Source organism: Oncorhynchus kisutch, linkage group LG4 (assembly GCF_002021735.2).
Source record: "Oncorhynchus kisutch isolate 150728-3 linkage group LG4, Okis_V2, whole genome shotgun sequence".
NCBI classification, from domain to species: Eukaryota; Metazoa; Chordata; class Actinopteri; order Salmoniformes; family Salmonidae; genus Oncorhynchus; species Oncorhynchus kisutch.
The window spans coordinates 19,398,848-19,470,936 of record NC_034177.2 but is presented as its reverse complement, the minus strand read 5'-3'; the positions used below and the strand labels follow the sequence as shown (position 1 = coordinate 19,470,936).

Below are 72,089 nucleotides of genomic sequence, written 5' to 3'. Positions count from 1 at the left end.
TGGCATTTAGGCTTATGAGTGTTTTAACAATGGATCTTTCACATTCTTTTGGAGAGATTGGAAACCCAAATTGGTCTACACGGACAAGTTCTGGCCTGGTTTTGATCTTATCTGTCGGAAAGATATCAGTTTGTCTCTGTGAATGGTTTGTCCTCTGACAAATCAACTGTACATTTCGGTGTTCCTCAAGGTTCCGTTTTAGGACCACTATTGTTTTCACTATATATTTTACCTCTTGGGGATGTCATTCGAAAACATAATGTTAACTTTCACTGCTATGCGGATGACACACAGCTGTACATTTCAATGAAACATGGTGAAGCCCCAAAATTGCCCTCGCTAGAAGCATGTGTTTCAGACATAAGGAAGTGGATTGCTGCAAACTTTCTACTTTTAAACTCGGACAAAACAGAGATGCTTGTTCCAGGTCCCAAGAAACAAAGAGATCTTCTGTTGAATCTGACAATTAATCTTAATGGTTGTACAGTCGTCTCAAATAAAACTGTGAAGGACATCTGCGTTACTCTGGACCCTGATCTCTCTTTTGAAGAACATATCAAGACCATTTCAAGGACAGCTTTTTTCCATCTACGTAACATTGCAAAAATCTGAAACTTTCTGTCCAAAAATGATGCAGAAAAATATATCCATGCTTTTGTCACTTCTAGGTTAGACTACTGCAATGCTCTACTTTCCGGCTACCCGGATAAAGCACTAAATAAACTTCAGTTAGTGCTAAATAGAGCTGCTAGAATCCTGACGAGAACCCAAAAATTTGATCATATTACTCCAGTGCTAGCCTCCCTACACTGGCTTCCTGTCAAAGCAAGGGCTGATTTCAAGGTTTTACTGCTAACCTACAAAGCATTACATGGGCTTGCTCCTACCTATCTCTCTGATTTGGTCCTGCCGTACATACCTACACGTACGCTACGGTCACAAGACGCAGGCCTCTTAATTGTCCCTAGAATTTCTAAACAAACAGCTGGAGGCAGGGCTTTCTCCTATAGAGCTCCATTTTTATGGAACAGTCTGCCTACCCATGTCAGAGACGCAAACTCGGTCTCAACCTTTAAGTCTTCACTGAAGACTCATCTCTTCAGTGGGTCATATGATTGAGTGTAGTCTGGCCCAGGAGTGGGAAGGTGAACGGAAAGGCTCTGGAGCAACGAACCGCCCTTGCTGTCTCTGCCTGGCCGGTTCAGCTCTTTCCCCTGGGATTCTCTGCCTCTAACCCTATTACAGGGGCTGAGTCACTGGCTTACTGGGGCTCTCTCATACCGTCTCTGGGAGGGGTGCATCACCTGAGTGGGTTGAGTAACTGATGTGGTTGTCCTGTCTGGGTTGCCCCTTTCTATGGAGTTTTTCCTAGCCACCGTGCTTCTACACCTGCATTGCTTGCTGTTTGGGGTTTTAGGCTGGGTTTCTGTACAGCACTTTGAGATATCAGCTGATGTACGAAGGGCTATATAAATACATTTGATTTGATTTGATCTTTCCTAAAACAGCCAAAGATGTAACATGCGTTTCCCAAAACACCATGCAGAGAGAACATTTTCTAAGGGCGTTGTTGAGGCATGTGTCCAGACCGATAGGATCGAAAGAAAGGGTGCCCTGCTCTCTTATTACATTTCTATATTCAAATCTTACCATAACATTATATATGGACGATGGATCAGCTCCTGGAGAGATATTACTACCCACGGCTGCAAATATTGACACACCTTAAAATGTACTAAATCACCGGCTTGACACATCATTGAGCACATGTTAGGCTACACATTACAGACAGTAGCCTACAAGTAGCAAAATATGACTAAATTGATTGAACATGAAATGTATTCCAATATGATTGAAATAGGCCTATAGCCTATACTGTTTATATTTTAATGCAGTCGGTTTTCATTTGAAGCATCTTTATACATTGCTTGTTTGTATCAATTGCAAAGACATTGGTAACTTTGTATTTGTAGTCAACTTTGTTCTGAAGTTATCGGAGGTCACAGAGAGACAGATGAACCATGTGTTTCTATGTTTAGCGGAGATCTTCTGTGTATAAATTGACGCGGGAGGGAAAAAATTAACCTAATGATGCACTTAGTTGTTCTACGATTGGTCATGATGTAGGCGTTAGATTACAAACATTTTCAAGTGCAATGTTAATAACTATGGTTTTGGGAAACAACTCTGAGATTTAATGATGCTCCTACAAAGGTTCTAACTAGAGTTTGACCGATTATGATTTTTCAACGCAGATACCGATACCGATTATTGGAGGACCAAAAAAACCAATACCGATTAATCGGATGATTTTTATATACTGTATATATTTGTAATGACAATTACAACAATACTGAATGAACAATGAACCCTTTTATTTTAACTTAATATAATATCAATTTAGTCTCAAATAAATAATGAAGCATGTTCAAGTTGGTTTAAATAATGCAAAAACAAAGTGTTGAGGAAGAAAGTAAAAGTGCAATATGTGCCATGTAAAAAAGCTAACGTTTAAGTTCTTTGCTCAGAACACGAGAACATATGAAAGCTGGTGGATCCTTTTAACATGAGTCTTCAATATTCCCAGGTAAGAAGTTTTAGGTTATAATTATTATAGGACTATTTCTCTCTATAGCATTTGTATATCATATACCTTTGACTATTGGATGTTCTAATAGGTACTTTAGTATTGCCAGACTAATCTCGGGAGTTGATAGGCTTGAAGTCATAAACAGCACAATGCTTGAAGCATTGCGAAGAGCTGCTGGCAAACGCACGAAAGTGCTGTTTGAATGAATGCTTATGAGCCTGCTGTGGCCTACCACCGCTCAGTCAGACTGCTCTATCAAATCATAGGCTTAATTATAATATAATAACACACAGAAATACCAGCCTTAGGTCATTAATATGGTAAAATCCGGAAACTATTATTTCGAAAACAAAACGTTTATTCTTTCAGTGGAATACGGAACAGTTACGTATTTTATCTAACGGGTGGCATCCATAAGTCTAAATATTGCTGTTACATTGCACAATCTTCAATGTTATGTCATAACTACGTAAAATTCTGGCAAATTAGTTCGCAACGAGCCAAGCGGCCCAAACTGTTGCATATACCCTGATTCTGCGTGCAATGAACGCAAGAGAAGTGACACAATTTCCCTAGTTTAATATTGCCTGCTAACATGAATTTCTTTTAACTAAACGCAGGTTTAAAAAACATTCGTGCAACTATTGTGCTTTTTCACAAATGCACTTTTGTTAAATCATCCCCCGCTTGGCGAAGTTGGCTGTCTTTGTTAGGAAGAAATAGTCTTCACAGTTCGAAACGAGCCAGGCGGCCCAAACTGCTGCATATACCCTGACTATGTTGCACAGAGCGCAAGAGAAGTGACACAATTTCCCTAGTTAAAAGAAATTCATGTTAGCAGGCAACATTAACTAAATATGCAGGTTTAAAAATACATACTTGTGTATTGATTTTAAGAAAGGCGTTGATGTTTATGGTTAGGTACACATTGGTGCAACGACAGTACTTTTTTCTCGAATGCGCTTGTTAAATCACCCGTTTGGCGAAGTAGGCTGTGATTCAATGATAAATTAACAGGCACCGCATCAATTATATGCAACGCAGGACAAGCTAGATAAACTAGTAATATCATCAACCATGTGTAGTTAACTAGTGATTATGTTAAGATTGATAGTTTTTTATAAGATACGTGTAATGCTAGCTAGCACCTTACCTTGGCTCCTTGCTGCACTCGCATAACAGGTAGTCAGCCTGCCACGCAGTCTCCTTGTGGAGTGCAATGTAATCAGCCATAATTGGTGTCCAAAATGACGATTACCAATTGTTATGAAAACTTGAAATGGGCCATTCCGATTAATCGGTCGACTTCTAGTTCTAACGAAGAACTTAGTCTTAAGATGCTTTTAGGAAACAGGGCTCAGGTCACTGTCAACAACATATGTGGTCAGCTAGCATATCTTCTGTCTTTTTCTCAGTCCTTTGATCTTACAGACCAATATATAGGCTAGAGGCCTTCTGGGGGCCACATGCTCCTGGCTTGAAGGTGCAAACTCAACAGTTATGAGACAGAGTGTCGGAGGCTCTTCACATGGAGGATTCCAGAGGGCCAGAAGTTCAGAGCCAGACAGTTCAGAGGCAGAGCAGGAGGTACTGCTGGGAAATAAAGTGGGTGGTTGGGGGGCTGTAAAGACAACAGTAAAGTCTGAAACCCTGGGCTATGGAGTATTCAGCCAGCAGATAAACACTGTTCACAAAACAAAGACCAGTGTAATGACCACAATTAAAATAATATCTCCCTCACAGAGGGAATCTGTGACTCTGATGCTGTACCACTATTAAAATAATCTCTCCCTCGCAGAGGGAATCTGTGACTCTGATGCTGTACCACTATTAAAATAATCTCTCCCTCGCAGAGGGAATCTGTGACTCTGATGCTGTACCACTATTAAAATAATCTCTCCCTCGCAGAGGGAATCTGTGACTCTGATGCTGTACCACTATTAAAATAATCTCTCCCTCGCAGAGGGAATCTGTGACTCTGATGCTGTACCACTATTAAAATAATCTCTCCCCTGCAGAGGGAATCTGTGACTCTGATGCTGTACCACTATTAAAATAATCTCTCCCTCGCAGAGGGAATCTGTGACTCTGATGCTGTACCACTATTAAAATAATCTCTCCCTCGCAGAGGGAATCTGTGACTCTGATGCTGTACACAATGTTTAGTGAAAGACTCCAATTTCATGTCATGTCAATGTCATTGTGTTGTGGGGGGGGCTTTCAACTTGGATCATCTGTATATGTTGGGTGCTAATATAGTCATCCTATAAAGAATAGTGTTGTAGAAGTTAAAAGATATGGAAAGAATCCACAGGCTTTGTTACTTGCCATGAAAAGGCTGCTGGAATCCCCCGGCCATTCAGTTTCTGAATAGTTGCATTCGCTACATTATTATTTTATGCAACACGGTTCTGCTTCACTGAGCAGATCAAAGGATAAGATTGCTAAACCAGAACAGCCCACTACGTGTGTTCTGAGTCAACCATTGAGCGAATGTGACACAGGTCAAGCCTGAAGTGGCCTTGTGTCTAGTTGGCTCTCAGACGAAATGGCTCCAATGAGACTCAATTTATGTCAGGCAGAGTTGTCCAATGGCTGCTGAATTAATCACACTGACTGACAAGAAAACAGCAACTCAGTTCTATGTGTGCTTTACCGCCACTCAAATTTGAAAAAGGAAGATATTTTACATACACCAGATAGGTGCATTGAAATGTATTGTCTTTTACAGGGTCAGCCATAATAGTACCACAACCCTGGAGCAAATTAGGGTTAAGAGCCTTGCTCAAGGACCCATCTACAGATTTTTTTTTACCTTGATGACTCAGGTATTCAAACCAGCAACCTTTCAGTTACTGGCGCAACGCTAACCACTCGGCTACCTGTCACCCCATGTCTGCACTGTAACTGAATACTATTTCATTCCAAGAAGGCCTAGCTTTCTCTCTCTCACTCCTTCTCTCTCTTTTTCTCTGCTGCCATGGGTTCTGTTGCTTTGTCACCTGCGGCAGTGAAACAAATGTCCCTTGTCATGCCCCCAGAGCGATCAGAATACCTCATTTCCTGCGTTGGGGCGCAGGGGAGCCATAAACTGGGACAGATGAGAGACTGATTGGAATAACTGATGCTGACATTCAAGACTAGTCCCAACAAAACATCCTTTGTTTTTCCGAAAGGGGGAAATATACAGTAAAAGCTTTGCCTTGCTCCATTGACACACATCCCACCCAGTCCCTGGGGTTACGGGGAGACGGTGGGGGTAATGATGAAGGAGGGAGGAGAGGAGGGGGTTACGGGGAGACGGTGGGGGTGATGATGAAGGAGGGAGGAGAGGAGGGGGTTACGGGGAGACGGTGGGGGTGATGATGAAGGAGGGAGGAGAGGAGGGGGTTACGGGGAGACGGTGGGGGTGATGATGAAGGAGGGAGGAGAGGAGGGGGTTACGGGGAGACGGTGGGGGTGATGATGAAGGAGGGAGGAGAGGAGGGGGTTACGGGGAGACAGTGGGGGTGATGATGAAGGAGGGAGGAGAGGAGGGGGTTACGGGGAGACGGTGGGGGTGATGATGAAGGAGGGAGGAGAGGAGGGGGTTACGGGGAGACGGTGGGGGTGATGATGAAGGAGGGAGGAGAGGAGGGGGGTTATGGGGAGACAGTGGGGGTGATGATGAAGAAGGGAGGAGAGGGGGGGGTTACGGGGAGACGGTGGGGGTGATGATGAAGGAGGGAGGAGAGGAGGGGGTTACGGGGAGACGGTGGGGGTGATGATGAAGGAGGGAGGAGAGGAGGGGGGTTATGGGGAGACAGTGGGGGTGATGATGAAGAAGGGAGGAGAGGGGGGGGTTACGGGGAGACGGTGGGGGTGATGATGAAGGAGGGAGGAGAGGAGGGGGTTACGGGGAGACGGTGGGGGTGATGATGAAGGAGGGAGGAGAGGAGGGGGGTTACGGGGAGACGGTGGGGGTGATGATGAAGGAGGGTTCTGTGGTTTCTATGATCCACCCCACTGGAAAACTTGAACAGCCCCGCCTTCGCAAATTCCCAATTTACTGCCCTTTTACCCCTACTCTGAGTGATTACCTCCGCTCAAAACATTGTTACCAATAAACTTTCCCCTGCAGTCTTCAGCTATGTGTTCTCTACCTAATACACTTAACAGAATGCCTGCTTGCTTAGATTTGGGTCATTGCATTCACTCAACAAAATGTCATTATTGGTCCTACCCCTTGACCTAGACTCTCCCATGAAAATGCCAATTTTCTGTAAATACTCAAGGATCTCTCGGTTTTGCAAGCAACCTTTTAGCTTCGAACATGTGCTATCTTTGGGAGAACAATGATGTATTCAGCATTATTTGGTTGTACTAAGACTATGTTGGCTTTAGCCCAGGAAGCACAGCAGTGGAAGAGAAAGTTGCCAAGACAGCTCAAGTGGGAAAGCCATCCAAATTGTCCAACTGTCCACATTCTAAGCCTAATCTATTTCCTAATCATATAACCATGTTTCAGTGGATCATTATGGATAAACTCAAAGACAGACAACCCCCACAAGCGCACATCCTTTCTTCAAAATCAATCAAAATCAAGACATTTTTTTATATATATTTTTATTTTACCTTTATTTAACTAGGCAAGTCAGTTAAGAACAAATGATTATTTACAATGACGGCCTACCCCGCCAAACCCTGCCCTAACCCGGACGACGCTGGGCCAATTGTGCGCCGCCCTATGGTTGCTGTCCTGGCTTTAATACTCAGCAAACAGCCAAACTCCTTACCCTCTGAGTGTCTCCTGTCCTCTCCTGCGAACCCTCTGCACCTCCCTCTCGTCCACCTTTCCTGTGAAGCGGCTGGCTTGGTACCCTCCGTCTCCCGCCTGGCCGTACGCAGTGTGGACCGAGGCCAAGCACACGGCCGCCCATCCCAACAGCACCCGGGCCAGCTTCCCTGCTCCCATTGGCTGCTTTGTGTGGCTCTGCGTAGCTCTGCTGCTGAAGACTACTGGATGATGTCACTTCCTCTTACTCTTTGTTGATGTCACCTGAGGTGGGCTACACACACACACACACACACACGTCTGTGTGGACCTGTCCCAGTCCCTGTGTGCACTTCAGGGTTGGGGGCTGGTGGGGGGCAGACAGGAACATACATCAGGGCTTTTGGCCTCCAGCAGACATGTGCAAGTTAACCATCTCAACACAAGAGTATTGGTCAAAAGTGATTGGTACTTAGGGTGGAATGTGTCCTGTTTCAAGTCTGCAGAAAAAGTAATGGGTTGCTGTGCCAAATGACAGTGAAATGTATTTTTAAATGCTGATGTCATTGCTAAAAAATCAACCATTTTATTTAGAAACCCCCCTCCAAACTACCCCAACCCTCTTTCTCTCTCCCTTTAATTGGGAAAATGTTCAGTTATTCTTTCAGGGGGAGAACTAAACTCAGTGTTTAACATATACTTTCACCGGTATCTGGATTTCAAAATCGAATTCATTTCTAATTACTTACCTGCAAGTCCACTTTTACAGGTTGGTCCTGGCTGCATTAAAGCATATTACGTTGAAAAACGATCAAGTCTAATTGGACAGCCATTGGTTTTTATTATTTCTCATTAAAAGTCAGCTTTAAGACTAAATGATTGGCCCCCAGTGATATATAACCACCGTTTAACCCACATCAGGGGGTTACAGAGAAGGAAGGAAAGATTGGCCATTTTCTCCTCAGTAGTTGGTTATTATGCAAAACATGGGGAAGAAAAATAGCCTCCATCACTGACTTCAATAAAATGTAATGAAAGATGAGTGATAAATGACCGGTAACGATACTCCCCCGCATTCCCTCACTCCACCCCCGCTCTCTTTCTTTCGATCTGTCTTTCACTCTCTCGACACAAACACTTTAAATTGCTTTACATATAATATGTTGAAATGTCAAAGCAGGAAGTCATTACAAAAATGACCGTAGCCATGTGAATATGCAATATTATTCATAATTTGTTCTAATATTTGAAATCAAACATATAACGTTTTTTCCTCTCTTTCACAAATTTGATAGGTTACGACACCCTCAGTGGTAAAACGTTTGGTGGCTTCATTTACAGTAGGCAATGCGGAGGAGTTCATGTTCACCGGATCAATCCGCGAGACCGAACAAAGAAATGCCTGATCAATTACAGTACATACTGCAGTATATATAGCCTTTTTGTTGACTCAAATGTCAAATGACCAGTAAGTTATTTACACTGCAAAAAAGACAGATTCAAAACTTAAATCAGCTAATCAACTGTTCTTGCCTTTGTCTTACCTCTGAAAAACGTTTAATTAAAGGACAAGATAAAACTACTTTGAACAGTGAAATTAATTAACTTCTAAATATCTGAGGGGCACAACATTTGGGCACTATCATGCAGACATTTTGTCAGCAACTTTTTTTATGGGACAAAAATTAAAACATGATATCGAAGTGGACCACAAAGGTATCGTCTCTTGAAGCAAAGTTGCAAAGTAACAAACTAACCACCTTGGTAATATAACCAACCACACAGCATACCAATTATATTCCCAAAGCATACAGAGAACCTCGGCTCGTAGGCAGGCTACTGAATACTTATCAGCCACGGAAAGAATGCCGGCAAAACAGATGTTGCAGCTTTGCCTAAAATAATCCTCACCGAAACAGTTTTGACAATTTCTTTCAACCATTCACAACTGAAAAGGCAGGTCAATGCGCATTACTTTTCTTATATAACACAAGCATAACATTCTCAACTCGGCTAAAAAAAGTCCTATGACAATAGTGAATAATTGATAACCAGTGTCATAAATCAATAATAGCACAATACCTTATAATTGTTGCAGTGCCTTGAAGTCGAGGAGCCGCGAGTCCGAATTTGAAATGCGATATGTGCCTCGGAATGGGATATTGAACTATAGCCTTTGAGAAAAAGAGAAAAGTTAGGGAATTGCACTGATTGGAAGAGGGGAGGGGCTTTTTTAAGACACACAGAGAGGGGGGTTACTAACGGACCACAGGACAAACCCACATTCCATAAGACTCTGTTATAAAGTGGACAAGTATTCAGCCAGACCTCTAACATGACCTATTTTCCAGCTACTTTCCTTTATAGCTGTGTAATGAAGACGAGTCTAATTAAGCAAATGATCAGTTAGACTAAAGCAATTAGTCAACTAATAATCCTCAATCGATGGAAATGTGTAACACAAACTAACCTTGCCAATAAGATAGAATTCCATCATTACCCCCACAAAAGGTTGTTATAGTTCTATGGTTTTTGACGAATTATCACATGGAAGTGATCTGTGGACCTTTGCAATCATATTGAATAAGATCTTTTGTCTTTAAATTTTGGTCAGTGGACACACCCTGTCATTTATCACAAGCAATTTAGTATGTTTACGTTAAAACCAAACTTAAAGGACACGTTATTGCTATATTGTCTGTATATTTTCTGAAAGTTTTGCGCATGCTATTTAGATAGCTCTTCTATTTATTGCAGTAGCCCACAGGGCAGGGGCGCAACTTTCACTGGGGACATTCTGAAATTGCATTTTTGTCCCCCTCCAGTTTTATCATTGGAATGTGATACAAAACAGGGCAATGATGTGTTTTAGGACCATGCGGACGCCTCAGAGCGGTCGGGTAGGCATTTTGTCCCCCCCACCTCTACAATCAAAGTTGGCCCCTGGCACATCGCATTGATTGACAAATCTTTATGCAATGTTGTTAATGTTGATAGAAAATAGATCAAATGAACTGGTGGCCTATTGAGCAGCTGAGCACATCCCAAGTGTTGTCTAAGGAAACAAGTTTGGAAAACACAGCAAGCAGTGTTTGTCAGGACTGCCCTAAAATAGTCTCCTCGCCACTCACAATTCTGTAAGGAAGTTGTAAATACTGGTCTTTTAACAACAATGCACAAAAATGCTGAAAACTCACATAATACTGTAATTAGGGAGTAACACGTCAATGGAGTTATGAGTTTTGAGAACAAAAGACAGTGATATAATGAGTGAAAATGTCAGTACTCCTGATATCCAAATCATTTACATTTCCTTTTGTTCTGTTGGGATCGTTGACATTTAGATTGTGGGTGTTTCCCTACAAACTAAATTAATGAACACTCCCAAGCCTTCATAGAGAAATCAGTGTTCAGGCCAGCTGGCATAGCCACGCTCTAAAGGTAATACAACTAATTAGGAAAATGTGTATGAAATCATGTTTTAGCACTCTCTCACACTCACACACTTTCACAGACACACGCACGTGAACACACACACTTTCGCAGATGCACAAACTCTGACACACACACACATCTGCATGTTTAAGCCAATTATCATGGCACTCCATTCTCACATGGAATAACACAGCCGAACAGGCTTAGCCTTGAACATGCAGCATTTGAGTGACTGGGAGGATTTGCGATGTGCTTAGTTTGGAGTCCTCTTGGGTATTTGAGTGGCTATCTTACACAGTGTGTGATGGGAAGAAAGACTGAACACCCCCAATGACCGTCTTCCAGCCCTCTCCACCCTTATGGAAAAACCACATGAATTTCACATGATCACATGTGATCTTATGTAAAGTTAATGTGATAACATGTAACAACATCTAAAGCAACATGTGATAACATGAAACCACATGTGATCACGTGAAATGTTCAAAATACGTGAAACTTCACATGAAAAGTGAAGGTAAAGGTACCCCCCCAATCCGCTAAACAGAACCACATGTCCCCATGTATTCTGGGGCCGAGTGAAAGCAACACTGTCTGTATGGATTGTACAGCAGGAACCCAGGGAAATACATTAACTAGCCCCCCTACCTCTTTATCTTTCTCCCCTTCGCTCACTACTCTCAACACACTCATTGCTGGGCGTATGTCTACATATGGAGAATATAGAACGCTCACAGAACACGCCGGCCTGCACCAAAACCACCCAGGTACAGTATGGTGATGACATCACTGCTATGATCCAGATAGACCAGGTTTTTAAACTAGTGGAACAGTGGATGTTTTGTTCATCTGGTGTTCTCTTTACACAGTAGTGCTTTAGATACAGTATGTTCATCTGGTGTTCTCTTTACACAGTAGTGCTTTAGATACAGTATGTTCATCTGGTGTTCTCTTTACACAGTAGTGCTTTATGCTTTAGATACAGTATGGTCAACTGGTGTTCTCTTTACACAGTAGTGCTTTATGCTTTAGATACAGTATGGTCATCTGGTGTTCTCTTTACACAGTAGTGCTTTAGATACAGTATGGTCATCTGGTGTTCTCTTTACACAGTAGTGCTTTAGATACAGTATGGTCATCTGGTGTTCTCTTTACACAGTAGTGCTTTAGATACAGTATGGTCATCTGGTGTTCTCTTTACACAGTAGTGCTTTAGATACAGTATGGTCATCTGGTGTTCTCTTTACACAGTAGTGCTTTAGATACAGTATGGTCATCTGGTGTTCTCTTTACACAGTAGTGCTTTAGATACAGTATGTTCATCTGGTGTTCTCTTTACACAGTAGTGCTTTAGATACAGTATGGTCATCTGGTGTTCTCTTTACACAGTAGTGCTTTATGCTTTAGATACAGTATGGTCATCTGGTGTTCTCTTTACACAGTAGTGCTTTAGATACAGTATGGTCATTTGGTGTTCTCTTTACACAGTAGTGCTTTAGATACAGTATGTTCATCTGGTGTTCTCTTTACACAGTAGTGCTTTAGATACAGTATGGTCATCTGGTGTTCTCTTTACACAGTAGTGCTTTAGATACAGTATGTTCATCTGGTGTTCTCTTTACACAGTAGTGCTTTAGATACAGTATGGTCATCTGGTGTTCTCTTTACACAGTAGTGCTTTAGATACAGTATGGTCATCTGGTGTTCTCCTTACACAGTAGTGCTTTAGATACAGTATGGTCATCTGGTGTTCTCTTTACACAGTAGTGCTTTAGATACAGTATGGTCATCTGGTGTTCTCTTTACACAGTAGTGCTTTATGCTTTAGATACAGTATGGTCATCTGGTGTTCTCTTTACACAGTAGTGCTTTAGATACAGTATGGTCATCTGGTGTTCTTTTTACACAGTAGTGCTTTAGATACAGTATGTTCATCTGGTGTTCTCTTTACACAGTAGTGCTTTAGATACAGTATGGTCATCTGGTGTTCTCTTTACACAGTAGTGCTTTATGCTTTAGATACAGTATGGTCATCTGGTGTTCTCTTTACACAGTAGTGCTTTATGCTTTAGATACAGTATGGTCATCTGGTGTTCTCTTTACACAGTAGTGCTTTAGATACAGTATGTTCATCTGGTGTTCTCTTTACACAGTAGTGCTTTATGCTTTAGATACAGTATGGTCATCTGGTGTTCTCTTTACACAGTAGTGCTTTAGATACAGTATGGTCATCTGGTGTTCTCTTTACACAGTAGTGCTTTAGATACAGTATGGTCATCTGGTGTTCTCTTTACACAGTAGTGCTTTAGATACAGTATGGTCATCTGGTGTTCTCTTTACACAGTAGTGCTTTATGCTTTAGATACAGTAAGGTCTTCTGGTGTTCTCTTTACACAGTAGTGCTTTAGATACAGTATGGTCATCTGGTGTTCTCTTTACACAGTAGTGCTTTATGCTTTAGATACAGTATGGTCTTCTGGTGTTCTCTTTACACAGTAGTGCTTTGGATACAGTATGGTCATCTGGTGTTCTCTTTACACAGTAGTGCTTTAGATACAGTATGGTCATCTGGTGTTCTCTTTACACAGTAGTGCTTTATGCTTTAGATACAGTATGGTCATCTGGTGTTCTCTTTACACAGTAGTGCTTTAGATACAGTATGGTCATCTGGTGTTCTCTTTACACAGTAGTGCTTTAGATACAGTATGGTCATCTGGTGTTCTCTTTACACAGTAGTGCTTTAGATACAGTATGGTCATCTGGTGTTCTCTTTACACAGTAGTGCTTTATGCTTTAGATACAGTATGGTCATCTGGTGTTCTCTTTACACAGTAGTGCTTTAGATACAGTATGGTCATCTGGTGTTCTCTTTACACAGTAGTGCTTTAGATACAGTATGGTCATCTGGTGTTCTCTTTACACAGTAGTGCTTTAGATACAGTATGGTCATCTGGTGTTCTCTTTACACAGTAGTGCTTTAGATACAGTATGGTCATCTGGTGTTCTCTTTACACAGTAGTGCTTTAGATACAGTATGGTCATCTGGTGTTCTCTTTACACAGTAGTGCTTTAGATACAGTATGGTCATCTGGTGTTCTCTTTACACAGTAGTGCTTTATCCTTTAGATACAGTATGGTCATCTGGTGTTCTCTTTACACAGTAGTGCTTTAGATACAGTATGGTCATCTGGTGTTCTCTTTACACAGTAGTGCTTTAGATACAGTATGGTCAACTGGTGTTCTCTTTACACAGTAGTGCTTTAGATATAGTATGGTCATCTGGTGTTCTCTTTACACAGTAGTGCTTTAGATACAGTATGGTCATCTGGTGTTCTCTTTACACAGTAGTGCTTTATCCTTTAGATACAGTATGGTCATCTGGTGTATTCTACATACACAGTAGTGCTTTAGATACAGTATGGTCATCTGGTGTTCTCTTTACACAGTAATGCTTTAGATACAGTATGGTCATCTGGTGTTCTCTTTACACAGTAGTGCTTTAGATACAGTATGGTCATCTGGTGTTCTCTTTACACAGTAGTGATTTAGATACAGTATGGTCATCTGGTGTTCTCTTTACACAGTAGTGCTTTATCCTTTAGATACAGTATGGTCATCTGGTGTTCTCTTTACACAGTAGTGCTTTAGATACAGTATGGTCAACTGGTGTTCTCTTTACACAGTAGTGCTTTAGATACAGTATGGTCATCTGGTGTTCTCTTTACACAGTAGTGCTTTATCCTTTAGATACAGTATGGTCATCTGGTGTTCTCTTTACACAGTAGTGCTTTAGATACAGTATGGTCATCTGGTGTTCTCTTTACACAGTAGTGCTTTAGATACAGTATGGTCATCTGGTGTTCTCTTTACACAGTAGTGCTTTAGATACAGTATGGTCATCTGGTGTTCTCTTTACACAGTAGTGCTTTAGATACAGTATGGTCATCTGGTGTTCTCTTTACACAGTAGTGCTTTATGCTTTAGATACAGTATGGTCATCTGGTGTTCTCTTTACACAGTAGTGCTTTATGCTTTAGATACAGTATGGTCTTCTGGTGTTCTCTTTACACAGTAGTGCTTTGGATACAGTATGGTCATCTGGTGTTCTCTTTACACAGTAGTGCTTTATGCTTTAGATACAGTATGGTCATCTGGTGTTCTCTTTACACAGTAGTGCTTTATGCTTTAGATACAGTATGGTCTTCTGGTGTTCTCTTTACACAGTAGTGCTTTGGATACAGTATGGTCATCTGGTGTTCTCTTTACACAGTAGTGCTTTATGCTTTAGATACAGTATGGTCATCTGGTGTTCTCTTTACACAGTAGTGCTTTAGATACAGTATGGTCATCTGGTGTTCTCTTTACACAGTAGTGCTTTAGATACAGTATGGTCATCTGGTGTTCTCTTTACACAGTAGTGCTTTAGATACAGTATGGTCATCTGGTGTTCTCTTTACACAGTAGTGCTTTAGATACAGTATGGTCATCTGGTGTTCTCTTTACACAGTAGTGCTTTAGATACAGTATGGTCATTTGGTGTTCTCTTTACACAGTAGTGCTTTAGATACAGTATGTTCATCTGGTGTTCTCTTTACACAGTAGTGCTTTAGATACAGTATGGTCATCTGGTGTTCTCTTTACACAGTAGTGCTTTAGATACAGTATGGTCATCTGGTGTTCTCTTTACACAGTAGTGCTTTATGCTTTAGATACAGTATGGTCTTCTGGTGTTCTCTTTACACAGTAGTGCTTTATGCTTTAGATACAGTATGGTCTTCTGGTGTTCTCTTTACACAGTAGTGCTTTGGATACAGTATGGTCATCTGGTGTTCTCTTTACACAGTAGTGCTTTATGCTTTAGATGCAGTATGGTCATCTGGTGTTCTCTTTACACAGTAGTGCTTTAGATACAGTATGGTCATCTGGTGTTCTCTTTACACAGTAGTGCTTTAGATACAGTATGGTCATCTGGTGTTCTCTTTACACAGTAGTGCTTTAGATACAGTATGGTCATCTGGTGTTCTCTTTACACAGTAGTGCTTTAGATACAGTATGGTCATCTGGTGTTCTCTTTACACAGTAGTGCTTTAGATACAGTATGGTCATTTGGTGTTCTCTTTACACAGTAGTGCTTTAGATACAGTATGTTCATCTGGTGTTCTCTTTACACAGTAGTGCTTTAGATACAGTATGGTCATCTGGTGTTCTCTTTACACAGTAGTGCTTTAGATACAGTATGGTCATCTGGTGTTCTCTTTACACAGTAGTGCTTTATGCTTTAGATACAGTATGGTCATCTGGTGTTCTCTTTACACAGTAGTGCTTTAGATACAGTATGGTCATCTGGTGTTCTCTTTACACAGTAGTGCTTTAGATACAGTATGGTCATCTGGTGTTCTCTTTAAACAGTAGTGCTTTAGATACAGTATGTTCATCTGGTGTTCTCTTTACACAGTAGTGCTTTAGATACAGTATGGTCATCTGGTGTTCTCTTTACACAGTAGTGCTTTATGCTTTAGATACAGTATGGTCATCTGGTGTTCTCTTTACACAGTAGTGCTTTAGATACAGTATGTTCATCTGGTGTTCTCTTTACACAGTAGTGCTTTATGCTTTAGATACAGTATGGTCATCTGGTGTTCTCTTTACACAGTAGTGCTTTAGATACAGTATGGTCATCTGGTGTTCTCTTTACACAGTAGTGCTTTAGATACAGTATGGTCAACTGGTGTTCTCTTTACACAGTAGTGCTTTAGATACAGTATGGTCATCTGGTGTTCTCCTTACACAGTAGTGCTTTATGCTTTAGATACAGTATGGTCTTCTGGTGTTCTCTTTACACAGTAGTGCTTTGGATACAGTATGGTCATCTGGTGTTCTCTTTACACAGTAGTGCTTTATGCTTTAGATACAGTATGGTCATCTGGTGTTCTCTTTACACAGTAGTGCTTTAGATACAGTATGGTCATCTGGTGTTCTCTTTACACAGTAGTGCTTTATGCTTTAGATACAGTATGGTCATCTGGTGTTCTCTTTACACAGTAGTGCTTTAGATACAGTATGGTCATCTGGTGTTCTCTTTACACAGTAGTGCTTTAGATACAGTATGGTCATCTGGTGTTCTCTTTACACAGTAGTGCTTTAGATACAGTATGGTCATCTGGTGTTCTCTTTACACAGTAGTGCTTTAGATACAGTATGGTCATCTGGTGTTCTCTTTACACAGTAGTGCTTTAGATACAGTATGGTCATCTGGTGTTCTCTTTACACAGTAGTGCTTTAGATACAGTATGGTCATCTGGTGTTCTCTTTACACAGTAGTGCTTTATCCTTTAGATACAGTATGGTCATCTGGTGTTCTCTTTACACAGTAGTGCTTTAGATACAGTATGGTCATCTGGTGTTCTCTTTACACAGTAGTGCTTTAGATACAGTATGGTCAACTGGTGTTCTCTTTACACAGTAGTGCTTTAGATACAGTATGGTCATCTGGTGTTCTCTTTACACAGTAGTGCTTTAGATACAGTATGGTCATCTGGTGTTCTCTTTACACAGTAGTGCTTTATCCTTTAGATACAGTATGGTCATCTGGTGTATTCTACATACACAGTAGTGCTTTAGATACAGTATGGTCATCTGGTGTTCTCTTTACACAGTAATGCTTTAGATACAGTATGGTCATCTGGTGTTCTCTTTACACAGTAGTGCTTTAGATACAGTATGGTCATCTGGTGTTCTCTTTACACAGTAGTGCTTTAGATACAGTATGGTCATCTGGTGTTCTCTTTACACAGTAGTGCTTTATCCTTTAGATACAGTATGGTCATCTGGTGTTCTCTTTACACAGTAGTGCTTTAGATACAGTATGGTCAACTGGTGTTCTCTTTACACAGTAGTGCTTTAGATACAGTATGGTCATCTGGTGTTCTCTTTACACAGTAGTGCTTTATCCTTTAGATACAGTATGGTCATCTGGTGTTCTCTTTACACAGTAGTGCTTTAGATACAGTATGGTCATCTGGTGTTCTCTTTACACAGTAGTGCTTTAGATACAGTATGGTCATCTGGTGTTCTCTTTACACAGTAGTGCTTTAGATACAGTATGGTCATCTGGTGTTCTCTTTACACAGTAGTGCTTTAGATACAGTATGGTCATCTGGTGTTCTCTTTACACAGTAGTGCTTTATGCTTTAGATACAGTATGGTCTTCTGGTGTTCTCTTTACACAGTAGTGCTTTATGCTTTAGATACAGTATGGTCTTCTGGTGTTCTCTTTACACAGTAGTGCTTTGGATACAGTATGGTCATCTGGTGTTCTCTTTACACAGTAGTGCTTTAGATACAGTATGGTCATCTGGTGTTCTCTTTACACAGTAGTGCTTTAGATACAGTATGGTCATCTGGTGTTCTCTTTACACAGTAGTGCTTTAGATACAGTATGGTCATCTGGTGTTCTCTTTACACAGTAGTGCTTTATGCTTTAGATACAGTATGGTCTTCTGGTGTTCTCTTTACACAGTAGTGCTTTATGCTTTAGATACAGTATGGTCTTCTGGTGTTCTCTTTACACAGTAGTGCTTTGGATACAGTATGGTCATCTGGTGTTCTCTTTACACAGTAGTGCTTTAGATACAGTATGGTCATCTGGTGTTCTCTTTACACAGTAGTGCTTTAGATACAGTATGGTCATCTGGTGTTCTCTTTACACAGTAGTGCTTTAGATACAGTATGGTCATCTGGTGTTCTCTTTACACAGTAGTGCTTTAGATACAGTATGGTCATCTGGTCTTCTCTTTACACAGTAGTGCTTTAGATACAGTATGGTCATTTGGTGTTCTCTTTACACAGTAGTGCTTTAGATACAGTATGTTCATCTGGTGTTCTCTTTACACAGTAGTGCTTTAGATACAGTATGGTCATCTGGTGTTCTCTTTACACAGTAGTGCTTTAGATACAGTATGGACATCTGGTGTTCTCTTTACACAGTAGTGCTTTATGCTTTAGATACAGTATGGTCATCTGGTGTTCTCTTTACACAGTAGTGCTTTGGATACAGTATGGTCATCTGGTGTTCTCTTTACACAGTAGTGCTTTAGATACAGTATGGTCATCTGGTGTTCTCTTTACACAGTAGTGCTTTAGATACAGTATGGTCATCTGGTGTTCTCTTTACACAGTAGTGCTTTAGATACAGTATGGTCATCTGGTGTTCTCTTTACACAGTAGTGCTTTAGATACAGTATGGTCATCTGGTGTTCTCTTTACACAGTAGTGCTTTAGATACAGTATGGTCATTTGGTGTTCTCTTTACACAGTAGTGCTTTAGATACAGTATGTTCATCTGGTGTTCTCTTTACACAGTAGTGCTTTAGATACAGTATGGTCATCTGGTGTTCTCTTTACACAGTAGTGCTTTAGATACAGTATGGTCATCTGGTGTTCTCTTTACACAGTAGTGCTTTATGCTTTAGATACAGTATGGTCATCTGGTGTTCTCTTTACACAGTAGTGCTTTAGATACAGTATGGTCATCTGGTGTTCTCTTTACACAGTAGTGCTTTAGATACAGTATGGTCATCTGGTGTTCTCTTTAAACAGTAGTGCTTTAGATACAGTATGTTCATCTGGTGTTCTCTTTACACAGTAGTGCTTTAGATACAGTATGGTCATCTGGTGTTCTCTTTACACAGTAGTGCTTTATGCTTTAGATACAGTATGGTCATCTGGTGTTCTCTTTACACAGTAGTGCTTTAGATACAGTATGTTCATCTGGTGTTCTCTTTACACAGTAGTGCTTTATGCTTTAGATACAGTATGGCCATCTGGTGTTCTCTTTACACAGTAGTGCTTTAGATACAGTATGGTCATCTGGTGTTCTCTTTACACAGTAGTGCTTTAGATACAGTATGGTCAACTGGTGTTCTCTTTACACAGTAGTGCTTTAGATACAGTATGGTCATCTGGTGTTCTCTTTACACAGTAGTGCTTTATGCTTTAGATACAGTATGGTCTTCTGGTGTTCTCTTTACACAGTAGTGCTTTGGATACAGTATGGTCATCTGGTGTTCTCTTTACACAGTAGTGCTTTATGCTTTAGATACAGTATGGTCATCTGGTGTTCTCTTTACACAGTAGTGCTTTAGATACAGTATGGTCATCTGGTGTTCTCTTTACACAGTAGTGCTTTAGATACAGTATGGTCATCTGGTGTTCTCTTTACACAGTAGTGCTTTAGATACAGTATGGTCATCTGGTGTTCTCTTTACACAGTAGTGCTTTAGATACAGTATGGTCATCTGGTGTTCTCTTTACACAGTAGTGCTTTAGATACAGTATGTTCATCTGGTGTTCTCTTTACACAGTAGTGCTTTATGCTTTAGATACAGTATGGTCATCTGGTGTTCTCTTTACACAGTAGTGCTTTAGATACAGTATGGTCATTTGGTGTTCTCTTTACACAGTAGTGCTTTAGATACAGTATGTTCATCTGGTGTTCTCTTTACACAGTAGTGCTTTAGATACAGTATGGTCATCTGGTGTTCTCTTTACACAGTAGTGCTTTAGATACAGTATGTTCATCTGGTGTTCTCTTTACACAGTATGCTTTAGATACAGTATGGTCATCTGGTGTTCTCTTTACACAGTAATGCTTTAGATACAGTATGGTCATCTGGTGTTCTCTTTACACAGTAGTGCTTTAGATACAGTATGGTCATCTGGTGTTCTCTTTACACAGTAGTGCTTTAGATACAGTATGGTCATCTGGTGTTCTCTTTACACAGTAGTGCTTTATCCTTTAGATACAGTATGGTCATCTGGTGTTCTCTTTACACAGTAGTGCTTTAGATACAGTATGGTCAACTGGTGTTCTCTTTACACAGTAGTGCTTTAGATACAGTATGGTCATCTGGTGTTCTCTTTACACAGTAGTGCTTTATCCTTTAGATACAGTATGGTCATCTGGTGTTCTCTTTACACAGTAGTGCTTTAGATACAGTATGGTCATCTGGTGTTCTCTTTACACAGTAGTGCTTTAGATACAGTATGGTCATCTGGTGTTCTCTTTACACAGTAGTGCTTTAGATACAGTATGGTCATCTGGTGTTCTCTTTACACAGTAGTGCTTTAGATACAGTATGGTCATCTGGTGTTCTCTTTACACAGTAGTGCTTTATGCTTTAGATACAGTATGGTCTTCTGGTGTTCTCTTTACACAGTAGTGCTTTATGCTTTATATACAGTATGGTCTTCTGGTGTTCTCTTTACACAGTAGTGCTTTGGATACAGTATGGTCATCTGGTGTTCTCTTTACACAGTAGTGCTTTAGATACAGTATGGTCATCTGGTGTTCTCTTTACACAGTAGTGCTTTAGATACAGTATGGTCATCTGGTGTTCTCTTTACACAGTAGTGCTTTAGATACAGTATGGTCATCTGGTGTTCTCTTTACACAGTAGTGCTTTATGCTTTAGATACAGTATGGTCTTCTGGTGTTCTCTTTACACAGTAGTGCTTTATGCTTTAGATACAGTATGGTCTTCTGGTGTTCTCTTTACACAGTAGTGCTTTGGATACAGTATGGTCATCTGGTGTTCTCTTTACACAGTAGTGCTTTAGATACAGTATGGTCATCTGGTGTTCTCTTTACACAGTAGTGCTTTAGATACAGTATGGTCATCTGGTGTTCTCTTTACACAGTAGTGCTTTAGATACAGTATGGTCATCTGGTGTTCTCTTTACACAGTAGTGCTTTAGATACAGTATGGTCATCTGGTGTTCTCTTTACACAGTAGTGCTTTAGATGCAGTATGGTCATTTGGTGTTCTCTTTACACAGTAGTGCTTTAGATACAGTATGTTCATCTGGTGTTCTCTTTACACAGTAGTGCTTTAGATACAGTATGGTCATCTGGTGTTCTCTTTACACAGTAGTGCTTTAGATACAGTATGGTCATCTGGTGTTCTCTTTACACAGTAGTGCTTTATGCTTTAGATACAGTATGGTCATCTGGTGTTCTCTTTACACAGTAGTGCTTTGGATACAGTATGGTCATCTGGTGTTCTCTTTACACAGTAGTGCTTTAGATACAGTATGGTCATCTGGTGTTCTCTTTACACAGTAGTGCTTTAGATACAGTATGGTCATCTGGTGTTCTCTTTACACAGTAGTGCTTTAGATACAGTATGGTCATCTGGTGTTCTCTTTACACAGTAGTGCTTTAGATACAGTATGGTCATTTGGTGTTCTCTTTACACAGTAGTGCTTTAGATACAGTATGTTCATCTGGTGTTCTCTTTACACAGTAGTGCTTTAGATACAGTATGGTCATCTGGTGTTCTCTTTACACAGTAGTGCTTTAGATACAGTATGGTCATCTGGTGTTCTCTTTACACAGTAGTGCTTTATGCTTTAGATACAGTATGGTCATCTGGTGTTCTCTTTACACAGTAGTGCTTTAGATACAGTATGGTCATCTGGTGTTCTCTTTACACAGTAGTGCTTTAGATACAGTATGGTCATCTGGTGTTCTCTTTAAACAGTAGTGCTTTAGATACAGTATGTTCATCTGGTGTTCTCTTTACACAGTAGTGCTTTAGATACAGTATGGTCATCTGGTGTTCTCTTTACACAGTAGTGCTTTATGCTTTAGATACAGTATGGTCATCTGGTGTTCTCTTTACACAGTAGTGCTTTAGATACAGTATGTTCATCTGGTGTTCTCTTTACACAGTAGTGCTTTATGCTTTAGATACAGTATGGCCATCTGGTGTTCTCTTTACACAGTAGTGCTTTAGATACAGTATGGTCATCTGGTGTTCTCTTTACACAGTAGTGCTTTAGATACAGTATGGTCAACTGGTGTTCTCTTTACACAGTAGTGCTTTAGATACAGTATGGTCATCTGGTGTTCTCTTTACACAGTAGTGCTTTATGCTTTAGATACAGTATGGTCTTCTGGTGTTCTCTTTACACAGTAGTGCTTTGGATACAGTATGGTCATCTGGTGTTCTCTTTACACAGTAGTGCTTTATGCTTTAGATACAGTATGGTCATCTGGTGTTCTCTTTACACAGTAGTGCTTTAGATACAGTATGGTCATCTGGTGTTCTCTTTACACAGTAGTGCTTTAGATACAGTATGGTCATCTGGTGTTCTCTTTACACAGTAGTGCTTTAGATACAGTATGGTCATCTGGTGTTCTCTTTACACAGTAGTGCTTTAGATACAGTATGGTCATCTGGTGTTCTCTTTACACAGTAGTGCTTTAGATACAGTATGTTCATCTGGTGTTCTCTTTACACAGTAGTGCTTTATGCTTTAGATACAGTATGGTCATCTGGTGTTCTCTTTACACAGTAGTGCTTTAGATACAGTATGGTCATTTGGTGTTCTCTTTACACAGTAGTGCTTTAGATACAGTATGTTCATCTGGTGTTCTCTTTACACAGTAGTGCTTTAGATACAGTATGGTCATCTGGTGTTCTCTTTACACAGTAGTGCTTTAGATACAGTATGTTCATCTGGTGTTCTCTTTACACAGTAGTGCTTTAGATACAGTATGGTCATCTGGTGTTCTCTTTACACAGTAGTGCTTTAGATACAGTATGGTCATCTGGTGTTCTCTTTACACAGTAGTGCTTTAGATACAGTATGGTCATCTGGTGTTCTCTTTACACAGTAGTGCTTTATGCTTTAGATACAGTATGGTCATCTGGTGTTCTCTTTACACAGTAGTGCTTTAGATACAGTATGGTCATCTGGTGTTCTCTTTACACAGTAGTGCTTTAGATACAGTATGGTCATCTGGTGTTCTCTTTAAACAGTAGTGCTTTAGATACAGTATGGTCATCTGGTGTTCTCTTTACACAGTAGTGCTTTATGCTTTAGATACAGTATGGTCATCTGGTGTTCTCTTTACACAGTAGTGCTTTATGCTTTAGATACAGTATGGTCATCTGGTGTTCTCTTTACACAGTAGTGCTTTAGATACAGTATGTTCATCTGGTGTTCTCTTTACACAGTAGTGCTTTATGCTTTAGATACAGTATGGTCATCTGGTGTTCTCTTTACACAGTAGTGCTTTAGATACAGTATGGTCATCTGGTGTTCTCTTTACACAGTAGTGCTTTAGATACAGTATGGTCATCTGGTGTTCTCTTTACACAGTAGTGCTTTAGATACAGTATGGTCATCTGGTGTTCTCTTTACACAGTAGTGCTTTAGATACAGTATGGTCATCTGGTGTTCTCTTTACACAGTAGTGCTTTATGCTTTAGATACAGTATGGTCTTCTGGTGTTCTCTTTACACAGTAGTGCTTTAGATACAGTATGGTCATCTGGTGTTCTCTTTACACAGTAGTGCTTTAGATACAGTATGGTCATCTGGTGTTCTCTTTACACAGTAGTGCTTTATGCTTTAGATACAGTATGGTCATCTGGTGTTCTCTTTACACAGTAGTGCTTTAGATACAGTATGTTCATCTGGTGTTCTCTTTACACAGTAGTGCTTTATGCTTTAGATACAGTATGGTCATCTGGTGTTCTCTTTACACAGTAGTGCTTTATGCTTTAGATACAGTATGGTCATCTGGTGTTCTCTTTACACAGTAGTGCTTTAGATACAGTATGGTCATCTGGTGTTCTCTTTACACAGTAGTGCTTTAGATACAGTATGGTCATCTGGTGTTCTCTTTACACAGTAGTGCTTTAGATACAGTATGGTCATCTGGTGTTCTCTTTACACAGTAGTGCTTTAGATACAGTATGGTCATCTGGTGTTCTCTTTACACAGTAGTGCTTTAGATACAGTATGTTCATCTGGTGTTCTCTTTACACAGTAGTGCTTTATGCTTTAGATACAGTATGGTCATCTGGTGTTCTCTTTACACAGTAGTGCTTTAGATACAGTATGGTCATTTGGTGTTCTCTTTACACAGTAGTGCTTTAGATACAGTATGTTCATCTGGTGTTCTCTTTACACAGTAGTGCTTTAGATACAGTATGGTCATCTGGTGTTCTCTTTACACAGTAGTGCTTTAGATACAGTATGTTCATCTGGTGTTCTCTTTACACAGTAGTGCTTTAGATACAGTATGGTCATCTGGTGTTCTCTTTACACAGTAGTGCTTTAGATACAGTATGGTCATCTGGTGTTCTCCTTACACAGTAGTGCTTTAGATACAGTATGGTCATCTGGTGTTCTCTTTACACAGTAGTGCTTTAGATACAGTATGGTCATCTGGTGTTCTCTTTACACAGTAGTGCTTTATGCTTTAGATACAGTATGGTCATCTGGTGTTCTCTTTACACAGTAGTGCTTTAGATACAGTATGTTCATCTGGTGTTCTCTTTACACAGTAGTGCTTTATGCTTTAGATACAGTATGGTCATCTGGTGTTCTCTTTACACAGTAGTGCTTTAGATACAGTATGGTCATTTGGTGTTCTCTTTACACAGTAGTGCTTTAGATACAGTATGTTCATCTGGTGTTCTCTTTACACAGTAGTGCTTTAGATACAGTATGGTCATCTGGTGTTCTCTTTACACAGTAGTGCTTTAGATACAGTATGTTCATCTGGTGTTCTCTTTACACAGTAGTGCTTTAGATACAGTATGGTCATCTGGTGTTCTCTTTACACAGTAGTGCTTTAGATACAGTATGGTCATCTGGTGTTCTCCTTACACAGTAGTGCTTTAGATACAGTATGGTCATCTGGTGTTCTCTTTACACAGTAGTGCTTTAGATACAGTATGGTCATCTGGTGTTCTCTTTACACAGTAGTGCTTTATGCTTTAGATACAGTATGGTCATCTGGTGTTCTCTTTACACAGTAGTGCTTTAGATACAGTATGGTCATCTGGTGTTCTCTTTACACAGTAGTGCTTTAGATACAGTATGGTCATCTGGTGTTCTCTTTAAACAGTAGTGCTTTAGATACAGTATGGTCATCTGGTGTTCTCTTTACACAGTAGTGCTTTATGCTTTAGATACAGTATGGTCATCTGGTGTTCTCTTTACACAGTAGTGCTTTATGCTTTAGATACAGTATGGTCATCTGGTGTTCTCTTTACACAGTAGTGCTTTAGATACAGTATGTTCATCTGGTGTTCTCTTTACACAGTAGTGCTTTATGCTTTAGATACAGTATGGTCATCTGGTGTTCTCTTTACACAGTAGTGCTTTAGATACAGTATGGTCATCTGGTGTTCTCTTTACACAGTAGTGCTTTAGATACAGTATGGTCATCTGGTGTTCTCTTTACACAGTAGTGCTTTAGATACAGTATGGTCATCTGGTGTTCTCTTTACACAGTAGTGCTTTAGATACAGTATGGTCATCTGGTGTTCTCTTTACACAGTAGTGCTTTATGCTTTAGATACAGTATGGTCTTCTGGTGTTCTCTTTACACAGTAGTGCTTTAGATACAGTATGGTCATCTGGTGTTCTCTTTACACAGTAGTGCTTTAGATACAGTATGGTCATCTGGTGTTCTCTTTACACAGTAGTGCTTTATGCTTTAGATACAGTATGGTCATCTGGTGTTCTCTTTACACAGTAGTGCTTTAGATACAGTATGTTCATCTGGTGTTCTCTTTACACAGTAGTGCTTTATGCTTTAGATACAGTATGGTCATCTGGTGTTCTCTTTACACAGTAGTGCTTTATGCTTTAGATACAGTATGGTCATCTGGTGTTCTCTTTACACAGTAGTGCTTTATGCTTTAGATACAGTATGGTCATCTGGTGTTCTCTTTACACAGTAGTGCTTTAGATACAGTATGGTCATCTGGTGTTCTCTTTACACAGTAGTGCTTTAGATGCAGTATGGTCATCTGGTGTTCTCTTTACACAGTAGTGCTTTAGATACAGTATGGTCATCTGGTGTTCTCTTTACACAGTAGTGCTTTATGCTTTAGATACAGTATGGTCTTCTGGTGTTCTCTTTACACAGTAGTGCTTTAGATACAGTATGGTCATCTGGTGTTCTCTTTACACAGTAGTGCTTTATGCTTTAGATACAGTATGGTCTTCTGGTGTTCTCTTTACACAGTAGTGCTTTGGATACAGTATGGTCATCTGGTGTTCTCTTTACACAGTAGTGCTTTAGATACAGTATGGTCATCTGGTGTTCTCTTTACACAGTAGTGCTTTATGCTTTAGATACAGTATGGTCATCTGGTGTTCTCTTTACACAGTAGTGCTTTAGATACAGTATGGTCATCTGGTGTTCTCTTTACACAGTAGTGCTTTAGATACAGTATGGTCATCTGGTGTTCTCTTTACACAGTAGTGCTTTAGATACAGTATGGTCATCTGGTGTTCTCTTTACACAGTAGTGCTTTATGCTTTAGATACAGTATGGTCATCTGGTGTTCTCTTTACACAGTAGTGCTTTAGATACAGTATGGTCATCTGGTGTTCTCTTTACACAGTAGTGCTTTAGATACAGTATGGTCATCTGGTGTTCTCTTTACACAGTAGTGCTTTAGATACAGTATGGTCATCTGGTGTTCTCTTTACACAGTAGTGCTTTATCCTTTAGATACAGTATGGTCATCTGGTGTTCTCTTTACACAGTAGTGCTTTAGATACAGTATGGTCATCTGGTGTATTCTACATACACAGTAGTGCTTTAGATACAGTATGGTCATCTGGTGTTCTCTTTACACAGTAGTGCTTTAGATACAGTATGGTCATCTGGTGTTCTCTTTACACAGTAGTGCTTTAGATACAGTATGGTCATCTGGTGTTCTCTTTACACAGTAGTGCTTTAGATACAGTATGGTCATCTGGTGTTCTCTTTACACAGTAGTGCTTTATCCTTTAGATACAGTATGGTCATCTGGTGTTCTCTTTACACAGTAGTGCTTTAGATACAGTATGGTCAACTAGTGTTCTCTTTACACAGTAGTGCTTTAGATACAGTATGGTCATCTGGTGTTCTCTTTACACAGTAGTGCTTTATCCTTTAGATACAGTATGGTCATCTGGTGTTCTCTTTACACAGTAGTGCTTTAGATACAGTATGGTCATCTGGTGTTCTCTTTACACAGTAGTGCTTTAGATACAGTATGGTCATCTGGTGTTCTCTTTACACAGTAGTGCTTTAGATACAGTATGGTCATCTGGTGTTCTCTTTACACAGTAGTGCTTTAGATACAGTATGGTCTTCTGGTGTTCTCTTTACACAGTAGTGCTTTATGCTTTAGATACAGTATGGTCTTCTGGTGTTCTCTTTACACAGTAGTGCTTTGGATACAGTATGGTCATCTGGTGTTCTCTTTACACAGTAGTGCTTTATGCTTTAGATACAGTATGGTCATCTGGTGTTCTCTTTACACAGTAGTGCTTTAGATACAGTATGGTCATCTGGTGTTCTCTTTACACAGTAGTGCTTTAGATACAGTATGGTCATCTGGTGTTCTCTTTACACAGTAGTGCTTTATCCTTTAGATACAGTATGGTCATCTGGTGTTCTCTTTACACAGTAGTGCTTTAGATACAGTATGGTCAACTGGTGTTCTCTTTACACAGTAGTGCTTTAGATACAGTATGGTCATCTGGTGTTCTCTTTACACAGTAGTGCTTTATCCTTTAGATACAGTATGGTCATCTGGTGTTCTCTTTACACAGTAGTGCTTTAGATACAGTATGTTCATCTGGTGTTCTCTTTACACAGTAGTGCTTTATGCTTTAGATACAGTATCTTCATCTTCATCTGTTCTACATACATAGTAGTGCTTTAGATACAGTATGGTCATCTGGTGTGTTCTACATATATAGTAGCGCTTTAGATACAGTATGGTCATCTGGTGTATTCTACATACATAGTAGTGCTTTAGATACAGTATGGTCATCTGGACTGAGGTGTGATAGATGCATTATTATCCTGCCACAGGGCACATTTTTATAGATTGTGCATGGTCAGCATTAAATATTGTTATTGCATGTTTAAGTATGCTATTAGAAGCCCTGCACGTCAGTTTTAAAAGGACTCTTGTGAGATGCCATGCCCCATAAAAAAAGAAAAATCTATTTGTCTAACATCTTCCAGACTTGCAATGAGCAGGAATACAGCCGGTGGTGTAGTACAGTGAGCATTGGGGCTGGTGTCCTTCCCAGAGATCTCTGTATATGAGGAATGACAAGTGTTACAGAACCCAGACGAGGACCCATTTGGTGCCCATATGGGCCCAGCCAGTCCCCTTTCGGCACTCCCATCCAGTTCCTCATGAGAAGACTTCTAGGGATGTCATTTTTCATTTTCTGTGTTGTGTGTCAGCAGGGGCGGACTGGCTATCTGGCATTTCGGGCAAATGTCAGATGGGCCGGTCCATTTTTAACACAGTGGGCCTGTCTAACTTAGTTTTTTTGTGCAAAATGATAATTATCTGGCTAAGAATTGGGGCCTGAAGGGAAAAAAATAGTCCATTGTGAGGGCCGCAAGGAAGGTAAATGGGCCGTTGTGTTAGAAATGCCAAGGCAGCTTTTTGGTCCCAGTCTGTCCTTGTTTGTCGGAGAGGAGAGGGACGGTGGTAGATGGGTTGGAGGAATAAATATAGTGGACAGATTCTTGGTCCCATGCCCAGGTTGTTCCTTCCTGGTGCTGTCTGAACCTTGTGAAAACACCAGGGGCCTGGATCTTAGAGGACGGCCCTGGAACAGGGAGATACATCACTCAGACAAACCAGCTCACTGACAGGCCCACAGCAGGGATAAATAGCGTACATTACTCATCCTGCTCATAGTAATGAATCAAAATGCAACATCCTATATGGGCCAGACAACTTTGGAAAGAAATGTCTGGAAAAATCCATAGTTTGGTTCGGGGGGGGAAAGCGGAACAGTAGAAGCCCTGATTTCGGATTTTATCAGGATCCCCTTTAGCCGACGTCAATGGCGACAGCTAACCTTACAGGGGTCCAACATAATGAAAAAGAAACTAAATACATCAACATTTACACACATTTAACAAAAGAAACAATACAACTAAATAATAATAACGTATGGGTGTGTGTAGAGTGTGTGTTAGAGAGTGTGTGTGTGTGTGTGTTCGTGCATATATCAGTTACACATACATGTCAGTACATACACACAAGTAGGTCACATGGGGGAGAGGTGTTGTGCCATGAGGTGTTGCTTTATTTGTTTTTTGAAACCACGTTTGCTGTTCATTCGAGCAATATGAGATGGAAGGAGTTCCATGCAATCATTGCTCTGTGTAATACTGTACGTTTCCTTGAGTTTGTTCTGGACCTGGGGACTGTGAAAAGACCCCTGGTGGCATGTCTGGTGGGGTATGTGTGTGTGTGTGTGTGTGTGTGTGTCAGTACTGTGTGTAAGTTGACTATGCAAACAACTTTTCAACAATATCAAAGGCTATCAAAGTTCTGATAGGCACTGCATAAATGTCAGAAAGGATTGATGAAGATTTCCTTTGACATGTGATAGCTGTATATGCTCGGATGTTTCAGCAGAGCAAGTGTTGGATGTATGTTGGATAAAATCTTTATTATTTAACCAGGTAGGCAAGTTGAGAACAGGTTCTCATTTGCAACTGCGACCTGGCCAAGATAAAGCATAGCAATTCAACACATACAACAACAGAGTTACACATTGAATAAACAAAACATAGTCAATAATACAGTAGAACAAAAGAAAACAAAAAGTCTGTATACAGTGAGTGCAAATGAGGCAAGATAAGGGAGTTAAGGCAATAAATAGGCCATGATGGAGTATAACAGACTCTAAGGTTACTACTCTGTCATTTATTATCCTCCAGTCTGTAGATGGCAGACACATGCAAAGCTCTGGATATTTCTCCCCTTCTGTGTGTTTGTGCCTGTGTGTGAGAGAGAACGACATATGGAAGTCTTTGAGGACAATTCATTATTTTCTCCCTAACTGGACAAATAAGTCAAAGTCAAGATATGCTTCATTGATGACCCCAAAAGCTTCAAAAACTAAACTAAAGAGCACAATTTCTCCATCCTCCATTGAATGACACAGATTCAAGTTTCCCCTTTGCACTCCATCATTACACCCCGTTTATAATATAACACTCATGTTAAGGGGTGGTGTTAAGGTCAGGGAGGTGGTGAGGTGGGGCTGAACGGAGGTTTGGAAATGTCATCATTCTGGGGTTTGTGGTCACGCCCGAGGGGTCTGGGTGGAGCGTGGCTGAGCGTGGAGATGCTCCCAGCTAGGAATCCTGTGGTCTGGTGGTTAAGGGCCCGGGAGGATTAAAATAAGGTCTTCCCTCCTCACAGGAAAAAAATGGAAGGAAAACCACCCTGGAAAAACAGCGTCCATCTTTAATTGAGGCCCTCTGAGGCCGTCAGTGAGACTGTGGTCGGAGAGAAGGAGGGTAGTCGCCATTGGGGTCAACACAGGAGATTCATGGAGATCATTAAAGAGGGTTGCTGGGTACCATGTGGTGAGGAAAAGGGGGCCATTTTGTGGCGAGAGGCGGAAGTTGGCTACACCAAACTTTCCCATAAATCCCTTTGACCAACAACACTCCGTCTTTTTATTGTGATTTGTTTCGGCGTGTTCTTTAAAACATCTGAGTGACGGCGATATGAGTGAGTGAGCTTCGGGCTTTGGCTATATTTGTTACCCCCGTCACTTTACATAATACTAACTACAGCCTTTACCTAGCTCTGTCTGTTTCGAAGTTCTTTGAGCTTAGAGCGAATTAAAACTCCCCACTTCTCCACCCATCCTCCTTCAGAAAGAGACTAACCTAGCTAGGCTCACCTCACCTCGAGATCTCCTTTCCTCTGCCCCCAGCAGCCAGCTGCACAGCCCCAGTGATGCCGTGTCTGAAGAATGCAGCACTTCAAAGAAGATGACTAGAGACAAAGGGGAACAGTGTTTAGGGATGAGACTGTGTCATCTCATAAAAAGCACACAAACACACTGATCCACTTATGCTGGGGTGGACTGACCTCACATGTTTTCAGTGAGGTCTGTGAGAACCAGAGGAAGCGTACATGTGAGTGAGGCTCCCTCACTGATAGGACGCAGTGAACATAGCACCTTAGCCATGCTTTATTGCCTCTGTAAAACATACTGTGGAGGGGAGACAGAGAGAGGGAGAGGGGGATGGAGACAGGGTCTGTTATATGGGTGATGTTTGGAGAGCTTTGGAATCAGTGGGCCATGCAATAAGACTTCCTGGAAAAGGACTCAGAAATTCCATGATCCTTGTGACTGTGAAAAGACAGTAGAAAAAAGAAAAGAAATTAAAAGAAAGGGAGAGAAATAAATGTAACAAGATTCCAAGATAGTAGTAATAATCCTTTGCTTGCTAACAGTTCCCTGGACTAATGGTTCTCAGATGTGAGGAGAACATCTTTAATTTTCAAAAGCACATTTCATCTCATGGGGATCCAAAATAATGGCAGGAATTTAGTGCATGAAAGTCACAACTGGACTCCAACTGAACATTTATCCTGGACATTATGACTGTAGTTCTCCAACTGAACATTTATCCTGGACATTATGACTGTAGTTCTCCAACTGAACATTTATCCTGGACATTATGACTGTAGTTCTCCAACTGAACATTTATCCTGGACATTATGACTGTAGTTCTCCAAGTCTGATCGAGGTGACTGATGCCTCATCGAGGAAACATGCAGAGCTCCAACTGAACATTTATCCTGGACATTATGACTGTAGTTCTCCAACTAAACATTTATCCTGGACATTATGACTGTAGTTCTCCAAGTCTGATCGAGGTGACTGATGCCTCATCGAGGAAACATGCAGAGCTCCAACTGAACATTTATCCTGGACATTATGACTGTAGTTCTCCAACTGAACATTTATCCTGGACATTATGACTATAGTTCTCCAACTGAACATTTATCCTGGACATTATGACTGTAGTTCTCCAACTAAACATTTATCCTGGACATTATGACTGTAGTTCTCCAACTGAACATTTATCCTGGACATTATGACTGTAGTTCTCCAACTAAACATTTATCCTGGACATTATGACTGTAGTTCTCCAAGTCTGATCGAGGTGACTGATGCCTCATCGAGGAAACATGCAGAGCTCCAACTGAACATTTATCCTGGACATTATGACTGTAGTTCTCCAACTGAACATTTATCCTGGACATTATGACTGTAGTTCTCCAACTGAACATTTATCCTGGACATTATGACTGTAGTTCTCCAACTAAACATTTATCCTGGACATTATGACTGTAGTTCTCCAACTGAACATTTATCCTGGACATTATGACTGTAGTTCTCCAACTAAACATTTATCCTGGACATTATGACTGTAGTTCTCCAACTGAACATTTATCCTGGACATTATGACTGTAGTTCTCCAACTAAACATTTATCCTGGACATTATGACTGTAGTTCTCCAAGTCTGATCGAGGTGACTGATGCCTCATCGAGGAAACATGCAGAGCTCCAACTGAACATTTATCCTGGACATTATGACTGTAGTTCTCCAAGTCTGATCGAGGTGACTGATGCCTCATTGAGGAAACATGCAGAGCTCCAACTGTAACGACTTCGATAACTCTCTCTCTCTCTCACACACGGCTCCCCCCACCGAGATGTTTGCACTTAAGCATATCATAAACATGTCGTGTCCGTTTGGCGAGGCACTAACTCATGGCCTGGCTGGAATACACACAGTACATATTGAATTCCACCTTCAGGTTTTAACTGGCTGCTGTTGCTAATGATTTTAGAGCCCTGGCCTTATTCATGGAATAGTATCTTATATTCGATTGTCTTATAGTGCCTTAGTGTTTATAGCTATCCCTCTTCCTCCTTGTGGGGGTATTTGACGCTCAGCGCAGGGTAAGGGCTTAAGCAAAGGCAGCCTGGGCAGAGGGAAATTGCAAAAGCAAAGCTCAAGTTTCACCAGCGCTTCGTGGTCTGGTGGGATGAGATCGTTTTCTCTTTTTTGAGGGAAGGAGAGAAAGCAAGAGTCTGCTTTTGTTTTGTCTCGGTGAACGCCAGGGATCTAGCCCACACAGTGACATTGACCATGCAAACACAGTCAATGCCTTTTCATCCCCATCCATTTCCCCTTTCCACACTGGGTCACTCAGTCCACTGAAACCAGATCCACCTCCCTAGCTCCCTGGCTGGATGCAGCATGGCAAACACAGTCAATGCCTTTTCATCCCCATCCATTTCCCCTTTCCACACAGTGACATTGACCATGCAAACACAGTCAATGCCTTTTCATCCCCATCCATTTCCCCTTTCCACACAGTGGACCTCCAGATCAGATTCACACAGCTCTTCAGGGACTATGCCAGAAACCCAGGCCTCAGAACTAAGTGGAGCATTTCTGTAAACATCAAATCTATCCCCTCAAAACCTGTCTGTCTGTCTGTCTGTCTGTGTATGTAGCCTACTTTATAAATATGTACCTCTATCTGCGCCTCTCTGATCAAGATGCTGTCAGAGTTAGATTAGTGAAGTGGTGAACAGGAAGCTGCTTCTTACTGAATGTATCTGAGAGAAACACCATCTCCCACCATGATAATAAATCTTGGTGCCTTGTCTAGCCCTCAGTATGATCTGTGCTTGTTTGAACAGCAGGGCCTCATCTCACTCATTCTTCCTCCAATTATTTACACTGAAACTCGACCGGCTGAGCTGGGTCACTCAGTCCACTGAAACCAGATCCACCTCCCTAGCTCCCTGGCTGGATGCAGCATGGCAAAGTATCATCATACAGACCTGGACAAAGAAGATTTTTTTTTTTATGAATAAGCCTCTCTCTCACATATACTGTAGCTGTGGGATTTATTTAAGATACTCTTTTAAGAGGTAGGGTTACAGATGTTTTCGGAAGATGGGCAGGGACTCCGCTCTCCTAACGTTAGGGGGAAGCTTATTCCACCAATAGGATACCAGGACAGAGAAGTGCCTTGACTGGGCTGAGCAGGAGCTGACCCCCGGTAGGGGTTGAAGGGCCAAGAGTCCAGAGGTGGCAGAAAGGAGTGCTTGGGTTGGGTGTAGGTTTTGAGCATAGCCTGAAGGTAGGGCGGGGCAGTTCCCCTTACATACCGCAGTTCCCCTTACGGGGGGCAGTTCAAGCACCAAGGTCTTGAAGCAGAGGCGAGCTTCAACTTGAAGCCAGTGGAGTGTGCGGAGGAGCGGGGTGACATGGGAGAACTTGGGGAGGTTGAAAACCAGGCAGGCTGTGGCATTCTGAATAAGTTGCAGAGGTTAGATGGCACAAGCGGGGAGCCCAGCCAACAGAGAGTTACAGTAGTCTAGACGGGCGATGACAAGTGCCTGGGTTAGGCCACTTCCTGTGTGAGATAAGGTTGTACTCTACACATGTTGTAGAGCATGAACATACAGGAACGAGTCACTGCTTTGATGTTTGCAGAGAACTATAGGGTGTTGTCCAGGGTCACGCCAAGGTTCTTTGTACTCTGGGAGGGTGACACTGTGGTGTTGTTAACCGTGATGGAGAGGTTGAAATGACCCTGTGCCCTGCAAGCTCAAAATCTGCTTGACCACAACAACACCTCATCAGTCTGGCCTGCCTGTATGAGCAGTGGCAAAGCCACAAAAAGCCTTTTATGAGTGTGAAACTCCAGTAAAGAAAAGTGTACCCTCAATAAATGGATGGACAGCCTGCATGATCATTAGGGGTTTAAACAACAGATGCTAAGATTCTTCATTGCAGAGTGCCCTACCTACCTGCATCCCACGTCTCACACACTTCATGCAGCTGTTTTCACAGTGCCTCCCAAGACAGATGGATATGAAGGAGAGGCTCTGTCAGTACTTTGTGGGAGTGTGTGTGTTTTGCTTTTGTCAGTATGTCTTCGTGTTTTCAGTATTTCATTTAAGTGGTTGATGACAATTTGTTTGTCCAAAAAAAGATGAATAGAATACTTGAATGTTGTTGCGAATCCTGCCACATTCCCTGAGACTGTGACACTTTTTCTATTGTCGAGTTTTATTCCTGTAACACATGCTCTGTTCCTGTTAAACTGTATCAATGGACCACCCAGGAGTTTTATTCCTGTAACACATGCTCTGTGCCTGTTAAACTGTATCAATGGACCACCCAGGAGTTTTATTCCTGTAACACATGCTCTGTGCCTGTTAAACTGTATCAATGGACCACCCAGGAGTTTTATTCCTGTAACACATGCTCTGTGCCTGTTAAACTGTATCAATGGACCACCCAGGAGTTTTATTCCTGTAACACATGCTCTGTGCCTGTTAAACTGTATCAATGGACCACCCAGGAGTTTTATTCCTGTAACACATGCTCTGTGCCTGTTAAACTGTATCAATGGACCACCCAGGAGTTTTATTCCTGTAACACATGCTCTGTGCCTGTTAAACTGTATCAATGGACCACCCAGGAGTTTTATTCCTGTAACACATGCTCTGTGCCTGTTAAACTATATCAATGGACCACCCAGGAGTTTTATTCCTGTAACACATGCTCTGTGCCTGTTAACCTGTATCAATGGACCACCCAGGAGTTTTATTCCTGTAACACATGCTCTGTGCCTGTTAAACTGTATCAATGGACCACCCAGGAGTTTTATTCCTGTAACACATGCTCTGTGCCTGTTAAACTGTATCAATGGACCACCCAGGAGTTTTATTCCTGTAACACATGCTCTGTGCCTGTTAAACTATATCAATGGACCACCCAGGAGTTTTATTCCTGTAACACATGCTCTGTGCCTGTTAAACTGTATCAATGGACCACCCAGGAGTTTTACACAACCCAAAAGGGTGGTTAGTCTAGCAACACAGGACTGCACGTAGTGACACTGTGGAAGATCTGAAAAGACAATCAGTCAATTTTCACACTTAGAACTGCTAACATACAGACACCCCCCACGGTACCATTTTAGGTTGAGGGCATCAGGTGGCCAGCTGTATTTGCTGTCTGCTGATAGTGGGGCTGAGGACCCAATTAACACACACACATCCCATTCATCCTCTTTACTGGGTCAACAGCAATGTTAAATCAGTACACATCCTAAAACAAAGATGACAAGCACAGCATTATTGTTGCTACTGTTTTGTACACATTCAGTTATTTTGTGCCACCATGGAGTCTGTGGAGTGGGGTTGGAAAGTCCTCCGTAACAGTTGGTGTGGGACACCACTGTTTTTCAGTGGGTCCAGTAAGAAGCTATTCCTCACACCCCAACTCAAACGTCTGTTTACTCGGCATTAACTAGTGTTATCTTGTTAGCCTGTGCTGTGGCTGGTCACCCCACTGGAACTCACAGGCGGAGGCTTTGAAGTGTCCCGCTGCCCCCCGCTGACTGGAGGGGGCTGTGTGGGGTGGAGTGGGGGGTCGGAGTGGGGTGGGCCTCCATGGAAGGTGGGACAGGAGCGGCCCAGCTGTTAGCCCAGCAAGCGAAGTGGCGAGGTGGAAACATTTGTCAATACACAAGTGTTAAAAAAGAGTCGGAGTCAATATCAACTTTGAGGTACTGTTTGAGGTGGCGGTTAACCCTAAAAGCGTGAACATATTTATTTGCTTAAAAGCGCCAATGTGGGTAATTTTTTACCCCAAATTGGTAATGATTGCGAAACAATGTATGTGAAGCAGTGATTATTTTTATTTGATTAACCTTTTGTAAAACAAGTAAATTGTTTAAATTCTTCAAAATAAGCATATATTACATAGTCAAATTTGATGTTTCAAAATGTATTTTTCATGTTTTGAACAGATATTTTAATATATTTCATCCATAGCAACTTGTTACGAACATATGTCTGTTATTCATTCAATTTGTTGTGTTTCTGTGATATTCAGAGGCTGAGAAATTGGCGATTGAGCTAATCTGACAAATCTAAGATGGCCACCGATATGGCAATATAGGTGATATGGGTGCCGGTGGTATCAGACATTTAGCTGTAACTTTGGAACCTATGGGCTATCAACTCAGATCCAACTGCATCTGAAAGATGAGACTCTTGATTCGGTATAGAGACATCGACTGACTTTTTTAAAATTTTGGCTGCCACGCCCCCCAGGGGGCAAATATGAGGTGGCTCCATATCTATATATTTTCAGGGTACATACATCTATCTACCTCTGTGGCAAATCTGGTGCTTTAATCACAATGTTTTCTATTGAGTCTACATTTTCATCTTAGCATAGAAAAGAGGGCATATTTTAAATTCCTCCTTACTAACACAGAAATCATGGTAAATGGTGTTTTTGGGTCTGTAACTAGCTGCTTGACAAAGTCCTAACATTTCAGAAAGATGTTTTTTAAAAGGGTTCTGAAATTAACATTCTTTACCCCATGGAGTCTAAATTGACCCCTGTTGGCACATTTATGGTAACTGTTTGTCAAATAGTTAAGGAGAGTAAAAGAGCAAAAAAGTGATTTTAAATGTGTGTGGTCTCGGTAAGGAAATGAAGACTATAAGCCTCTCTTGAACATGGTTTATAGCATCTGTTACTTGTTGAGGCTTGGCTGTTTGATTTTGCTCTGTAGTCTGTGAGCCACAGCAATGTCAATGCTGCATGTGACTTGATTAGCAAGGAAAGCTGGATATAGCCAAGCTCTCCACATGTGGTATGTTACCTCTGAACAGCTACAGATGTCATATCTTAATTTGACCAGTTTCTCACAGCAGAAAAAAATCCTGCAGCTACAGGACAAGTTCATTATTATGTGGATCATAATTAATGGACATCTTTGTAGGGGTTTATAAAATTTTTGTTAGAATAAATCAAGTCTGGCATTTTAAAGTGGACATACAAACTTTAGAATTCTTTGTAATCCTCAAATATTGAGGTAATTGTAGTAATTTGCATTTCTTTTGCACAGGAAAATTCTCTGTTACAACAGTGACTTAAGGTAGGACATCTGTACAAAAAGTTACGGCCATCTCTATACAGTTGTAAACAGCATTGCTTCCCTATGTCCGCCCCTACAATCTTGTTAGCCAGAATAGTTTCGACCTGTGGGTCGTGTCTCCCTACAAGTCTGAACGGGGAGCTGTCACCGAGTTTTGGCTTGAAAACGTACCTCAATACAGGGATGAAAGATGTTGCTGGATAGTTTTGAATACAACTGTCTTTTTCGTCCTCATGCTAAGTATCGGAAGCCACAGCTGGGAGCAGCCATTTTGGAATGGCATGTAGAACATTGTGTTGAACAGTAAAGGAGCCTGATTGGCTGACTATGCTTTGTTATTCCACGCAACGTTCTACGTGCCATTCCAAAATGGCTACGTGGCTTCTGCTACCTAGCAACTTGACTTCATTTTTAAAATAGATTTTTGCCCTTTTGGAGCCCTACAAGAAAACAACAACCCTTCACTTAGATTCCTGTTGCCATGGCTCCCTCCTTCCACTCCACCAACACATTCTAGCCGCCAGTGCCATCCTTTCAAGACTGAGGCCCTGAGTATCTTTTATACACCAGATGACATTCAACCACTATGCCACACACACCTACTCATCTACACACACACACACACACACACACACACACACACACACACACACACACACACACACACACACACACACACACACACACACACACACACACACACACACACACACATACACACACACACACACACACACACACACACACACACACACACACACACACACACACACACACACACACACAAACAGTTTATATATACATTCAATGCTATACATGCACACACACGCAAACATTGTTTTATACACTGACGTGTTTGTGTGTGTGTGTGTAAGTGAGTTGTAAACACGTTAGACTAGAGGAATGCAGCCTCCACTGCCACCCTTCTCCTCCTCAGCCCATCCATCTTCATTAACAGCTGTTAGCACATACTGGTCATCTGATTTACAGCTCCTGCTCTCGACAGAGATGTAGGGCAAATTCCTCACCTTGATCAGTCAAGTTCCACACACAGCGGGAGCAAGGCCCCACTAATGGGTCAAGCAGTAGAGCAGTGTTTCCCAACTCCAATCCTCCAGTACCCCCAACAGCCCACATTTTTGTTGTAGACCCAGACAAGCATGTTTCATGTAATTGAATTGAAGAGGAGCTGAGGAGAGGAAGTCTCTTTAGACTATTGAGATGAGACGCACCCTGTGCCTGTGGTACAAGGGATCAGGGAGGTTTAAAACATACATTTGTTGTCCTGCTGCAGGGGTGGCTCAGTTCAGTCCTGGAGGGTCTGGTGTGGCCTGGTGTCGCTCTACATGCCTAATGAAGATCTGATTTTACACCTCTGGGAACAGGTGGGATGGATCCTTATTTAAATACAAATGACCAGGGGCCTTCTCTCTCACTCTCTCAGGTGTGAGATGTTAAGGCCGATACACACTTCAAGCAAACAGAGCAAGGGAGCATCATATACGGTTAGTTTATAAATTTGAGCCACACAAAAGTACGTAGAACTACGTGGGAAAATGGTGTTCTGTCGCTGTGTTTGCATAGTTTGCGTGACGTGTGTTGGGCCCTTTACCGTTTAATCCTCACAGGAGATCACAGTTAATCCTCACAGGAGATCACAGGCCGGTGAGGAAACAATAAGCCCTGCCTGGTCTGGGTGACAACCCTCCAAATACCTCACATTCTTAGCTGTCATTAGTGACGCTAGATAAGAGTGGATTTACTAGAAGCTATTCTAACCTTTGTGTTTGGGGTTTACTACCTGTTATCTGGCCTATTGTAAGTGGGTGGGGCCATTATCTACTCAAACAAAGAGCTTTGCGTAAAATAACGTGCAATTACATGTAGACAAAATATTGGAGTAAATGTTCAATACTGTAGTAAATGTTCAATACTGTAGTAAATGTTCATAGAAATGTATGAAAAGGGGTTTTGAGATGACCTACATCATGAAGATGATGATGAATATGACGGGGATGAAATCAGTGCTGATGATGATGGTGTTGACGATAAGAAAACAGATTTAGCGTCAGATAGAACTTCTTGGCCAGCGCATGATCCAACACACAGCTAGATGCTAATCACCCAAATAATGTGGTTCCACTTACCTCCCTGTTGTTCTTTCCACCTCCGTCTCGCAACCTGTTTTCACGGCCAAAGGAAACTCGTCAAAAAAGCCAGTGCAGACTTTTAATAGTGGCTGATAATGATAGTCATTACAGAAATGATCAAGAAAGATGTCCTCACCAAGAAATTCTATGATGTCATGCAGAGACAATGAGAGGTCCAGGCAGGAAAGGCAGCTCAGCGTGTTCCAACCAGCAGCCCAGATCAGAAGAACAGAGCTGGGCTAAGTGTGTGTGCGTGTGTGAACACGCTCATCAGTAAATCAGCAAACTGAAGACCCCATTGCTTTAGACGTCCTGAATCTGTCAACTTACTTTCCATTGTAGCTCCATCTTTCCATCGGCTAATATCTCTGACACATACAGTAAGCTTCTATGCCTTCAGTTTAAAAATCCCTCAGAGCTACTTCTAAGTCTAAGTTTAACCTCTAAACCTAATCTATGTACCTGCAACAGCTGTGACATAGTTGTAAGCAATAAGTGCATGTATACCGTTAGGTGGTAAGAGGAAACTGGATGAAAAGGGCATTTTATTGCTGGCCTCACCTGTTTTTGCTTTAAAGCAGAGTAGGGGCCATACAGGGGCCAGGTGGTGGCTTAGAGGCCAGGTAGGTATTTACGATGCCTCTTCTGCCTCAGGCTCTTTCCGAGAAATCTGTCCATTAGCCATTTGCTCTCAGTGGTCCATCATAGAGGCTTGTATGGTGATACACTTAAGAAGCTTTAGAATTATAGGTTCACAATTGGTGAATAGAGCTATTTTTATTGAACCTTTATTTAACTAGGCAAGTCAGTTGAGAACAAATTCTTATTTACAATGACGGCCTACCCCGGCCAAACCCTAACCCCTGCAACGCTGGGCCAATTATGCGCCACCCTATGGAACTCGCAATCACAGCCGGTTGTGATACAGCCTGGAATTGAACCAGGGTCGGTAGTGACGGCTCTAGCACTGAGATGCAGTGCCATAGACTGCTACGCCTCTCAGGAGCCAGATAGAATAACTTTGCAGGAGAGAACTTCTTGCAGGATGCAGACATTGTATGATACACAGGGTCCATCTTATGATCATACATCGAAATGCTTTGAATTGGATGGTTTGGTTGGCAAAAGATCTGCTGCTTTTATGTCTGGGCAGTTCTTCATGCATTTTTGATGCAATGATGTAATGATGTAATGTGTGACTAATGATGATGTTCTGTTTTACTGACTTGTTTTGGATGATAGATATAATCTGCACCACATCCTTTCCATGCGCAAACGTGCTATTGTAGTTCAATAATGAGTGCAATGACGTTTCATAGCAAAAAGATCAAAGATGCCATAACCAATATAAAAATATCTTAAATTAACATGGACTGGAGTTTGCCATTGTTGTCATTATGCCTCTGTACCATTGTTTGATTACTCAGAAGACTTCATTCTCTGAATCTTTTTTTGTAATTGGCCAAGCACTCCCTGTTCTTTGATATCACAGCAGATACAATAGAAGAACTAGAACACAAGTGGGCATGCCGACACAGTCTGGACCATGGTTTAGGGGTTATGGGTTACGGTTATGGCTATGGCTATGGGCGAGTAGGCTGAAATACTTAGGGCCCGATTCCGATGTAGCAAATTACGCATTTCTTACTTATGCCTTTCCTACGCACTTCTCAGCAGTTTGTATTCAGATTTAAGGTGCGTTACAGGCTTTGAAGGCATGGTTCCCTTGCTCGTGCTGAATAAATGCAATTCACCTGCTGAAAACCCTCCCACTTGCTAGCCAACAGATTTACTTGTGGAGTTTTGAATACGATGTACATTTTAGTTCGAATTTTGTCGCCTTCGGAAAGTATTCAGACCCCTTCATTTTTTCCACATTTTGTTACACTACAGTCTTATACTAAAATTGACTACATATATTTTTTCCCTCATCAATCTACACACAATAGCCCATAACGACAAATAGAAAACAGATTTTTAGAAATGTTTAGTAATGTATAATAAAAAATAAAAATTTTTACCTAAGAATTCAGAACCTTTGCTATGAGAATCGAAATTGAACTCAGGTGCCTCCTGTTTCAATTGATCATCCTTGAGATATTTGTCTACAACATTATTGGAGTCCACCTGTGGTAAATTCAATTGATTAGACATGGTTTGGAAAGGCACACACCTGTCTATATAAGGTCCCACAGTTGACAGTGCATGTCAGAGCAAAAACCAAGCCATGAGGGGCGAAGGAACTGTGCGTAGAGCTCCGGGACAGGATTGTGTCGAGGCACAGATCTGGGGAAGGGTACCAAAAAATGTGTGCAGCATTAAAGGTCCCAGTGGCCTCCATCATTCTTAAATGGAAGAAGTTTGGAAACACCAAGACTCTTCCTAGAGTTGGCCACCCGGCCAAACTGAGCAATTGGGGGAGAAGGGCATTCATCAGGGAGATGACCAAGAACCCAAAAGGTCACTCTGACAGAGCTCCAGAGTTCCTCTGTGGAGATGGGAGAAGCTTCCAGAAGGACAACCATCTCTGCAGCACTCCACCAATCAGGCATTTATGGTAGAGTGGCCAGACGGAAGACCCTCCTCAGTAAAAGGCACATGACAGCCCACTTTGAGTTTGCCAAAAAGCACCTCGAACCATGAGAAACAAGATTCTCTGGTCTGATGAAACCAAGATTGAACTCTTTGGCCTGAATGCGAAGCGTCACATCTGGAGGAAACCTGGCACGATCCCTACGGTGAAGCATGGTGGTGGCAGCATCATGCTGTGGGATGTTTTTCAGTGGCAGGGACTGTGAGACTAGTCAGGATCGAGGGAAAGATGAACGGAGGAAAGTACAGAGAGATCCTTGATGAAAACCTGCTCCAGAGTGCTAAGAACCTGACTGGGGCGAAGGTTCATCCTTCCAACAGGACAACAACCCTAAGCACACAGCCAAGACAACGCAGGAGTAGCTTCGGAACAAGTCTCTGAATGTCCTTTGAGTGGCCCAGCCAGAGCCCGGACTTGAACCTGATCCAGTGGTGTACAGTACATAAGTAAAATTACTTTAAAGTACTACTTAAGTCGTTCTTTGGGTATCTGTAGTTTACTATTTATATTTTCTACGTTTACTTCACTACATTTCGAAATTGATTTATATACTTTTTACTCCATACATTTTCCCTGACACCAAAAGTACAGGTTATATTTTGAATGCTTAGCAGGACAGTAAAATGGTTTGATTCAGACTTATTGTAATGGGTGTCGTCGTCTGAAGAGGAAGAATCGGACCAAAGCGCAGCGTGGTAAGTGTTTGTGACTTTTATTGAACTGAACACTGGAACAAAATAACAAAGAAATAAACGAAACCGAAACAGTCCTGTCAGGTGAAGAAAACACTAAAGAGAAAATAACTACCCACAAAAACCATGTGGGGAAAAGCTACCTAAGTATGGTTCCCAATCAGAGACAACGATAGACAGCTGTCCCTGATTGAGAACCATACCCGGCCAAAACAAAGAAATACAAAAAAATAGAAAAAAGAACATAGAAGCCCACCCAAATCACACCCTGACCAAACCAAAATAGAGACATAAAAAGCTAAGGTCAGGGCGTGACACTTATCAAGCGAACATCACTGGTCATCCCTACTGCCTCGGATCAGGCGGACTCACTAAACACATGCTTTGCTTGTAAATGATGTCTGAGTGTTGGAGCGTGCCCCTGGCTATCCGTAATTTAAAAATAAAAAATAAAATGGTGCCGTCTTGTTTGCTTAATATAAGGAATTTGAAATTATTTATACTTTTACTTTCGATACTTATGTATATTTTAGCAATTACATTTACTTTTGATACTCAAGCATATTTAAAACCAAATAGTTTTAGACTTTTACTCAAGCAGTATTTTATTGGTTGTATTTCACTTTTACATGAATGTTTTTCTATTAAGGTATCTTTACTTTTACTCAAATATGACAATTGGTACTTTTTCCACCACTGACCTGATCGAACATCACTGGAGAGACCTGAAAATAGCTGTGCAGCGATGCTCCCCATCCAACTTGATAGAGCTTGAGAGGATCTGGAGAGAAGAATGGAAGAAACTCCCCAAATACAGGTGTAATGTCATACCCAAGAAGACTTGAGGCTTCAGTTGCTGCCAAAGGTGCCACAACAAAGTACTGAGTAAAGGGTCTGAATACTTATGTAAATGTGATATTTAAAAAAAAAAGTTAACCGTTTTTGTTTTGTCATTATGGGGTAATGTGTGTGAATAGCATGCTATTCACATGCTTAAGTTCAAGGTCAGAATACGCATACAGAGAAAAGTTCATAAAAAGATAATCATGTTCCATTTACAGGCGCTTAACTCAGGTCGGAATCAGGCCCTTACTGAGTGAGATGGACAGTAAACACTGACCCCTGGTCTTTGAAGTACCCTTCATTTGACCTAGCGTATGGCTGCTAATTAAGGCTATAAACAGGTGGGTGAGACAGGCTTTGTAGCTTTGCCTTACTTGATAAATACAGCCAGATCATGACTTTATACTTGATAGTCAAGACCCGCTCTGAGTTTACCTTTCCACCTCCTCTCGAGATGGGAAAGTGCTCAAGTACTTACATAAAATCGCTCAACACACAGGCAGGTATGCCTGCACGCACACACACACACACACACACACACACACACACACACACACACACACACACACACACACACACACACACACACACACACACACACACACACACACACACACACACACACACACACACACACACACCAAATCAGAGGGGTAAACAGCTGGATGGAAGACATACTGAAGTTTCAGTGACAGAGGGAGGAGAGTCAGACCTATTTTCCTCATATCACCCTGGCAAAGGGTTAAATCTCTGTGACAAAATGCCCACTTGTGTTGAAGAACTAGGAGTTCATCTAACTGTTTCTGCACTTTACTCCCTCTTAAAAGTTCATACAGACAATCAGTTGGAATGTTTACTGACATTACAATTTAGATTACAACTACTGTACTTTAATTCCTGTAAACCCATCCATATCTGTAGAAAGTAGAAAGCTGAGAGAGGGGGAAGAGAGATTGGTGAGAGGGAGAGATGGGTGAGAGAGTGCGAGAGAGTGCAAAGAGAGTAAGAGAGAGAGCAGAGAGAGGGAAAGCGGGAGAGAGAGAGGGGATTCAAGGAGCCAGACAGAGGAGAGGAAAAGATGACTAGCTCTCTGGGAAAACCATCTGAGGAGTGAAAGGAGAGATAAAGAAACCAAAAACAGTCAGAGAATGGGATATGATTACATTATCTAAAGATGTCCGTCAATTGGACCACTTCACCATTTAGTATTCCTTTGTGAAAAGGATGTTGTTGATTTGGGATTCCTTCCCAAACCACTTAATAAAAAAAAAATGTGATTACCATTAGACCTTCATTACCTCTTTAGGATCTGACCCTTTTCTTCAAATTTTGCCTAAAATAACATGACCAAATCTAATAGCCTGGAGCTCAGGACCTGAAGCAAGGATATGCAAATTATTGATACCATTTGAAAGGAAACACTTTGAAGTTTGTGAAATTAATGTAGGATAATATAACACATTAGATCTGGTAAAATATTATACAAAGACATTTTGTTTTTGTATCATCAGCTTTGAAATGCAAGAGAAAGGTCATATTGTATTATTCCAGCCCAGGTGCAATTTAGATTTTGGCCTCTAGATGGCAGCTGTGTATGTGCAATTTTTTGTCTGATCCAATGACCCATTGCATTTCTGTTCAAATGTTGTATCAAGACTGCCCAAAATGTACCTGATTGGTTTATTCATACATTTTCAAGTTCATAATTGTGCACTCTCCTCAAACAATAGCATGGTACACTTTCACTGTAATAGATCTGTAAATTGGACAGTGCAGTTAGATTCACAAGGATTTAAGCTTTCTGCCCATATCAGATATGTCTATGTCCTGGGAAAATGTTTTGTTACTTACAACCTCATGCTAATCACATTAGCCTACGTTAGCTCAACCGTCCCGCGGGGGGATACCGATCCCATAGAGGTTTATTAAAGGCTCATTTGATTTAAAGGTTTTGTGGTGAAAGCCTTGGAAAAAAGTTCAAGGGGCTCATTTATCAGTATTGTTTAGAAACTATTCTAAAATACTACTTACGAATGGAATTTAGAAGGATATGCATAGAGTGTGATTTAAAAATGTGATTTATCAAACAGATAACATTGATAACATGATAACAGATAACATTGATGAATACCAATTGTTCTCAGCCTCAGTGCTTGTGAACGACCTTGGCTGTTTCTATTTCGAAACGGCCCTAATTAGCCACATATGGTCAAAATCTTCCCTTTAAATAATCAACATGAGTATACCAAACATTAGGAACACCTTCCTAATATTGAGTTGCACACACTTGTGGCTTCAGAACAGCCTCAATTCATCAGGGCATGGACTCTACAAGGTGTTAAAAGCATTCCACAGGGATGCTGGCCCATGTTGATTCCAGTACTTCCCACAGTTGTATCAAGTTGGCTGGATGTCCTTTGGGTGGTGGGACAATTCTTGATAAACACGGGAAACAGTTGAGCGTGAAAAACCCAGCAGCGTTGCAGTTCTTGACACAAACCGGTGCGGTTTAAATCTTTTGTCTTGCCCAGTCACACTCTGAATGGCACACACACACACGATCCATGTCTCAATTGTCTCAAGGGTTAAAAACCTTCTTTAACCTGTCTCCTCCCTTCATCTACACTGATTGAAGTGGATTTAACAAGTGACATCAATAAAGAATCATAGCTTTCACCTGGATTCACCTGTTCAGTCAATGTAATGGAAAGAGCAGGTGTTCTTAATGTTTTCTATACTCAGTGTACAACACTGTACCATGAAATGCAACCTGGTCTCAGAGTATTTCGCATTGTTCTGTAAGTAAATCCAAGACATTCCACTTGGTATGATATCAAATCAAATTTTATTGGTCACATACACATATTTAGATGTTATTGAGGGTGTTGCGAAATGCTTGTGTTCCTAGCTCCAACAGTGCAGTAGTATCTAACAATTCACAACAATACACACTAATCTAAAAGTAAAAGAATGGAATTAAGAAATATATACTGTAAATATTAGGATGAGCAATGTCGGAGAGGCATCGACTAGAATACATTAGAATACAGTATACACATATGAAATGAGTAAAACAGTATCTAAACATTATTCAAATGACCAGTGTTCCATTATTCAAGTGACCAGTGATTACATGTCTATAAACACAGGGCAGTAGTCTCTAAGGTACAGGGTTGAGTAACCGGGCGTTAGCCGGCTAGTGACAGTGACTAGGTTCAGGGTAGGATACTGGGTGGAGGCTGGCTAGTGAATTTATAAAAGGCTATTTAACATTCCGATGGCCTTGAGATAGAACATGTTTTTGAGTCTCTCGGTCCCTGCTTTGTTAAACCTGTACTGACCTTGCCTTCTAGATGATAGCGGGGTGAACAGGCTGTGGATCGGGCGGTTGATGTCCTTGATGATCTTTTTGTCCTTCCTGTGACATTGGGTGCTGTAGGTGTCCTGGAGGGCAGGCAGTGTGCCCCCGGTGATGCGTTGGGCAGAAGGTACCACCCTCTGGAGAGTGCTGCGGCGGTGCAGTTGCCATACCAGGCCGTGATACAGCCCAACAAGATGCTTTCCATGGTGCATCTGTAAAAGTGTATGAGGGTCTTAGGGGCCAAGGCACTGTTGCACCTTCTTCACCACATTGTCTGTGTGGGTGGACCATTTCAGAGTGTCAGTGATGTGTACGCTGAGGAACTTGAAAATGTTCACCTTCTCCACTGCTGTGGATGGGAGCGATCAGCTCCTTCATATTGTTGACATTGAGGGAGAGGTTATTTTCCCGGCACCAATCCGCCAGGGCCCTCACTTCCTCCCTGTTGGCTGTCTCGTCATTGTTGGTAATCAGGCCTACTACTGTTGTGTCATCTGCAAACTTTTTAACATTTTATTAATTTTACCCCTTTTTCTCTCCAATTTCGTGGTATCCAATTGTTTAGTAGCTACTATCTTGTCTCATCACTACAACTCCCGTACGGGCTCGGGAGAGACGAAGGTCATGCGCCCTCCGATACACAACCAAGCCATGCGGAGGAAACACCGTGCACCTGGCAACCTTGGTTAGCGCGCACTGCGCCCGGCCCGCCACAGGAGTCGCTGGTGCACGATGAGACAAGGATTTCCCTACCGGCCAAACCCTCCCTAACCCGGACAACGCTAGGCCAATTGTGCGTCGCACCACGGACCTCCCGGTCCTGGCCGGTCACGACAGAGCCTGGGCGCGAACCCAGAGTCTCTGGTGGCGCAGCTGGTACTGCAGTACAGTGCCCTTAACCACTGCGCCACCCGGGAGGCCCTCATCTGCAAACTTGATGATTGAGTTGGAGGCGTGCGTGGCCACGCAGTCATGGGTGAACAGGGAGTACAGGAGTGTTGAGGATCAGCGAAGTAGAGGTGTTTTCCTACCTTCACCACCTGGGTGCGGCCTGTCAGGAAATCCAGGACCCAGTTGCACAGTGCGGGGCTCAGACCCAGGGCTCCGAGCTTAATGATAAGCTTGGAGGGTACTATGGTGTTAATGGCTGAGCTATAGTCACTTTTACTTGAATCATTTTATTTTACGGTATCTTTACTTTTACTCAAGTATGACAAATGGGTACTTTTTCCACCTTTTGATTTTATATGGATTATTATCACAACTAACGCACTGATGTGGTCAAATTATATATAGCCGATCAAGATGTTGCATGAATTCACAATGAAAAATCAATTAAATCAAAAAAGTATTTATGTATTACTCCCACAATTTCAACACTACCGGTAAAACGTTTTAGAACATCTACTCATTCAAGGGTTTTTCTTTATTTTGACTATTTTCTACATTGTAGAATAATGCCTAGATGACAGCTTTGCACACTCTTGGCATTCTCTCAAACAGCTTCATGAGGTAGTCAGTCCCCTTGTATGCATTTCAATGAACAGCTGTGCCTTGTTAAAAGTTCATTTGTGGAATTTATTTCCTTCTTGATGCATTTCAGCCAATCAGTTGAGTTGTGACAAGGTAGGGGTGGTATACAGAACATGGCCCTATTTGGTAAAAGACCAAGTCCATATTATGGCAAGAACAGCTCACATAAGCAAAGAGAAACAACAGTCCCTCGTTACTTTAAGACATGAAGGTCAGTCAATACAGAAAATGTCAAGAACTTCGAAAGTTTCTTCAAGTGCAGTCGCAAAAACCATCAAGCGCTATGATGAAACTAGCTCTCATGAGGACCGCCACAGGAATGGAAGACCAAGAGTTACCTCTGCTGCAGGGGATAAGTTGATTAGAGTTACCAGCCTCAGAAATTGCAGCCAAAATTAATGCTTCAGAGTTCAAGTAACTGTTCAGACTGTGTGAATTAGGCCTTTGTGGCCAAATTGCTGCAAAGAAACCACTACTAAAGGACTCCAATAAGAAGAGACTTGCTTGGACCAAGAAACACGACCAACGGACATTAGAACCAATGTTCGTGTCCAAATTTGAGATTTTTGGTTCCAACCGTCGTGTCTTTGTGAGACGCGGTGTGGGTGAATGGACCAAATTGAGATGGTTTGGGATGAATCAGACTGCAGAGTGAAGGAAAAGCAGCCAACAAATGCTCAGCATTTGTGGGAACTCCTTCAAGACTGTTGGAAAAGCATTCCAGGTGAAGCTGGTTGAGAGAATCATGTAATAAAAAAAGTGTTAAACAAATCAATATATATTTTATATTTGAGATTCTTTGGTGGCTATTTGAAGAATCTCAAATATAAAATATATATAGATTTGTTTAACACTTTTTTGATTACATGATTCCATATGTGTTATTTCATAGACATTTTGATGTCTTCACTGTTATTCTACAATGTAGAAAATAGTAAAATTAAAGAAAACCCCTAAAACCCCTTTGACCGGTAGTGTATATTTTCCCCATTCCACACTTGACAAGCAGTATCCTTACAGTACATACCCATGGTCACACTTTGCGTGGACATTATGCCATGCATGATTTACGCACAGATTTGTGCCTACACATGTCTGATGTGAGGCCCCTGGCATTTAGATAAGGTTTTGGAGAAGCAGAGCCACCTACTGGCAAGTCAGCCAACTGCACTACTTTGCATAACTTGGCTTTGGCTTTGTAGAACATTGAAACAATATGTGCAAAGAATTTGATTTTGTACATGATGTGACAAAACATAGCAGATCTCATGCTTTCACCGTATAGAGTACATTTGTGAAAATAGTAAAAATACATATAATAATACCTAACTTTTGGTTGTGGTGTCTTTTTAGTTTGCAATGCATATCACCATTTAACTGTTGACACAATGTTATAGCAAATGTATAAGAATGCAGAATTGACATTTACATTCCAAACAGATGACATACAATGTCTCCATTGTGCTTTTGCTGCGTCAGTGAGTGTTTCTATTATCTCCACTGAATTCCACTATGGAGACACAGAGAGAGATAATAGGACAGACAAACCCCTTGGGCTTAATTCAATCAAACCCACATTGCACTGTTTACACAGTAACGAGTAAACACATTTTTGTCTCTTGTCAAAATCTAATTGCTAAATGGGTTTGGTTGCAAAAATAGCAAGTACAAAGGTCTAAATAAAAAGGTACTAGTAACTAAAAACATTTCAATGCATTTGACTGGAAGAGGCACCTGGTTTCCGGTTGCTTGTAAATATTTATTTAGACCTTTTGGAAGTACATACCAGGCGTAACGGCAGTAAATGACGATAGTTGCAGGAAGGGCAGGCATATTTGGTAAGTAACAAACATATTTTGACATTATAAAGCTTGCAGAGCTGATTACTGGTAGCTTGAATGGTAGCTTTCTGGTCAGAGAAGAGATCTCATCATCTCCTGGGCCCAGATAAAGTTTCAACCAGGCCCATGCGCTTACAAACTGATAAGATGATCTGACCACTTATGCTCAGAGAGGTAGCAGACATATGGACATACAGACAGACGGTGGTTGATAAAGACCTGCTGGGAGGCAGGGATCACAGTCATCTCTTCAGCCTCCCCTCTGCCTCGAACCCATCCCTCCAATAAAACCAATAAGGACAACCAGGGGAAAGGTTCTGCATTGTGTCTGTCACGTCTACTCCCGCTCCCTCTCTGGTGCTCGATGTCGTCAGTTTATTCGTTGTTACGCACACCTGTCACCATTGTTATGCGCACCTGCGCCTCATGACACTTACCTGGACTCCAACACCTTCAGGATTACCGCCCCTATGTCTGTCACTCCCGTTGGTTCTTTCCCCCGGCGTTGTTGTTTCTGTTCCTGTGTTTCTGGTCTGCATGCTACCCGTGTTTCTTGTTTTGTTCCATGTTGGTTTGTTTATTAAATTCACTCCCTGTACCTGCTTCCAAATGATTAGAGTACACATTACAGTCTCAGATGGAAAAAACATGAAACCAGGGTGGAAGTCATCATTGCATGATGGGAACTGTTTTGGCATTCATCTAAGTAGTGTTCATTATAGTATTACACCAGTATCAACTCAAGCTCAGGTTATGCTCAGGTCATGCTATAATGTTTTATTTTGACCTTTTTACCTATACCAGAAATTCCTTAAGATATATAACAACTGCAGAGTCAAGTTCATAAAATTTTTCTGACATGCTATATGGCAGTACAGGATATATTTGGACACATTCAATTATTTTGATCCCACTTACTACATTGTAAAAGCAATCCGGAACAGCGATTTCAACAAAGTCCATTCACAAAGTTATACATAGACAAGCCAAATGGGTGAATTTCCTATGTAACACAATACAACAATGATACATTTCAGCAGCCAAGGGGTTTTAAATAATGTGTTGATTTGGTTTTGTATGTATTTTATCCCACAGAGCTGTCGGGAGCCCCAATGCATTGGGCCAAAACTCAACAATTTTAAGTATAGCAAGACTCATGGAATTCACAACGGAATGAGGTCAGGCTCCGAGAACTGTCAGTGGGCAAGATTTTCAATTAGCTGGCCCCAGAGCAACATTCATGTCTCCAAGTTGTTGTGTTGTCCAATGCCTTGGGAGTGGGTGTGTCTTAAGAGAGGGTCTGTTCTGTTATCTTTAGAGCTCAGCGTTGCTCTGGGGGTCTGAGAGTGTCCACGCCAAAAACAACAGGATGAAAAACAACACAGGGTGGAAGGATTGAGGAGGGGAGGAGGCAGGTCAGGGACAGTGGTGGGTAGAATTTATGAGATTTTTCTCTCTGAGTGAGAAAAGTACCCATCAGTGTTTTTCATCAGTGTTTTATATGCAGGCTGAAACAGTGGTCCTGTTGTGTAGGCAACCGCAGGGAGCAGTCCAGACACCTGGCACACATGGAGACATTGCCCAGCTTTCCTGTGTGTGTGTCTGTGTCTGTGTATGCGCTTGTGTGAATGTGTGCTCTTGCGTGTGTGTGTGCTTGCATGTGTGCATACTTGCGTGTGTGTTCTTGTGTAGCACATGGAGATGTTGGAAACGTACTCCTCAGCCTTAGGTGTCCACGTTTGCGCCAGTAAATAGCTAGCTTTTGAGTGGGGTGACCGGTAGAGACGCTTGATGGAAGACGGTCACTTGTTTTAGTGAAGCAGAGGCCCGGAGTTCGAGCCAGGTTTGTGCCAAATCGGGGGGAAGTGGTACTTGCTAAGCAAACAGTGTGACGTCCTTTACAGTGGTGCCTAGTGACTTGGATCTACAGTTGCGCTCAGCCCAATGCTGGGGTCTCTGTTGAGTAAGTCTGAGGGTGAATGCAGCACATGGAGATGTGTGAAACGTACTCCTCAGCATTAGGTGTCCATGTTTGCGTCGGTCAATAGCTAGCCTTTGAGTGGCCCGACCGGTAGAGGCACTTGAGGGAGGACGGTCACGTGTGTTTGTGAAGCAGAGGTCCCGGGTTTGAGCTAGGTATGTGCCAAATCAGGAGGAAGTGGTACTCGCTAAGCAAGCAGTGTGACGTCCTTTACATTTGCATGCGTGTGAACTTGGGTCAGGAGGATCCCGTGGGAAAGCAGAGTGTGTTTCCTGCTGGAGGACCTCTCTCTCTGGGCAAAATGTGACTCCACTCCGGCCAGGTCTTCAGCAGCTTTGCGGAGATGTAAAATATTGGTTTCCTGTCCACATTCCCTACCTCCCTGGCTGTGTTGTTGTTGGCCCTGAGAGAGGTATCAGGCTGGAGGCTGGGAGTCTGCAGCCGAGCGGGGCCTCCCCAACCACCCCTCTGCCCCTTGGGACTGCATGTCTGTGGTATTGCTTAACCCACAGAATCTTGGCAGCCAGTTAGGTCCACTTTATTTTATCTTCCCCCTTTCGCCGTGTTTCACACCCTCTCTGTCTGTTTGAATGTTGTTTCCTCTCTGTGGCTGGGGCTGGGGCTGTGTCTAAGCTGGATCTATGTGAAGTCCAGCCAGAGAAGAACAGCTTTGATCACTGGCAGACTAGAGATGTCTACTCCATTAACCAAGGCTAAGGGAGGACAAGAGTGATGGTCAGTTTAACCTTCCATTTTTCAGCCAGCATCACACCATCATTTCTAACAGTCGGAAAACATTATTCAGAAACCTCTTATTACAAAATAAAGTACAGTATTATTTTTTTTTACAGTAATTGAGGGGTTCAGGAGGGTCGTTTATACCATCCACCAACCCTTCATTACCACATAATTTATAAACAACATTCCTGTGAAAACTCTTGTCCCTGAATGAACTACAGTAGATATCAATAGGAAGGGATTTCACTGTCTACAAGACAACACACTGAAGTTAGGGAAAACAGCAAACTGTGTTGAAATGCTCTGGATCCTTTCTGTATTGTATTTCAGCTCAGCTTCGTAATGGCTGGTATTGATGGCTTTGACTTTGAACCTTGAAGCATGAAGAATGAATTATTCATGTCAATGTGTTGCTCTCACGTGTGCTCCCTCTCCGACCTATAGGTCACCAGGCTGCTCGTTATGGCACACACCTGTCACCATCGTTACACACACCTGCACATCATCAGACTCAACTGGACCCTGTTTACCTTCCCTATATGTGTCACTCCCTTTGGTTCCTTCCCCAGGCGTTATTGTTCCGGTGTTGTGTCTGTGTGTTGTTCAAATTTATTAAAACACTCACTCCCTTGACTTGCTTTCTGACTCTCAGCGCACTTCGTTGCTGTGCAGATTGGGTGACTCTCAGTCTGTCTGAAACAGGTTAACTTTGTTCACTTACATCAGTCATCGCTGTCATTTTGAACACCTTGGTTAATTTGAACAGGATATGAGTTCATAAGCTCAGGACTCATATGTTTGGACAACCGTCATTGGTCCCTTTCGGTGGTAACACACATCTAACAGGTACATGCACACACACACACACACACACACACACACACACACACACACACACACACACACACACACACACACACACACACACACACACACACATACACACACACATACACACACACACACACACGCACACACACAACCCTCCAAATGACACACTGTTTTCACAAAGGTCATTGGCCCTGTTGATCATGAGAAATCTGCACCATAAAATGCTCTCTGGCTTCAGGTCAAGACCAAAACCGAGCAGAGTTTCTCTCTCCCTACAATGTTTCAAGAAGTTACAACCTCCAGGCTTGGTGGGGGACAAATATCCATCTGTTCTTTTCAGGTTGTTTATTTTCCCCCTCTGTGTGTAATGACTCAGGCCTTCAGAGGGCACTTTGATGCTGTCTGCAGGTTGGCTGGCTGCCGAGGGAGGCTGCCTGAACACCCCAGTCTGTCAGACTACATTCCAGCGTGGGTCTAATAACCACATTGCTTCTCACAGATTCAGTGATTGCTTTGAGGGTATAAATCACATCGCTGCAGCCAGGGCTCTATGGCAAACATGCCCTGTGACAGCTTAACCATCGGACTGACGGCCCAGAGTGATAGCAGTGTGAAAAGTGAAAACACAGGGGGGGGTCAACTTTATGCCTGACGTGCATGTGCGTGTGTGTGTGTGTGTGTCAACTTTATGCCTGTGTGCATAGGTGTGTGTGTGTGTGTGTGTGTGTGTATGCATGTGTGTTTGAGTAGGCTACCCAGCATGGGGGAATGAAAAAGCCTTATGTGCATGTTGAAAGCAGTGCTGCTTGTAGTTCTGGTGACAAACATTAAATGCTAACAGATGACGACAACCTATAAGATCAGGTCATTTCTCTCCCTGTGGAGATGCTATCGAGGTCTCAGCCGTACATACCAATGTAAACCTGTCACAAGAACAAGCAGCAACATCATGGTTGCTATGGTCACAGTATCTCCATGGTGACCTGTGTAGCTGGTGCAGTAAAGGAAACATGAGTCCTACCGCTGCAGACACATCACTGTAAATCACATTTAGAGTGGTTGTGATAACAAAGACTGACATTCGTAGGTTAAATTAGATTAGAACGTCAAGTTAAACTTACAGTAGAATCTGATGTACATTTTGTTGAATTGCTCACTGAGTACACTATCACTGGAGGCTGCTGAGGGGAGAACGGCTCATAACAATGACTGGATTGGAGCAAATGGAATGTCATTAAATACCTGTAAGCCATGTGTTTGATGTTTTTGATACCATTCTACTCAATCCGCTCCAGTCATTACCATGAGCCCATCCTCCCCAAATAAAACGTCTCTAGGATTGGTGGGTCCCCTGCGGGTTGATTGAGCTAACGTAGGCTAATGGATAAGTTACAAGAACATAACATTTCCCAGGACATTCTGATATTGTCAGAAAGCTTAAATTCCTGTAATCTAACTGCATTGTTCAATTTACAGTAGCTATTACAGTGAAAGAATACCATGCTATTGTTTGAGGAGAGTGCACAGTTTTGAACATGAAAAGGTATTAATAAACAAATTCGGCACATTTCGGCAGTCTTGAGACAACATTTTGAACAGAAATGCAATGATTCATTGGATCAGTCTAAAACATTGCACATACACTGCTGCCATCTAGTGTCCAATATCTAAATTGCACCTGGGTTGGAATAATACATTATGGCCTTTCTCTTGCATTTCAAAGATGATGATACAAAAACATTGTTTTTTTCTTTCTTTATCTTTTACCAGATCTAATGTGTTATATTCTCCTACATTCCTTTCACATTTCCACAAACTTTAAAGTGTTTCCTTTCAAATGGTACCAAGAAAATGCATATCCTTGCTTCAGGGCCTGAGCTACAGGCAGTTAGATGTGTCATTTTAGGTGAAAATTGAAAAAAAAGGTGCCGATCCTTATTAAGGTGCCACCAACCTCCTGTGGTACACTTGTGTTTGGTTAGTCAGTCGTTGAAATGACAGTGTTTACTTTTTAACAGAGAGCTTTTCCAGAAATTTAAGCTAATTTAGTTAATCAGAATGAATTCAAGAATATTTCACTAGCGCCTCAAGTCCACACCCTAATATAATGTATTCCAGTTTCCAGGCTATTATTTGGAATCTGATAGGAGTATAAATATGCCTTGACAGTCAGATGATCAGAGAGCAGACATTAGACACATGCTGTATCCCCATCTCAGGTGCCTCGACTCTATACACACCCGGAATTCCTGAGGAAAGACAGTGTAACATTTTTACAGGGGGGGATACCTTCAACAGCAGGTTAGAAACAGACAGAGTCATGCATTGTAGAGCCATGGTGGTCCTCTAGGGAAACTCTGGAGAGCCCCTTCCCTTCAGAAGACTGATGGTTTTGGCCGAAAGCCACGTATAGCCTAGCAGCATGGAAAAAGGAGATGGTTGCCAGATTGGCCAGGTTATGAACAGTACAGCGCCCTCAAGGAGACGCTGCATCTCTAGGGTGGTGGGATTATTTTGGGGTTCAATGATTAAGTCTGGATTTGGCTATCCAAATGTTCCTAAATTCTTAATGAGTCAGGGAAGAGGGGATGCATGTGGTTTAGAATGATTGGTGAAGGGAAGTCATGCAAGGGCCAGGAGTGTCACGTCCTGACCTTAGTTCCTTTGTCATGTTTCTTGTTTCGGTTGGTCAGGGCATGAGTTGGGGTGGGCATTCTATGTGTTGTTCTAGTTTTGGTTTTCTATGTGAACTGGTATGGTTCTCAATCAGAGGCAGCTGTCGATCGTTGTCTCTGATTGAGAACCATATTTAGGTACCCTGTTTTTCCCACTTGATTTGTGGGTAGTTGTTTTCTGTTTAGTGTATGTCACCTAACAGAACTGTTTCCTGCCCGTTTACCGCTGGCTCCCCCTGCCCGTTTAAATCAAATCAAATCAAATCAAATCAAATCAAATCAAATTTGATTTGTCACATACACATGGTTAGGAGATGTTAATGCGAGTGTAGCGAATTGCTTGTGCTTCTAGTTCCGACAATTTACCGCTGGCTCCCCCTGCCCGTTTACCGCTGTGACAACACTGTGCTTTCCGTCCCATTATTCATTCCAGCGAGGACAGGTAATCCCAATGTTGTTTTCAATTTAAATAAATAGCAAGTTACACTTATCGTCTTCCATAATGCCTTTTGGCGAATTGATGTTGTATTTTTTTAGGCTACATAATAGTTGGCTATTGTTGATCTATTTATCTCGGTTGTTTTTGGTGTCGTATTGAGGCATGTTTGTTGAAGATTGCGGAGCTATAATGAACTCGTAATGTATAGGATATACCTCGTATTTTATGTAGTCATTCAAGGCATAGCCAGCGCAACTCTTAATTTGACTGAAACCGTTGTTTGTTTTGGGCTGTTTGGGGTCTCTATCCCTGACATTGGCTACATTCTGAGCTATTAATCAAAGTGCTATGCCAAACCCGTAATGTTCTCATCTCTTCGTTATGGTGCGAGAATTCATTGGGACATTTCACCAGGCTGATAAATGCAGAGAAATTCTATACGCTGAAGAAGGCATGCAATTAAATCGCGCAAGGTTGATGAAGTGAGGTGCCCGATCATGAATGGGAGGGACTGTTTACATTGCTGTTCAGGGAGGCGAGGTCCATCCATCCACTCAACAACAATTCTATCAACTTGACAAGAGATAATAATACAACATTGGGGATTTACAGACAATCCTAATAACATGCTCTGGGTTATTAGCTTTTTATGTAGGCTACTGTATTGTAATTGGAGGAGTTGCTACACTAATGAGGAATGTATGGTATTTTAAGGCTCACACAGATTTCATGTTGGCTCTCACTTAGAACATTTTTTTTGTCTGGGAAGTTTGAATCATGGACACAGCGTCTTGTTCACTCCATTTAGCTTGCCATATTTTAATTTGCAGGCTCCCAGCCGATTCACCAGGGACCGCCACTTGTGAGACTGTAGCTCTCAAACAATACCTCTCTTTCCCTCCCTCACCTCTCCTCTTGGCAGGATGGAGGGATTGCTTGGCCAGTGGCTATGGAAAGAGGAGTACTGGCTGCCTCCAGGGTTTACCTGGAAGGACATAGAGATGCAGGAGGGGGACCGGTACCCTCTACCCCAGGACCTGCTCTACACCCTGCCTCTGGCCCTGGGCTTCATTGCCCTGCACTATGTATTTGAGAGGTGAGCTGGGTCACATTAATTTGGGCACGCTGTAGTAAAACGTTTTGCAATGGAAATGAAAACAGGCATTTCTTATTGGATAGTATATCCCTGTTTCGTCCCATTAACTTCCATTTCGTGTTTAGTGAATATGACTCTGTCTGTGGGGGTTATGCTTGTGCCCTTTGGAAGTATTCCTAGTAGACAGTAGCTACATGCCTGATGAGTTGTCTGTTTTTGCTGGGGCTGTGAAATGCCTTGCTGTTAGGTGTTCTTCTCAGGGGATTGGGTTCACATTGCTTCAGGCTGTGGCAGGATGGTGATGGTGTGTTTCTCTATCAGGCTGATGTGCAGTAGATAGACATGGGTTGGGATACAGCAGATGCTGACGACTAGGTGTGTTTGTAGTGTCTGAGAGGGTAGAATATATGCACACACAATGGTTTCTCAGCAGGCACTGGATATGTTTCTGCAACCGTATCTTACGGCAAAAAAAGAGCTTCTGGATATCAGGACAGCGATCACTCACCTCGGATTAGACAGATTTTTTTCTACAACAAAGACGACGCACAAGACATTCTCCAAACACCCCACGGGACCGACATCCCTGTTATTTGCAAGAGGAAGCGACGCAGGTATGGGGGTGGTGGTCTGTGCATATTTGTAAACAACAGCTGGTATACAAAATCTATGGCTGGCCATGCCTTCCTCCTGGCTACTCCAACCTCGGCCAACAGCTCCACCCCCCCACCCCACCGCAGCTACTCGCCCAAGCCTCCCAGCTTCTCCTTTACCCAAATCCAGATAGCAGGTGTTCTGAAAGAGCTGCAAAACCTGGACCCGTACAAATCAGCTGGGCTTGACAATCTGGACCCTCTATTTCTGAAACTATCCGCCGCCATTGTCGCAACCCCTATTACCAGCCTGTTCAACCTCTTTCATATCGTCTGAGATCCCAAAGGAGTGGAAAGCTGCCGCGGTCATCCCCCTCTTCAAAGGGAGAGACACCCTGGACCCAAACTGTTACAGACATATATCCATCCTGCCCTGCCTATCTAAGGTCTTCGAAAGCCAAGTCAACAAACAGATCACTGACCATCTCGAACCTGATTGAGTCTGTAATACCAACATGTTTCAAGCAGACCACCATAGTCCCTGTGCCCAAGAACACAAAGGCAACCTGCCTAAATGACTACAGACCCGTAGCACTCACGTCCGTAGCCATGAAGTGCTTTGAAAGGTTGGTAATGACTCACATCAACACTATTATCCCAGAAACCCTAGACCCACTCCACTTTGCATACCGTCCCAACAGATCCACAGATGATGCAATCTCTATTGCACTCCACACTGTCCTTTCCCACCTGGACAAAATGAACACTTATGTGAGAATGCTATTCATTGACTACAGCTCAGCGTTCAACACCATAGTACCCTCAAATCTCATCACTAAGCTAAGGAACCTGGGACTAAACACCCCCCTCTACAACTGGATCCTGGACTTCCTGACGGGCCGCCCCCAGGTGGTGAGGGTAGGTAGCAACACATCTGCCACGCTGATCCTCAACACTGTAGCTCCACAGGGGTGCATGCTCAGTGCCCTCCTGTACTCCCTGTTCACCCACGACTGCATGGCAAGGCAAGGCACGACTCCAACACCATCATTAAGTTTTCCGATGATAAAACAGTGGTAGGCCTGATCACAGACAACGACGAGACAGCCTATAGGGAGGAGGTCAGAGACCTGGCCGTGTGGTGCCAGAATAACAACCTATCCCTCAACGTAGCCAAGATTAAGGAGATGATTGTGGACTACAGGAAAAAGAGGACAGAGCACGCCCCCCATTCTCATCGACGGGGCTGTAGTGGAGCAGGTTGAGAGCTTCAAGTTCCTCGGTGTCCACATCAAAAACAAACTAGAATGGTCCAAACACACCAAGACAGTTGTGAAGAGGGCACAACAAAGCCTATTCCCCCTCAGGAAACTAAAAAGATTTGACATGGGTCCTGAGATCCTCAAAAGGTTCTACAGCTGCAACATCGAGAGCATGGTTGCATGACTGGTTGCATCACTGCCTGGTACGGCAATTGCTCGGCCTCTGACCGCAAGGCACTACAGAGTGTAGTGCGTACGGCCCAGTACATCACTGGGGCTAAGCTGCCTGCCATCCAGGACCTCTACACCAGGCAGTGTCAGAGGAAGGCCCTAAAAATTGTCAAAGACCCCAGCCACCCCAGTCATAGACTGTTCTCTCTACTACCGCATGGCGAGCGGTACCGGAGTGCCAAGTCTAGGACAAAAAGGCTTCTCAACAGTTTTTACCCCCAAGCCATAAGACTCCTGAACAGGTAATCAAATGGTTACCCATACTATTTGCATTGTGTGCCCCCCCCAAACCCTCTTTTTACGCTGCTGCTACTCTCTGTGTATAATATATGCATAGTCACTTTAACTATACGTTCATGTACATACTACCTCAATTGGGCCGACCAACCAGTGCTCCGGCACATTGGCTAACCGGGCTATCTGCATTGTGTCCCTACACCCACCACTCGCCAACCCCTCTTTTACACTACTGCTACTCTCTGTTCATCATATATGCATAATACCTACACCTACCTACACCTGTTATATTCAGTGCACGTGACCAATAAACTTTGATTTGATATACGCACATACACTCAAGCGCATGCACACACCCTCTCAGTCAGACGCAGAAAACCCAGATCAAGTGTCCCTGAAGGAGTAGTACCAGTTAAGCACAAAGGTTGTCTGGCCTGACTCTAAGCGCATGGGAATGGAAGAGGCTCCAGTGGTTGTCTGTGCATTTGTCATGATCCTTGATGAATATTGACATGATGAGCTCTCATGTTCCTTCTCTACTCTTTGTTGTTTAGGAGATAACGATTGCATCTCAAATTATACTTAGGGCCAGGAGTTTTTCCCCACAAGGCACTATGAGGGCTTTTGTCAAAAATAGTGCACTTTTATGGGGAATAGTGTAGTCTTATACCCTGACTACACCGCTCGTGTCGCGTGCGCTGAAATTAATTTAGAAATGATTGCATCCACACTGCTCGTGCGCCAACGAGCGTCTGCATTGCCAAGGGCTAAAATAGAAGTCAGTTCTATTTGTGATGCAGATCACGCTGCAAGTCCTGCCTCTCCCATCTCCTCATTGGTTTATAGAAGCAGGTACCCACGTGCCATCTCCTCATTGGTTATACACACATGGGTGACTGAAAGATGAACGAGGTCGGTGGCGGTAAAGCACCTAATTTATGAAAGTTGCCCATCGCAATATAAAGTCCAGAGAAGAAAAAGCCTGGAAGGAGGAGAGATGACTAGAAACGATTCGGTTGACCGTTTTATGTGTGGATTAATTGTCGGAGTAGAGGACCTTGTGCATTTCAGGTAAAATAACAACTCAATGTTTATATCCCAGGACAAATTAGCTAGCAACAGCTAACTAGCTAAATAGGACAAATTAGCTAGCAAGTGCAAGCTAACTAGCTAAATTGCCATACATGTTTAATGCTTTTCGACCTGTCCCCAATTAATGTAATTGGTTCAGTTTGTTTTGATATTTTAACCTGCGTGTCGTGATCGTGTTTGGTGTGGGGGGACAAAATCCATTTTTGCACGATGGTGCACGCGCGCGGCCGGTATGGATTCCGTGTTAGAAAAAAAGAGTTCCATGGTGGTTCTTCGGCTGTCCCCATAGGATAAACCTTTTTGATTCCATGTAGAACCCTTTTTAGTTCCAGGTAGCACCATTTTGGGTTCTATGTAGAACAGGTTCCATGTAGAACCTCCGTGGAAAGAGTTCTACATAGAACCCAAAAGGGTTCTCCTATGGGGACAGCCGAAGAACCCTTTTAGGTTTTAGATGGCATCTTTTTTTCTGAGAGTGTAGAACCAAGAGTTTTTCCTGACCACCTGACCCATCCAAATCAAATCAATTTGTCACATACACATGGTTAGCAGATGTTAATGCGAGTGTAGCGAAATGCTTGTGCTTCTAGTTCCGACAATGCAGTAATAACCAACGAGTAATCTAACCTAACAATTCCAAAACTACTACCTTATACACACACAAGTGTAAAGGGCTAAAGAATATGTACATAAAGATATATGAATGAGTGATGGTACAGAACGGCATAGGCAAGATGCACTAGATGGTATCGAGTACAGCATATACATATGAGATGAGTAATGTAGGGTATGTAAACAAAGTGGCATAGTTTAAAGTGGCTAGTGATACATGTATTACATAAAGATGCAGTAAATGGTATCGAGTACAATATATACATATGAGATTAATAATGTAGGGTATTTAAACATTATATTAAGTAGCATTGTTTAAAGTGGCTAGTGATATATTTTACATCAATTTCCATCAATTACCATTATTAAAGTGGCTGGAGTCTCATTCAGGGGAGCTGAGCCCCCCCTGGCTACGGCGTAATTCGCACATTACTTCTGCACTTTGTTGAACCAGGCTATGTTGTTGGTACGCTATTACTTGTCTGGCTGTTTGACTTGACAGGCTTCAGTCTGCTTATTGTCTCATTTTCAAACCTCACATTTTCATGAAGCAAATGGGCTCCCTATTGACGTTCCCTGGATGTTCCCTGAAGGTTAATGCTCTCAATGTATACATTCACCAGGACAACACTAGCCCTACCCATATTGTGTAACCACCTTATTGGCAGGGCTCTATGCTGACCTTTTTAACAAGGAGCCTAAGTAAACATTTTTCAGAGTACAATGAAAAATAGAAAGCTAGAATCCTTCATTTTTATAAGCACACCGGTGCTCCTAAAAATAAAAAAAATCCAGATTGCAGCAAAATATTTAGGCGCATATGCAAGTAAAATGGTCGCACTGTAGAGCCCTGCTCATTGGTACAGTATGTTACAGATGATTTCCCCCCAAAACTTTGGAGGTTTAGGTGAGTGGTTTGTCTGTCTCTGTGCTCTGCATTTACATAAAGTGACAGGCTACTGTCTTACTATTACTACTAGGAGCCTCCTAGGGAAATGAAGTACCTCCCCACACAGCAGCCATTATACAGTGCAGTAGAAACACAAGCCTGGGTAGTGTAAAGTGTCAGGGAGGAGCGGAGGGGAAGGGGTATAGCTTACACAGAGCAGGGATAAGGGGAAGACACATGGTGGGATTAAAGACATTTGTCATTTTAAGAAACGTCCTTATTTCTTTTACATACAGTAAATATTGGAATTCTGTTCTAATGAACTTGTGATAAAACACCTGTTGAGATCATTTTAAGGCACTGAAGTAGGTAATGGATTATCGCTCTGAAAAATCTGTATATGAAAGATATTATATTGATTGTCTTCTTGGGAAAAGGGACAGTGGAGCTGCTCTCTCTGAGCATTTGTCCTGTCTGTGTTCAGAGTGAGGTCCTGGGCCTGGGGAAGCAGTGTAGTCTCAGTCAGCGACAGATGGAAACGTGGTTTCACCATCGCCGAAACCAACACAGACCGAGCAACACCAAGAAGGCTTGTGAGTCAACTCTCATTCAGAGTTCTATGTAGGCCTATTCATGTGATTCATAACAGGTCACGGTATAGTTTATTATAGAAATAATACTAAGTTATTGTCTCATGACAAATATTTTGTTTAGTTGGTTTTTGCAATTGGAGGTTTGTTTTCTACATCATTGCATTTGTGGCAGCACTTACGTATCTGATTTGATGTAATATATTAAGCACATTCACTGTTTCAACCTTTATCCTGTACAGTGCTACTGCTACATGCAGGCCTACTACTTCTAACAGGCCCTCTCTGTGACCATTTGTTCTACCCCTCAGACCCCCTAGTTCTGGGACCACAGCGAGTGCTGGCGAGGCTACCCAAAACAAGTGAGTAGAACAGTTCACTCTAACCAGTGGTTCCCAAACATATTTGTCCTGTCACTCATCAAAATCCTATGGAATTTTCCTGTCACCCACTAAGTAAATACATCCAATGTTTCCAGTGGAATAAGCCGCATCCCACACCATTGAGAGTCGAGTCCCAAAACAAGATTTGAGAACACTGCATTGGATAATCTCAGGAAACTCACTCTTTCACCATTGGCAATTATGTCTGTCTGGAGGAATTGATAACAGTAATGACATTCCTCTAGGGGACTTAACCCCTCCTCCCTCTTTACCTTTGGAGGTCATGACCTGAAACAGAGAACGCTACAAGGACAAATATCATGGCATCTCTATCTAAACTTAAACAGATTATGGCACTGTAAACCCCTAATGCTGTTGACCTTTTCTTTGTTGAAGCCTGGCTGTTTTCTGTGCCTTGCAGGGAGGGAGGATGTGATTTCTAGGTGTTAAATGGCCCAGTAAGCTTCCCTCTGTCTCTCTGGAGCCTTGGCGAGTACTGTTTGGTGGGTGTTTGGTTCACGTCACAGAATTTTTTGTGACCGAAAAATGTTATTTTTCTTTTTCAGAGGGGGGTTACAGGTATTCCCATCCCACCCTGCAACCAAAGCTGTTTATCTGTCCCACTCCCACCCATCCATCCCGAGTCTCCCCTTAGATTCCCCCCATCTCTGTCCCCCTCGCTTCGTGTTCCTAGGAAACTATGCAGTTTTTTTTTACGTGTTATTTCTTACATTGGTACCCCAGGTCATCTTAGGTTTCATTACATACAGTCGAGAAGAACTACTGAAATATAAGAGCAGCGTCAACTCACCATCAGTACGACCAAGAATATGACTTTCGCGAAGCGGATCCTGTGTTCTGCCTTTCACCCAGGACAACGGACTGGATCCCAGCCGGCGACCCCAAAAAATGACTTCGTAAAAGAGGAAAACGAAGTGGTCTTCTGGTCAGACTCCGGAGACGGGCACATCGCGCACCACTCCCTAGCATATTTCTCGCCAATGTCCAGTCTCTTGACAACAAGGTTGATGAAATCCGAGCAAGGGTAGTATTCCAGAGGGACATCAGGGACTGTAACGTTCTTTGCTTCACGGAAACATGGCTCACTCGAGACGCTGTCGGTGCAGCCAGCTGGTTTCTCCACGCATCGCGCCGACAGAAACAAACATCTTTCTGGTAAGAAGAGGGGCGGGGGCGTATGCTTTATGGTTAACGAGACGTGGTGTGGTCACAACATACAGGAACTCAAGTCCTTCTGTTCACCTGATTTAGAATTCCTCACAATCAAATGTCGACCGCATTATCTACCAAGGGAATTCCCTTCGATTATAATCACAGCTGTATATATTCCCCCCCAAGCAGACACATCGAATCCACATATCCTGAGGCTGCATTCATTGTATCTGGGGATTTTAACAAGGCTAATCTGAAAACAAGACTCCCTAAATTGTATCAGCATATCGATTGCGCAACCAGGGCTGGCAAAACCTTGGATCATTGCTATTCTAACTTCCGCGACGCATATAAGGCCCTCCCCCGCTCTCCTTTCGGAAAAGCTGCCCACGACTCCATTTTGTTGCTCCCTGCATACAGACAGAAGCTAAAACAAGAAGCTCCCGCGCTGAGGTCTGTTCAACGCTGGTCCGACCAATCTGATTCCACACTCCAAGACTGCTTCCATCACGTGGACTGGGATATGTTTCGTATTGCGTCAAACAACATTGACGAATACGCTGATTCGGTGAGTGAGCACATTAGAACGTACGTTGAAAATGTGGTTCCCATAGCAACGATTAAAACATTCCCAAACCAGAAACCGTGGATTGATGGCAGCATTCGCGTGAAACTGAAAGCGCGAACCACTGCGTTTAATCTGGGCAAGGTGACCGGAAACATGACCGAATACAAAGTGTAGCTATTCCCTCTGCAAGGCAATCAAACAAGCTAAGCGTCAATATAGAGACAAAGTAGAATCGCAATTCAACGGCTCAGACACAAGAGGTATGTGGCAGGGTCTACAGGTTATCACGGATTACAAAAAGAAAACCAGCCCAGTCACGGACCAGGATGTCTTGCTCCCAGGCAGACTAAATAACTTTTTTGCCCGCTTTGAGGACAATACAGTGCCACTGACACAGCCCGCAGACTCTCCTTCACTGCAGCCGAGGTGAGTAAAACATTTAAACGTGTTAACCCTCGCAAGGCTGCAGGCCCAGACAGCATCACCAGCCGCGCCCTCAGAGCATGCGCAGACCAGCTGGCTGTGTTTATGGACATATTCAATCAATCCCTATCCCAGTCTGCTGTTCCCAGTCTGCTGTTCCCACATGCTTCAAGAGGGCCACCATTGTTCCTGTTCCCAAGAAAGCTAAGGTAACTGAGCTAAACGACTACCGCCCCGTAGCACTCACTTCCATCATCATGAAGTGCTTTGAGAGACTGGTCAAGGACCATATCACCTCCACCCTACCTGACACCCTAGACCCACTCCAATTTGCTTACCGCCCAAATAGGTCCACAGACGATGCAATCTCAACCACACTGCACACTGCCCTAACCCATCTGGACAAGAGGAATACCTATGTGAGAATGCTGTTCATCGACTACAGCTCAGCATTTAACACCATAGTACCCTCCAAACTCGTCATCAAGCTCGAGACCCTGGGTCTCGACCCTGCCCTGTGCAACTGGGTACTGGACTTCCTGACGGGCCGCCCCCCAGGTGGTGAGGGTAGGTAACAACATCTCCACCCCGCTGATCCTCAACACTGGGGCCCCACAAGGGTGTGTTCTGAGCCCTCTCCTGTACTCCCTGTTCACCCACGACTGCGTGGCCACGCACGCCTCCAACTCAATCATCAAGTTTGCGGACGACACAACAGTGGTAGGCTTGATTACCAACAACGACGAGACGGCCTATTGGGAGGAGGTGAGGGCCCTCGGAGTGTGGTGTCAGGAAAATAACCTCACACTCAACGTCAACAAAACTAAGGAGATGATTGTGGACTTCAGGAAACAGCAGAGGGAACACCCCCCCCCCCCCCCCCCTCTATCCACATCGATGGAACAGTAGTGAAGAGGGTAGTAAGTTTTAAGTTCCTCGGCGTACACATCACAGACAAACTGAATTGGTCCACCCACACAGACAGCATTGTGAAGAAGGTGCAGCAGTGCCTCTTCAACCTCAGGAGGCTGAAGAAATTCGGCTTGTCACCAAAAACACTCAAACTTCTACAGATGCACAATCGAGAGCATCCTGTCGGGCTGTATCGCCGCCTGGTATGGCAACTGCTCCGCCCATAACCGTAAGGCTCTCCAGAGGGTAGTGAGGTCTGCACAACGCATCACCGGGGGCAAACTACCTGCCCTCCAGGACACCTACACCACCCGATGTCACAGGAAGGCCATAAAGATCATCAAGGACAACAACCACCCGAGCCACTGCCTGTTCACCCCGCTCTCATCCAGAAGGCGAGGTCAGTACAGGTGCATCAAAGCTGGGACCGAGAGACTGAAAAACGGCTTCTATCTCAAGGCCATCAGACTGTTAAACAGCCACCACTAACATTGAGTGGCTGCTGCCAACACACTGACTCAACTCCAGCCACTTTAATAATGGGAATTGATGGGAATTGATGTAAAATATATCACTAGCCACTTTAAACAATGCTACTTAATATAATGTTTACATACCCTTCATTATTTATCTCATATGTATACGTATATACTGTACTCTTTATCATCTACTGCATCTTTATGTAATACATGTATCACTAGCCACTTTAAACTATGCCACTTTGTTTACATACTCATCTCATATGTATATACTGTACTCGATACCATCTACTGCATCTTGCCTATGCTGCTCTGTACCATCACTCATTCATATATCTTTATGTACATATTCTTTATCCCTTTACACTTGTGTGTATACGGTAGTAGTTTTGGAATTGTTAGCTAGATTACTCGTTGGTTATTACTGCATTGTCGGAACTAGAAGCACAAGCATTTCGCTACACTCGCATTAACATCTGCTAACCATGTGTATGTGACAAATAAAATGTGATTTGATCAGATGCACCCCCCTCCCCCTTGTACCACTCCTTCCCAGTGGGAAGAAAGCACCAAAAGTCTAAATCAATTCATATAACTGGTTTGTATGTGTGGGGCTTTAGCTGAGATTGTTCTTTACAGAGTAAAATATATTTGTCCAGGCCTCAAAGAGAAAGGGGGATACCTAGTCAGTTGCATAAGTGAATGCATTCAACTGAAATGTGTCTTCTGCATGTTACCCAATCAAAGACTAGCTGTTGCTGTCGATAATTGCAATGGTATAACTTCTAATAGTAACTGTATCCACTGGTTAAATGGGAGAGAGTGAGGTGGTTGCCATCTTAGAGTCAACATTTATTTTGCATCAGTAGTGCCTGCCAGCAGTGATCTTCAGATTGATTGAGAGATTCAAGGGGCTATCATTGTTAAGTTAGATAATAGATGGAAAGCATTGAATATTTATATTCATGCATTTCAAAATTAATTTTGCAACTTTGACTGCAAGGTACTGTCACATCATATGAAGGAATGTGCCTACCTGATTTAGGGGACACAGTAAACAGTTGGGAGTTGGGGCCAATTTCATCAAAACATTTACTTGGTGTTAAATATAGTCTGTGAACTAATTTAGTGTATAAATTGATGGTTCAGATTAGGGGATGCCAAGGTCATACTTTTCCATATTCTGTTCCAGTTAAAGCGTCACAGCCATTTTGATTTATCACCACTTTCTATGCGTGTACATATCCTCTCTGGTTTTTTATGTCAAGCCCTAGACTGCGGAGGCGTTGGAACGCTTGCTAAAGGACCGGGTTTTCAAAGCTTCAGCTTCAAAGCTTGGCTTGTGAATTGGAGGGGGTGCATTGAGCAAAGTTGCACTTTTTTTCTATTTCAGTCAAGGGAGGACCTCCAAACACAGAGCTCCATGTTGTAAATACTCAACTGTGTGGACTCCGGCCTGGCATGGGCTGAGTGTCTATCTGCTGCTGCTGGGCCTCCTTGGTAACCTTCTGACTGACTGATCTCTCCCAGTGCACCACTGGGGGAGGGAGTCTCTCTCTCTCTCACCTGCTGCCTCGATTTCTCAATGCTTGGCTATGAAAATCCAACTGACATTTACTCCTGAGGCGCTGACCTGTTGCACCCTCTACAACCACTGTGATTATTATTTGACCCAGTTGGTCACCTATGAAAGTTTTTAAATCTTGAAGAACGATCTAGCCTTAAAGGCCATGTACTATTATAGTCTCCACCGGCACAGCCAGAAGAGGATTGGCCACCCCTCTGAGACTGGTTCCTCTCTAGGTTTCTTCGTAGGTTCATGCCTTTCTAGGGAGTTTTTCCTAGCCACCGAGCTTCTACATGTGCATTACTGTCTCTTTGGGGTTTTAGAGTGGGTTTCTGTATGAGCACTTGGTGACATCTGCTGATGTAAAAAGGGCTTTATAAATACATGTGATTGATTGATAGTCCTCCCTACTTGGGCTCGGTCTCAAAATGTCTCCTTACTCTCCCTGGTTTCTATTTTTTCATCATCATGTAACGGATGTGAAACGGCTAGCTTAGTTAGCTGTGGTGCGCGCTAAATAGCGTTTCAATCGGTGACGTCACTTGCTCTGAGACCTTGAAGTAGTGGTTCCCCTTGCTCTGCAAGGCTTTTGTGGAGCGATGGGTAACGATGCTTTGTGGGTGACTGTTGATGTGTGCAGAGGGTTCCTGGTTCGCGCCCGGGTATGGGTGAGGGGACAGTCTAAAGTTATACTGTTACACACGCTTAAGTGTGAGAACCGGACGGGGGAAAGCAAATTCGTCCATTTAGGCTTCAACTTTCCTTTTCTGTCAGATCAGTGCAGATAAAGTGAAGAGGAAATGAAAAGGAAGCCACTTTAGACGATTGGGATGCACCCAGGGTCATGGTCAGTAACCTTTAAACCCCCTGGTGTTTTTGTTTCTCTCTTTCCCTGCAGCCTGTCGCTGAGGCTCACTATTGGTATTACATCAGAGCTTGGTTTCTATTGGTCCCTGCTGTTCTGTGGATGTAAAGCGGAAGGTATGTGTCACTTCTGTCATCTCACACAAACTCTCCTGTCCCCTCACACAAACTACTCTCATTTAGCAGATGCTCGATTTACAATCAGTGCATTAATCTTAAAATAGCTAGGTGAGACAACATTAAAGATGTGAACACATATTTTTATGACCTAATGATTAATTGTTATCTAAGAGGATGTTTGTTTCAGTATAAATTAGGCCGGACATTATACCATTCGTCAGTGTTCAGTCGATCTAGAGAATCCTGGATTATGGTTCAAAAAAACTCTACAACAAAAAATGTGGAATATGATTATAGCTAATGGCATGGCAACAAAGAAACTTTCTACACACACACACACACACACACACACACACACACACACACACACACACACACACACACACACCAAATCAGAGGGGTAAACAGCTGGATGGAAGACATACTGAAGTTTCAGTCACACACATATATATACACACATATATATTTACACACACACACATATATATTTACACACACACATATACACACACACACACACACACACACACACACACACACACACACACACACACATACACATGTGTGTGTATGTGTATGTGTATGTGTATATATATATATATATATACACACACACACACATATATATATATATATACACATACACACATACACACACACACACACAGTGACTCTAA

The 72,089-nt window shown here is 42.4% G+C and overlaps 1 protein-coding gene and 1 long non-coding RNA gene across 4 annotated transcripts in view; one reads left to right on the top strand and one right to left on the bottom strand.

Annotated features, from left to right (window-relative positions):
* fbn2b (fibrillin 2b) overlaps positions 1-9,531 on the bottom strand; it is a 119,604-nt gene extending 110,073 nt beyond the window's left edge. For 2 of the 3 annotated variants that reach the window (XM_031822600.1, XM_031822602.1), the window contains exons 1-2: positions 9,426-9,529; positions 7,366-7,710 (exon numbers count right to left, since the gene is read on the bottom strand). In XM_031822600.1, coding sequence (XP_031678460.1) covers positions 7,366-7,544 — 179 coding nt within the window. In that variant the 5' untranslated portion in view covers positions 7,545-7,710; positions 9,426-9,529. Of the gene's footprint in view, positions 1-7,365; positions 7,711-9,425 lie in introns of all 3 variants that reach the window. The other variant, XM_031822601.1, reaches the window with a different exon arrangement.
* A 49,717-nt stretch (positions 9,532-59,248) lies between these two features.
* On the top strand, positions 59,249-71,602 carry LOC109888544 (uncharacterized). The gene is made up of 4 exons (XR_004209567.1): positions 59,249-59,417; positions 64,818-64,926; positions 65,235-65,285; positions 71,327-71,602. It is a non-coding gene; the product is annotated as an uncharacterized LOC109888544 (long non-coding RNA).
* Positions 71,603-72,089: the final 487 nt, after the last annotated feature.